The sequence below is a fragment of the Bos mutus genome, chromosome 2, assembly GCF_027580195.1.
Source record: "Bos mutus isolate GX-2022 chromosome 2, NWIPB_WYAK_1.1, whole genome shotgun sequence".
Classification (NCBI taxonomy): Eukaryota; Metazoa; Chordata; class Mammalia; order Artiodactyla; family Bovidae; genus Bos; species Bos mutus.
The window spans coordinates 118,997,131-119,069,219 of NC_091618.1; the positions used below are offsets into that span (position 1 = coordinate 118,997,131).

The following is a 72,089-nucleotide window of genomic DNA, read 5'->3' on the forward strand; positions in this document are numbered from 1 at the left end:
ATGCTGGTTTACCCAGAAGAATCCTGGTTTATGCCTTTTCCCTGGGTAACTATTAATAATACCCACTTTTATCCTCCGTATGTCCTGCTCTGGATAATAAATTATATAGTCAGTTGAATTTTAAATAAAAGTCAAACATCTATATTATATTCTAAAGAAATCTGGGACAAGAAAACTACCTAATTAAATAACAGTAAAGTTAAATAGGCATTCTTTGTGGGAGTTAAAAAAAAAAAAAAACTTCAATTTATCATGTTGTTAGAAATACAGCATCACGTCTAAAGTCTGAAAGGAAACTCATTTTCAGCCACAACTGCTGTGCTTTAGGGATCTGGATTAAAACTCATCATTATCTTTCTATTAATACCCTTCCCCAGACCAATCAGTGGTCATATGGTATTTACAGACGCTGGACACTGAGCTGTCTTGAATGGCCTTTGTATTGCAATACAATCAGATTATGCTTAATCTAAATGCTGTGTGTCCTTTATAGGACAGACAAATCCTAATCCCCCATTTACAAAAGCAAAGCCAGTCCAGTCTCTGATGGTTAGCTATTCATTTTTTCCTCTTTAAAAAAAAAAAAAACTTGAAGTGATGAAAGTTAAAATAAATTTTAAATTCACTAGTTTAAATTAGTCTAAAAATAAGTATTTGGAAGTTTTGAGAATTAGTTCAAGCGCTGTTTTGCTAGCCTAACATATGTTATTTCAAAAATACAATTCTTTTCCTTCTAAAGAATGTAGATTAAAAAAATAAACTACTCCTACTATTCTAAAACAATAAAGAAAGCTTAAAAAGCATCTTATTTCCTCTTCTAAATCACATGAGAGTTAATCTTGAAGCTCAGATTAGTTAGCCATACTTTATCAGTTAAGGGGTAATGATATTTTAAAGCAGAAGTGCCCACAAGATGACTCACCAAACCATTCTGAAATGAGCCCTTTGCCATTTTATTACACTCTAGTCAAGTTCTGCCTTCCCATGAGCCTTTTGAGATTTGCTGTCATTTTCAAGGAAGTGCAGGGGAGTGGGGGATAAAGTGCAATTGAAGGCAACATTCCGTCCCTTCCTTAACGCATGGCTTTCACCATCTGCCAGCCCAACTTTCTTTTTTTTCACTGTCATCCCCTTCCTCCCAGGATCCCAGAATTCACTGTCAAAATCCTGATGCCATCTCCTCTCACAGCTTTGTGAGACTTCAGTGAGACTAAATTTGGGGGAATGTTCCTTTCTAAATTTTACCTTGTCTCTGTGAGTCAGTCACATGACCTGGAAATGAGAGCCTAAAGTTAGTAAAGGATAGGTAGATAAAGAAGTAACTGAAGTACAAAAACCAGCTATCCAAATGGTAGCTACCACCCTCACATATGACAGAATTTGGAGTTTGGAATTGTCTCACAGGAATAGAGTTCAATGTTTAAATTAATATGGAATAATTTTTTCTAAAGGCATTAGGAAGGGAAAGAGTGTTTCCATCAAGGCTGATAGCACACTATCTCTTAATGCAACTCTGTGAAGCCACAAATATAACAACAAAACAGGCAAGGGCTTTGATGTACTCATGGGTTTTCTTCAGGGTTGGATGTGAAAGACAGGCTTGCTAACAACAACAAAAAGATGGCATTTCAACTCTAACTTGATGACTGATTTCACTCCTGCTAAAATACTCAGACATCCATTCCCCAGCCCCATCCATCTCTACGAGGCAAAGGTTCTATGGAGAGCTCTGCTGAAAAGCAAAAACACTCTTGCAAGGTGCCTTTAGAATATGCAGCACCCTTTCTTAAAACAGGGGATCAGCTGCAAAATATTTCTCCAATGCAAACAAGAGATCCGTATCTAAAATAAGCTGATGGTTAGTTTTTTGTTTTAATCCACTTTAAAAATTATTGAGAATAAAATCTCTGCCTTGATTCCTCTCACTGCCTAGCACCTACTCAAAAATTGTATACTAAAAAAAATATCAACTGCTCTTGTATCTATAAATAATGCAATAAGAAAGGTAAATTTTGAAGTTAGAAATTCATCAGATATACATCAAAGAAAATTTTAGTTGACTTCTGGTTTATGGATCAATTCAAAACGTTCAAATCCTTCAACTATTCAACACTTATTATGTTCCCCTCATGTTCTAAGCACTACAGCGGACAAGACAAATTGGAAACTCACTCTACCTTTATTGATATTAAAACCTAATAGAGAGACATCTAATTAAGGTGATAAAATGATACAGTATACTGTAAGTGGGGCTTCCCAGGTGGCTCAGTGATAAAGAACCCGCCGGCCAATGCAGGAAATGCAGTCTGACTCTAGTGTTGGGAAGATCCCCTGGGAAGGAAATGGCAACCTATTCCAGGATTCTTGCCTGGAGAACTCCAAAGATAGAGGCGTCTAGAGGACTAGAGTCCATGGGGTTGCAGAGTTGAACACAGCCAAGCAGGCATGCATACTCTGAGAGCCTGATAAATGCTTTAAGCCACCCTTAATTTATTAACAGCCTGTTAGATGTGCCTGTTTTTAAGCTTCCTAAAAGTGAAATTATGCAGTATTTATTCTTTTCTGAGTTTTGTTGATTTTGTTGTGTGTATGTATAAATCATTCATTTCTATTGATCTATGGTATTCTATGAATACCTCACAGCTTATTTATCTAGTCTACTATAAATTGACATTTGAGTACTTTTCAGTTCACTCTACTACAAATGATGCTACAATGAACACCCTATGTACTGGAGACAAAGGTACATATACTTGTGGAATTGCCAGGTCTGACTTATATACTTATTGTTTGTAACACAGATGCTTTCAAACAAAGCAGATTTAAGATAGGACTAGGTAGGAAATCACAAAAGAACAGAGTAAAAATACATCCTATAAGGAACAGCTGGACCAAATGCAAACATTATTTATTAAATTGATTATTAATTCTTTCACTGTGAGTACATCATACCATCATACCACATAGCATTTAGCAACAAAGGCCTTCTCACTAAAAACTCTTTATTAAAAGAAATAAACCTATTTCTACTTTGCAGTTTAAGTAAAATTTTAAAAAGAATAAACCCTTTATTTAATTTTATCTTTCAGATGATTTGCTTTAACATTAAGCAAACCATCATACTGTGAGTGGCTACAGTAATGCTAAAAAGAAGGTAGAAAAGAACCTAAGAGGAAACGTTTGGAGAAGAAATGGCTCTTAGTTTTCATGAAGTCTGAGAGTTTTAAAAACACATCAAGTACTTGAAAACCTGTCCTTTAAATGGGCCTACATAACCAAATCACTGGCAACTGTATTTCTGAAAATGTTTCACAAAGCTTGCATGATTTGAAATATACGGGTTTTGTGGATTGTCTGGACTCTGTGCCTGGAGTTTTTCCCAGTGATCATCTCACGTTTTTATTCCTAGGATCAATAATGTCAGATGATGTTAAGGCGTGTTAGCCGAGTGCAGTGACTTAGAAGGAAAGAAAGAGAAAAGAGGGGGAAGAGGGAGAAAGGGAAGGTGAGAGCAGGAAGGAAAGAAGAAAAGGGAGGGAGGGAGGCATTTCAACAATCCCCAAAACCAGTAACTCAAAGGATAAACAGATTAAAAAAAGAAGAAATTGCAAAAGAGTGAAAGCACTTAAACAATAACTATACAAAACATTCTATTGAATAACTAGGTTTTAGTTAAGAAATACAACCAGCTTTAAATCATATGCACCATTCCACTGTCCTTCCAAAGCATCCTAAAATATAATAAAAGACCAAATACCAAAACACTTCGCTGATAAACAATTCTATATTGTTGATAATATTGCTCCAGATAGGTTAAGAGACTGTTTGCTGAAAAGGAATAAAATATTCTTCCTGGTTTTCAGTGATTAAAGTATCTTTCTTAGGAATAATGGTAATTTACTTACTAGAGAAAAATTAAATGAACTAGCAACTGGAAATCCACATTAAAAAAATAAATCTAGATAATACCTTTCACAAAAATTAACTCAAAAGGTATCATATATGTAACTGTAAATCACAGAACAATGAGACTTCTAGAAGATAAGAGAAAATCTCAGTGATCACGGATTTGACGGTAGTTTTTAGATGCGGCCCCAGAAGCATGATCCATGAGGAAAAAACCTGATAAGTGGAACTTCACTGAGCTGAAAAAAAAGTCTTCTCTGTGAAAACACTGTTAAGGGAATAAAAAACAAGTCACGGATTGGGGGGAAATATTTGCAATACACTTATCTAATAAAGATTTGGAAGTTTTGGCCACAGCAATCAGAGCAGAAAAAGAAATAAAAGGAATCCAAATTGGAAAAGAAGAAGTAAAACTCTCACTATTTGCAGATGACATGATCCTCTACATAGAAAACCCTAAAGAGTCCACCAGAAAATTACTAGAACTAATCAATGACTATAGTAAAGTTGCAGGATATAAAATCAACACACAGAAATCCCTTGCATTCCTATACACTAATAATGAGAAAACAGAAAGAGAAATTAAGGAAACAATTCCATTCACCATTGCAACGGAAAGAATAAAATACTTAGGAATATATCTACCTAAAGAAACTAAAGACCTATATATATAGAAAACTATAAAACACTGGTGAAAGAAATCAAAGAGGACACTAATAGATGGAGAAATATACCATGTTCATGGATTGGAAGAATCAATATAGTGAAAATGAGTATACTACCCAAAGCAATTTATAGATTCAATGCAATCCCTATCAAGCTACCAACGGTATTCTTCACAGAGCTAGAACAAATAATTTCACAATTTGTATGGAAATACAAAAAACCTCGAATAGCCAAAGCAATCTTGAGAAAGAAGAATGGAACTGGAGGAATCAACCTACCTGACTTCAGGCTCTACTACAAAGCCACAGTTATCAAGACAGTATGGTACTGGCACAAAGACAGAAATATAGATCAATGGAACAAAATAGAAAGCCCAGAGATAAATCCACGCACATATGGACACCTTATCTTTGACAAAGGAGGCAAGAATATGCAATGGATTAAAGACAATCTCTTTAACAAGTGGTGCTGGGAAAGCTGGTCAACCACATGTAAAAGAATGAAACTAGAACACTTTCTAACACCATACACAAAAATAAACTCAAAATGGATTAAAGATCTAAACATAAGACCAGAAACTATAAAACTCCTAGAGGAGAACATAGGCAAAACACTCTCTGACATACATCATAGCAGGATCCTCTATGACCCACCTCCCAGAATATTGGAAATAAAAGCAAAAATAAACAAATGGGACCTAATTAACCTTAAAAGCTTCTGCACATCAAAGGAAACTATTAGCAAGGTGAAAAGACAGCCTTCAGAATGGGAGAAAATAATAGCAAATGAAGCAACTGACAAACAACTAATCTCAAAAATATACAAGCAACTCCTACAGCTCAATTCCAGAAAAATAAATGACCCAATCAAAAAATGGGCCAAAGAACTAAATAGACATCTCTCCAAAGAAGACATATAGATGGCTAACAAACACATGAAAAGATGTTCAACATCACTCATTATCAGAGAAATGCAAATCAAAACCACTATGAGGTACCATTTCACACCAGTCAGAATGGCTGCGATCCAAAAGTCTACAAATAATAAATGCTGGAGAGGGTGTGGAGAAAAGGGAACCCTCTTACACTCTTGGTGGGAATGCAAACTAGTACAGCCACTATGGAGAACAGTGTGGAGATTCCTTAAAAAACTGGAAATAGAACTGCCTTATGATCCAGCAATCCCACTGCTGGGCATACACACTGAGGAAACTAGGAGGGAAAGAGACACATGTACCCCAATGTTCATCGCAGCACTGTTTATAATAGCCAGGACATGGAAGCAACCTAGATGTCCATCAGCAGATGAATGGATAAGAAAGCTGGGGTACATATACACAATGGAGTATTACTCAGCCATTAAAAAGAATACATTTGAATCAGTTCTAATGAGGTGGATGAAACTGGAGCCTATTATACAGAGTGAAGTAAGCCAGAAGGAAAAACACCAATACAGTATATTAACACATATATATGGAATTTAGAAAGATGGTAACAATAACCCTGTGTACGAGACAGCAAAAGAGACACTGATGTATAGAACAGTCTTATGGACTCTGTGGGAGAGGGAGAGGGTGGGAAGATTTGGGAGAATGACATTGAAACACGTGAAATATCATGTAAGAAACGAGTTGCCAGTCCAGGTTCGATGCATGATACTGGATGCTTGGGGCTGGTGCACTGGGACGACCCAGAGGGATGGTATGGGGAGGGAGGAGGGTTCAGGATGGGGAACACATGTATACCTGTGATGGATTCATTTTGATATTTGGCAAAATTAATACAATTATGTAAAGTTTAAAAATAAAATTAAATTAAAAAAATAATAAAAAATAAATAAATAATATAAAAATGATATACAAAAAAAAAAAAAGAATTTGTATCTAAAATGTACTAAAAACTCTCTTAAAACTCAACAATAAGAAACAACACAATTTAAAAAAGGGCAAAAGATCTGAATAGACACTCTCAACCAAGAAGATATACGGATGGCAAATACGAATATGAAATGATGCTCCACAGCATATGTAACCAGGGAATTGCAAATTAAAACTACAAGATACCTATTAGAATGGCCAAATCTGGAACACTGACAATACCAAATGCTGGTGAGGATGCGGAACGATAGCAACTCTCATTCATTGCCAGTGGGCATATAAAATGGTAAGCTACTGAAAAACACAGACAGTTCTCACACAGTTAAACACAGTCTCACCATATGATGCAGTATTTGTGCTTCTGGGTATTGGCCCAAATAAGTTGAAAACTTATGTTCACCCCCAAAACCTGTATATAGATGATTATAGCAGCTTTATGCATAATTGCCAAAACTTGGAAGCAACTAAGATGTCTTTCAATTAGTGAATGGATAAAGAAACTGGGGCATAGCCACACAATGGAGTATTATTTGGCAACAAAAAGAAATGCGCTACTAAGCCACAAAAAGACATGCAGGAATTTTAAATGAATATTGTTAAATGAAAAAAAAAAAAACAGTCTGAAAAGGCCACATACTCTATGACTCCAACTATAAGATATTCTAGAAAAGGCAAAACTATGGAAACAGTAAAAAAAAAAATCAGTGGTTTTCAGTGGTTGGGAAGGGGAGAGAGAGATGAATTGGTAGAGCACAGAAGATTTTTAGGTCAGTGTAACTATTATATTTGATATGGCAAAGGTGGATAACAATATGCATTTGGCAAAACCCATAGAACAGTACAGTACAAACTGTCAACCCTAATGTATACTATGAACCTTAGTTAATAGTAATGTTGGCTTATCAATTGTAAGAAATATACCATACAAATGCAAGGTGTTAAGAATGGGGAAACTGAGGAGTGCAAGTATATTTAGGGAACTCTAATTTCTCCTTGATTTTTCTATAAGCCTAAAACTTTATAAAAATAGTCTGTTGATAGAAGAAAATTAAATAAACTGATTTAAGCTTTAATGCAGTTAAAATATCTGAAAATATAGTATGACATGATGAAATGGAAAACAAGAGAATAGCACTTGAGTCCTGAATTTAAGAGGCCTGGTCTGTATAGACTTTCTTTTCCAGACACTGTCAATAATAATAATAATAATGACAATGATGACGATGATGGTGGCGGTAGTGAATAACAGTTATTTTACATTTACAAAGTGCCAGGCATTATGCTATACATTTTACGCATTTTCTAATGTAATCCTCACATAACCTGATGAGATATGTACTGTTACCCTGGTTTTTCAAATAAGGAAACAGGAGCTTTTCCAGTTCACACAGCTAGTAAACGGTGAGCAGGTACACACCCCACTGCGCACTCTTAACCACAGTGCTACTTCACATTTTACTGCAAAGGGAAGATGCAATGAAATTATATGAACATGCACCCAAGTTTCCAAATTTATCAGATTAGGTCATGTGAAAAAACACAGGGTAAAATAATGGGCTTATCATCTAAATTGTATTTTTTTTAAAAAAACCTGTGACCTACATATACTTAACCATACTTGCATAAAATGAAACTATGATCTCTAATTTTCTACAAGTAGTCTTTCTTGAAAGCAGATACCAATGCTTTCATGGCCCAGAAATTTGCTCAACTGTTCAAGAGAAAAAGAGAGGTCAGTTCAGTTACAGTAAATCACAGGTGTGTGGGCAAGGGAGTAAGCCCTGGGCTGAGAGGGGAGAGACCTGAATTGTGGTCCAAGCCCTGTCATTCCTGTGCCAAACATGTCTGTCTCCTGGGAACTGGACTTAAAGAGACTAATAATTAAAATCTCTGGGTACCTTCTAGTGCTCTGATTCATGTACAAGTGACCTTGAAGATTATTAATTCTTCTGATAGAAAAACTCAGTCATAAGGCATGAAGAAATTATGGTAGACCGGGGAGCCTGGTGGGCTGCCGTCTACGGGGTCGCACAGAGTTGGACACGACTGAAGTGACTTAGCAGTTAGCATAGAGTTTCACCTCAATTTAGGCAAGCCTGCCTTAGTGTTGCAGCATCCAGAGGTGGATCTGAGGTTCAGTGGAATAGCCTCTTTCCATAGGCAAATCTCAAAGGAGCAGAATAGTCAGATTAATAACACTGTGTCAGTAGTAGGAAGATCAGTTCCTGCTGGATTCTGGATAACCAGGGCCCTGTGCAAAACTGAAAAATAGAAAAAAAAATTCTGGCCTGTGCTATGTTTACAAAGGACTCTCCCTCCTCGTAACAATGCACTCTACCCCTCCACTGCCAAATCCCTGCCCCTCTTCACTTCCACACCTCACGGGGCCTTCCTCCCAGGATGGTCCTTGAAGTTCCCTAGGTGCTACAAGATATTCACCTCTTCTTCTAGAACTGCAGTCTTGCTGCAGCTCCTCTAGGATTTAGAAGGAAAATAAACAGATTAAAATGAATCAGACTACAGTATAAATGGCTGAAAGGAGCTTAACCCTTCCAGAGTCAGTATTCGAATCTTTTAATATACATAAACCTTTCAAAAGTGAAATTTGGATAAGAGGACGTTTTGTGGGCTTTTAAAATTGATTAATTTTTAGGAGAGGAAATCATGCTATGCTGGGACCTCCTGTCTTTATCACCAATTTGACTTTAGATTAGCAAATTAGAAAAACAAAAGGAGACCCCAAGCAACCCAGCACTCCACTTCTGAAAGAATGCTAATTCAAACCCAATCCACTCCACAAGATGCCAGGAAGTACATGTTCTGTGGGCTAACACTGAAATTGCTCACCTAAATTGTCAAATATACATTTTATGATAACCATCTCACTCAACACTAATAATCAAAGCATCCAAGAATTACAGATATGCTGAGAGAAAATATTCAAGACATAATTGCAATTAATTTTTGTTTCATGAGTAAACAAACCATGCCAAGAGAAGTGATTTTGCTGCCATTACCTTCAACAAGAAACTTTTTATTCATTTGAAGTTTCTCTGGCTTGGGCCCCAAATAACGATGTTATATAAAAAGTTTTTTGAAGTTACTATATGGCTTCTCTAAAGTCTGTACAATCCATTATTTCACATTTCTCTAAGTATATCACGCTGGACAAAAAACTGAAATATACATGTATATTTACATATATGTACAAAATATTAAACAACCAGACACTTTGTGTAATTTTAACTAATTTAGACCCAATTGAACATACCCTTTTCACTTTTTCACCCTTTTGTTTCCCCAAATGTGCTCATATTTTAACTATTTCAGGAGAACACAAAGGAGAATCATATAAATAAAATGATCTTTTTCTTTCTCTTTGAAACTATTTTAGACCTCACAAATAAGACACACGAAAACCACTGCTCTATAGAAGATGACTACCAAAAAAAATCAATGAAAACACACACATCAATATTCTCTCTCTCTCTCTCATACACACACACAGACACACACACGGTATCCTGATAAAAATATATACATAAAATTCTCAGCTATAAAGGTAGAAGATTAACAAGAGGGGAAAGTACTAATGCTAGAATCAAAGCAAGAAGAATTCTTATTGCATGGTCCTTTAGAGTTCTATGAGTGTATCGACACCCATTATGTCACATTGATGAAGCTGCCCTATTTACTACTGGTAAGTACCTACCCTGCTGTCTCATTAGAGCTTAAAGTTAAAGATGACTAATGGTGTTTTTAAAGCTTGGAAGTACTGAATACGTCTTTCTATACAGTTTTGACTTTTAAACCATGTTAATGCTTTATATATTAATAATTTAAATTTAAATAAGGATGGAAGAAACTGAATTTGGTTTGAAACACAAATAAATCTAATTGTATGTCAGACAGACAAGATAACCATATGGAAGAATGGAGGTAACTTCTGAATGCAGTATATGACTTACATCCTCAATGAAATATTTTCTATGGGCAAAAAGAAGAGTGGCATGATCTTGGACTTAATGAATTTATTGCTGGTACTGGGATTGATATCACAATTTTAAAATTTGGGGGAAGGGGTTAATGTAACTACAAATTAGTAAATATTAATATATTGATATTGTTGGGAACCAGGAATTTCTCTGTGGGAGAAAGAAGATACAGAAACAGAATGGGAGAAGGAGAAAATATGCTATCATGTTGGATTGGAATTCAAGGTATTAGTAAGAACTTACGATTCTCTGCATGTATCTACTAGCTCTGTCCACTGAATGCTTCCAGAAGGAAAAACACCCTCCCTCTGAAAACAATGATACGCTGGTAGCAATAAACACGTCTAGTTCCAAGATACTGGTTTCTAAATATCATTCTCCACTAAAATAAACCAGGACATTTGGGAGAAATCACTGATTCTTAGTCTAGGGAAGAAAAAGCACAAAGTATTGCCTAAAATCTGTTTCTATACTGGAGAAAAAAGAAAGTACTCAAAAATGGATCAAAATTGTTAGCTTGAAGGGGTGATCACTAGTTAAATTTGGGACAATTATAGCATCAAGATGTCTAATGACATGACTGGATTATAATGTGATTTAAAAAATAAAAATCCTGGAATCCATACTGATTTTTTTTTTTAAAGTGGGGATAGGAGGAGGAAAAGTTTTCTTTACAGAAGCCAACTAATGACTATAGAATGAACAAGAGAAAGTCATCATTTTCACAATCACCATAGTAACAACCAGTTCAAGAAAGATGCATCTTAAGATGCTAATATCATTAAGTGAAAAGCAATTAGGAAACAAGATAGTCATGGAGTCTCAAAGTATCTTGCCACAGATTACTTATTGATTGCAAAGGGAAAAGATACCCTTACAGTGCAGAAATCTGGCAGAGACACCTTTACCAGTGATTGAGTTTAATGTCATCAACATTAGGACAAACCACCATCATGAGCCACTTGATACACACCTATGGAGCATTCTTGACAAATATATTTAACCTGAATCTAATCATGAGGAAACACCAGACAAATCCAATTGAGAGAGATTCTGAAGAACTGGCTTATACTCTTCAAAAATATCGATACTGTTCTAAAAATCAGCTACAAAGGCCATGATTGGAACAATCTGAAAATTTTCAATATAGGCTACATAGTAGGTAAAAGTATTATACTGTTAAATTTCTTGGACATCATCAGATAGATGCTGAAGTATTTAAGTTCATGGGAAAAGTTATAATGTCTGCAACAAACATTGAAATGCTTCAGCAAAACCAAACAAAACCCAAGTGTGCACACAAAGAGAAAGGGATAAAGTGAAAGTGACAAATTACTGCCAACTGGTGACCCTACATGAGTGGTTTTGCAACTTTTCTGCATATTGCAATTTTTCAAAATAAAAAATTGTTGGGAGAGGGTGGGAATCCTTAATGTATTTAATGGGACACTTTCCTACATGCTTTGACCCCAGAAGTCTATACTCTGTTATTCAAGTAGGACCACGTCTTCTTGGGGTATGCAGAAATAACAGGGGCACGACAGTGCCTGTGGGGTGCTGGTGAGCACAGAGGCTGGGAGAACCTCAGGAAAGCCTTCGGAGTGTGACACTTGCTGGAACACAGGGCCTTCCTTACTGTGCCCTGCCGGGCCCTGCACCACCTGCCCCCTTCAGTTCTCAGCTCCTACCTCTCCTGCTCGTGTACATATTCCTCATCCCTACTTCCCTTTTTCTATTCCTCATGACCACCGAGCTCCCTCCTCCTTGGACTTGTGTTCTCCGTGCCCCCTGCTCAGGAGCGCTGCCTCCAGACCCTCATGTGCTGTAAACGTCGTATCATGCAGGTCTTGGCCGGAGCATCCTTCCCGCCATCACCAGCTCTAGTGTGACCCTGCACTCCCTGCATGCACCCTGAGAGCATCTTTTTCAAGTTGCTCTGCATTCACTCACCCCATGGCACAAGTTAGAAATGACCATACTTCTGCATTTATTTATTGGTTTGCTAGCCATCCTCCCATGAAGCAGCCTCATCTCTCCTGGCCACTGCTGTAACCCAGGGCCTCGATCAGTACCTAGTGTACTCCACAAACACTTAGGGACTTAATGGACCGGTGGTGCTAACACACTGCACAACCCTGTGGATTAAACACTGTATTGCCTTCCCCACAGTATCTGCATTTAGAGCAATAAAATAAAAATGCAAAATCAGAATTTGAGTCGATAGCCTCTCTCATATTTCTCTTAAGACTAATTCAAGATACCTGAATCAATGCTCTTGTTTTCTAATGAAACATAAAAATATTTGCAAACAATCACGTATCATAGCAGAAATGAATCTTCCAGTCCTTGCAAGGATAAATGAATAAGGGGATGTAACTGCTGCTTCATCTGTCCACAGCACTCTAGTCACCAGCCAGAGGAGATCATTAAACAATTGAAGGTGGGAATCTATTCTGCCTTTTCACTTCATTAAATCATACATCATTTTTATATGTGAGCCACCAGGCTATAAATCATGTAAGACAGAATGAGAGCTAATTAAAGGGTCAGCTGAGCATATAGTTTTGCATTCCTAGGTACCCAAAAACTGAGATTGACAATAAATATAATGAAACCCTGCACCATTTGCTAAGTAATAAAGCAAGGATTTTCAAGCTGCCAACTTCCTATAACAAATTTTCATATTTAAAAAACTCCATATTGAATGTAAGTCTTATATAGTAATGAACTTTCATTTATCTGGAGTATTTCATTAAAATATACTTAGATTTATTTTATTTTTATTTTTTTGGTAAGGATTACAAGGTCAAAAAATATCAGTGAATTGCATTCTCATTTCAGATTGAAGTTCACTCGAGATAAGCAATATTATTGTTAATTGGTATTTATACAACATCTTTCCTCCAAAGTATGTTCAGGGAAAGCAGGTTAGTATAAAGAAATTCCATGTGTCAAGGGGGAAAATGAAAATGGAGTTAGACCACGATGGCCAAGGTCACTAAACAAGTCAGAAGCCATTCTGAGAGTAGAACCTGAAGAGACACGTGGCTTACAGTGGTTTTCCCTCCTCCAAATACACTGCTTCACCTAAACGGTGAGGGTGTTCAAGTTTTATGCATTTTACATTTGCATTCCTTACAACAGAGAAGTTTCACATTAGAAAAAATCTCACTATCTTACTTAACCACTGTGATAAACATCAAGATTATTTTCCTACTTTTAAAGATCTTCATGGTTATAAAATAGAGCTTGAGCTCTAACACACTGAGACAGCACAGTCAGGTATAAATAGTAGGCGACAGGTTTTAAAAGAAGAAAGGTACTAACCTTCTATCAGTACTGTAATTTAAAACCTAAAAAAATAGGGTACTTTTTGACTGTCTTGCATTATGATTAGGACTTTGCCAGCTTTTAAGTCTACTTCAGAATCACAGCTAAAAGAAACTAAAATGTTAAATAGACCAACAGTTTATTTACTAATTCTTTAAAAATATAAATCTCCAATATTTCCTATTCAAGTCCCAGAGTAGAAAAAAAGTTTCCCTCTGTGAAACAAAAGGCAAATAAGGTGGGAACTGATGAGGTATACAGTTCGAGGTTTCACAGCTGTACCTGTTTTTCAATCCTCTTTCCAAATAACATGATACACATTTCTCTCTGTGATCAAATAAGCACCAAAAAGGAAGAAAGAAAAATGTAGCTTGGACAACATATTTAAAAGATTACTTGGATCTTTTCTAATCTTATGCTCCACCATGAACCACTAATTACAACAACATTGGTATTTCAGTATGTACAAAACAAGAAAAACTTCACAGCAAACCCTGCTTGCACAATAGTGCATTTTTTTTACCTCAGTCTTCAAGTATATGGAGTACCTCACTCCTGATCCCATGGAAAGTGTGGCAAGTATTCTTTGCTACACCTCACCCCAGCATCACTGTTATAATTCAAAAGGTCCCATCCCCTCCGCAACTACAAAGGAAATGCTTATTGCTCTGCTGTTTCCAAAAGAAGATTCCTCAGGAAAAGAAAAGCACATGCCTCCATGGGATGTAAAGCTATATATAGATAGATGTATAAATATCTATATGGCTAGATCTACAAGCAAAAAATAGCAAACAAGAATACTGGGAGCTTCAAGATATCTCCAGTCTATCACATTTGAGCACTATTCACTCTTTCCTAACAAAGAATCAGTAATTTGATTTTTTTTTTCGTGGCTAAATTATGGAAAGTAAAATTAACTTATATAAACCTACCTTTAAAGTATATATATACATATATAAACACACACATATTTATGTATACATGTTTTTGTTTCAAAGAATATTAACCAAAAAGAAACAGACTGAGCTAAATATCAGTTATTATTGTAAATAGAAAAAATAGCATTTTGCTGTTCTTTGCAAATTTCACATTGAAGTCCTTTTTAGCTTCAGTGCAACATATTCTTTCCTAATTTAAAGAACACAGTGTACTATAAACCAACTGGAGGAGGAAGGCTATCTAGAAATGACATTTCTACCTGCATTCTTCATGGAGAATTCCTCTCCTAGAGAAGATTCTCCCCTGACTCTAGAAGAGAACTGCTTACCTTGCAGTCAGTTAAAAGATTGTTTTACTTGAAAATTTGGGGGGTGTGGGTGGGCTCATTAAAGACCAGCTGCAAAAGCTATAGTCACTGAGCCATCTAAAGATTCTTACCTCTGTTGCCATCATTAACCTTTCAACACACCTAACCCCATGGACCTCACCAGAGAGAACTGTGTGTAGATGGAGTTTTTCCCACCACCCAAACCAACTCAAAGCTCTTGTCCATTAACTTTCATGGAAAATCATTAGCCAATGAAATGGAATTTTTTTCCAGACAATAAGTCACAAAAGAAATGGCCTTTCTTGAGGAAGTCTGAAGATGGGAGGTTCAAAAAGGAATGAAACAATAATAGCTTCAGAAAAATCGCTGTCTTTGAGGAGAGCAGGGAATGAGGCAGGAAAAGTCTTCAACTAGATCAAGCCCTGAGCCTTTGGAGTGGGAGCACTGACTCCAAGAGCTTAGACTACCAGAGAACTAACCCCAGGGAGTATCAAATATGAGAACTCACACAAAAGAAACCACTTGAATACAAGACCCAGAAAAACAAACAAACAAACGAAAACTCAGCACAAATCTCACCCTATAGGAAGCTCACACAAACCACTGGACCAACCTGAGGAGGGCAGAAACCAAAAGGAAGAAAGATTTCAACCTTCTTCAAGGAAAGAATTCAACTTTCCTTGAAGCCTGGGAAAAGGAGACTTCAAATAATAAGCTAAAAAAAAAAAGAAAAGGCAGAGAAATACTGCACAAATGAAGGAACAAATGAGAAACACAGAAGTCCAAATAAATGAAGAGGAAATAGGCAAACTACCTGCAAAAGAGTTCACCATAATGACAGTAAAGATGATCAAAAACATTGAAAACAAAATGGAGGAAATGCAAGAATCAATTAACAAAGATCACGAAGAGTTAAAGAATAAACATATAGAAGCAAAAAACACAATTACTGAAATTAAAAATACTCTAGAAGGAATCAATAGCAGAATATCTGAAGCAGAAGAAAGAATCAGTGAGCAGGAAGATAAAATGTTAGAAATAACTTCTGAAGAGCAGAAGTACTTTTTACTTTTTGTAAAAAGAATGAAAAGAACTGAGGACAGTCTCAGGGACCTCTGGGACCATATCAAACACACCAACATTCGAATTATAGGGGTCCCAGAAGAATAAGAGAAAAAGAAAGGGTATGAGAAAATTTTTGAAGAGATTATAGGTGAAAATTTCCCCAACGTGGAAAAGGAAATAGTCAATCAAGTCCAAGAGGCACAGAGTCCCATACAGGATAAACCCAAGGAGAAACACACCAAGACATATACTAATCAAACTAACAAAGACTAAACCAGTCCATCCTAAAGGAAATCAGTTCTGAATATTCACTGGAAGGACTGATGCTGAAGCTGAAACTCCAATACTTTGGCCACCTGATGTGAAGACTGGACTCACTTGAAAAGACCCTTATGCAGGGAAAGATTGAAGGCAGGAGGAGAAGGGGACGACAGGGAACGAGATGGTTGGATGGCATCACCGACTCAATGGACATGAGTTTGAGTAAACTCTAGGAGTTGTTGATGGACAGGGAAGCCTGGCGTGCTGCAGTCTATGCGGTCACAAAGAGTCAGACACGACTGAGCAACTGAACTGAAATGAACTGAAACACTAAGAAAGATTGTTAAAAGCAGCAAGGGAGAAACAACAAGTGACATACAAGGAAAACCTCACACACTTAACAGCTGATCTTTCAGCAGAAACTCTGCAGGCCAGAAGGGAGTGGCAGGATATATTTAAAGTATGGAAAGCGAAAAATCGACAACCAAGATTACTGTACCCTGGAAGGATCTCATTCAACACAAAGCAAAAGTTAAGAGAATTCAGTACCACCAAATCAGCTTTACAACAAATGTTAAAGGGACTTATATAGTCAAGAAATACAAGAGAATAAAACAGATCTACAAAATCAATCCCAAACAATTAAGAAAATGGCAATAGGAACACATATATCAATAATTACTTTAAATGTAAATAGATTAAATGCTCCAACCAAAAGACACAGACTGGCTGAATGGCTACAAAAACAAGACCCATATATATGCTGTCTACAAGAAACCCACTTCAGACCTCAAGACACATACAAACTGAAAGTGAGAGGATGGAAAAATATATTCCATGCAAATGGGAAGCAAAAGAAAGCTGGAGTAGCAATCCTCATGTCAGACAAGAGAGACCTTAAAGAAGTTAGAAGAGATAAGAAGGACACTCCACAATGATCAAGGGATCAACCCAAGAGGAAGACATAACAATTGTAAATATCTATCCACCCAACATAGGAGCACATCAATACATAAGACAAACACTAACAGACATAAAAGGAGAAATTGACAGAAAAACAATAATAAGAGGAGACTTTAACACCCCACTCACGCCAATGGACAGATCATCAAAACAGAAAAGTAATAAGGAAACACAAGTCTTAAATGATACATGAGATGAGATGGATCTCATTGATATCTTCAGAACATTCCATCCAAATGCAGAAGAATACACCTTCTTCTCAAGTGCACATGGAACATTCTCCAGGACAGACCACATCTTGGGTCACAAATCAAACCTCAGTAAACTTAAGAAAACTGAAATCATATCAAGCATCTTCTCTGACCATAATGCTATGAAACTAGATATCAATTATAAGAAAAAAAGTGTAAGAAACACAAATACATGGAGACTGAACAACACGTTTCTAAATAACCAACAGGTCACTGAAGAAATCAAAAGGGAAATCAAAAAATTTCTAGAGACAAATGACAATGAAAAAAAATGAAAACTCAAAACCTATGGGATGCAGCAAAAGCAGTTCTAAGATGGAAGTTTATAGAAATACAATCCTACCTCAAGAAACAAGAAAAACATTGAATAGACAACCTAATTTTACACCTAAAACAACTGGAAAAAGAAGAACAGAAAAACCCCAAAATCAGTAGAAGGAAAGAAATCATAAAGATCTGAGCAGAAATAAATGAAAAAGAAATGAAAGAAACAATAGTAAAGATTAAAAAACTAAAAGCTGGTTCTTGGAGAAGATAAACAAAATTGACAAACCTTTAGCCAGACTCATCAAGAAAAAGAGAGAGAAGAATCAAATCAACAAAATTAGAAATGAAAAAGGGGAGGTTACAACAGACAATGCAGAAATACAAAGGATTATGAGACTATTATGAACAACTATATGGCAATAAAATGGATAGCCTGGAAGAAATGGACAGATTCTTAGAAAAGTTCACTCTTCAAAACTTAACCAGGAAGAAATAAAAATTATGAACAACCCAATTACAAGCACTGAAATTGAAGCTGTGATAAAAAATCTCCGAAAAAAAGAAAAGCCCTGGACCAGATGGCTTCACAGAAGAATTCTATCAAACATTTAGAGAAGAGCTAAGTCCTATCCTTCTAAAATGTTTTCAAAAGATTTCAGAGGAAGGAACACTTCAAAACTCATTCTATGAGGCCACCATCACCTTGTCGCCAAAACCAGACAGAGACAACACAAAAAAAGAAAACTACAGGCCAATATCACTGATGAACATAGATGCAAAAATCCTCAACAAAATTTTAGCAAACAGAATTCAACAACATATCAAAAAGCACATACACCATGATCAAGTGGGTTTATTCCACAGATGCAAGGATTCTTCAATATACAGAAATCAATCAATGTGATACACCATATTAACAAATCAAAAGATTTAAAACCATATAATAATCTCAATAGATGCAGAAAAAGCCTTTGACAAAATTCAGCACCCATTTATGATTAAAACTTCAAAAAATGGGCATAGAAGGAACCTACCTCAAAATAGTAAAGGCCATATATGATAAGCCTACAGCAAACATTTGGAGAAGGAAATGGCAACCCACTCTAGTATTCTTGCCTGGAGAATTCCATGGACAGAGGAGCCTAGCAGGCTATATAGTCCATGGGGTCACAAAGAGTCGAACATGACCGAGAGACTATCACACACACACACACACAGCAAACATTCTTCTCAATGGTGAAAAACTGAAAGCATTCCCTCTAAGATCAGAAATAAGATGAGGGTGTCCATTTTCACCACTATTATTCAACATAGTTCTGGAAGTCCTAGCTGCAGCAATCAGAGAAGAAAAAGAAATAAAAGGAATCTAGATTGGAAAAGAAGAAGTAAAGCTCTCACTGTTTACATATGACATGATACTGTACATAGAAAACCCTAAAGATAGTATCAGAAAATTACTAGAACTAATCAGTGAATTTCACAAAGTTGCAGGATACAAAATCAATAGGCAGAAATCACTTGCATTTCTATATACTAACAATGAAAAATTAGAAAGGGAAATTAAGGAATCAATCCCATTCAACATTGCAACAAAAAAGAATTAAATATCTAGGAATTAACTTACCTAAGGAGACAAAAGAACTGTATACTGAAAAGTATAAGACTCTAATGAAAGAAATCAAAGATGTAAACAGATGGAGAGATATTCCATGTTCCTGGGTAGGAAGAATCAATATTGTGAAAATGACTATACTACCAAATGCAATCTACGGATTCAGTGTGATCCCTATCAAATTACCCATGGCCTTTTTCACAGAACTAGAACAAAAAATTTCACAATTCATACACAAAAGACCCCAAATAGCCAAAGCAGTCTTGAAAAAGAAGAATGGAGCTGGAGGAATCAACCTTCCTGACTTCAGATTATACTACAAAGCTACAGTCATCAAGACAGTATGGTACTGGCACAAAAACAGAAATATAGACCAATGGAACAAGATAGAAAGCCCAGAAATAAACCCATGCACCTGAGTACCTTATTTTTGAGAAAGGAGGCAAGAATATACAATGGGGCAAAGACAGCCTCTTCAATAAATGGTGCTGGGAAAACTGGACAGCTACATGTAAAAGAATGAAATTAGAACAGCTCCTAACCCCATACACAAAGATAAACTCAAAATCAATTAAAGACCTAACTGGAAGACCAGAAACTATAAAACTCTTAGAGGGAAACACAGGCAGAACACTCGATGACATAAATCAAAGCAAGATCCTGTATAACCCACCTCCTAGAGTAACGGAAATAAAAACAAAAGTAAATTTCAAGTGGGACCTGATTAAACTTAAAGCTTTTGCACAGCAAAGAAAACTATAAGCAAGGTAAAAAGACAACCCTCAGGATGGGAGAAAATAATAGCAAATGAAACAACTGACAAAGCATTAATTTCCAAAATATACAAGCAGCATATACAACTCAATACCAGAAAAACAAACAACCCAATCAAAAAGTGGGAAAAAGACCTAAACAGACATTTCTCCAAAGAAGACATACAGATGGCTAACAAACACATGAAAGATGCTCAACATCATTCATTATCAGAGAAATGCAAAGCAAAACCACAATGAGATATCACCTCACACTGGTCAGAATGGTCAAAAAGTCTACAAACAATAAATGCTGGGGATGGTGTGGAGAAAAGGGAATGCTCTTGCACTGTCAGTGGGAACATAAATTGATACAGCCACTATGGAAGATAGTCTGGAGATTTCTTAAAAAACTAAGAATAAAACTACCATATGACCCAGCAATCCCACTCCTAGGCATATACCCTGAGGAAACCAAAATTGAAAATGACACATGGATCCCATTGTTCATTGCAGCTCTCTTTACAATAGCTAGAACATGGAAGCAACCTAGATGTCCATTGACAGATGAATAGATAAAGAAGATGTATACATATACACAATGGAATATTACTCAGCCACAAAAAGGAATGCATTTGAGTCAGAGGTGGATGAATCTAGAACCTATTATACAGAGTGAAGTGAGTCAGAAAGAGAAAGATAAACACTGTATTCTAATGCATATATACAGAATCTAGAAAAATGGAACTGAAGAATTTATTTACAGGGCAATAACGGAGAAACAGACATAGAAAGTAGACTCATGGACGTGGGGAGAGGGTAAGATGTATGGAAAAAGTAACACGGAAACTTACATTACCATGTGTAAAATAGATAGCCAATGGGAATTTGCTGTATGGCTCAGGAAACTCAAACAGGGGCTTTGTATCAACCTAGAGGGGTGGGATGGGGAGGGAGTTGGGAGAGAATTTCAAAGGGAGGGGATATATGTATACCTATGGCTGATTCATGTTGAGGTTTGACAGAAAACAGCAAAATTCTGTAAAGCAATTATCCTTCAATAAAAAAATAAATTAATTAAAAAAAGAAATGGCCTTTCTTGACCAGAAAATGAATATTATCCTTATTCAAAGTTACTTTTAAATTTAATATTCCATTTTATAATTATGGTACCATTTGAAATGATGAGGTAAAATACAAAAAAATGGACACTTTATGATGTGTCTTTGTGTAATTCGTTACCATGTAAATCTTTACCATTCACAGACACTCAAAAATCTAAGTGTTTCAGATGGTCAACTGCACCAGTTAGGGTCCCAGTGGGAAAGAAATGCACCTTTCAGTTTGGGAAAATATTTGAAGAAGATTCACTTTTAATGGACTACTTATAAGTATATAATCTGGGCATAGTGGAACCTTAAGGAGGATATGCAGGAAGCAGGAGTTAAAGCAGAAGGGATGTTACCCCCACCAGGGAGAGAGCAGTTACCCCAGCCTGGAGAGGAAGACCATGGGGGAGACCGCCTGGAGAGAAGCACTGGCCAGCACAGCACACAGCCAGACTGTGGGGCCCTTGAGAGAGGGATCCAGGGGATGTGCACTCTGACATCACTCTACTCCCTCTCTCCTGTCTCCTGTTGGGATTTTCCACTAACCAAGCCCAACTGTAAGACAGAGGCTGAGGGATACCATAGATTCAGTCCACTCAGGTCAGCCTCCCAGTGTAGAGAAACAAGTGAATAAGGGCAAAAGTGGATCTGGAGGGACGAAGAGAAGACCCCTACATGGGCAGAGACGGGAACACACATGCTCCCACTCTAAGATTAAATTATGATACATTTATAGGGCTTCCCTGATACCTCAGTTGGTAAAGAATCCACCTGCAATGCAGGAAACCTGGGTGCGATCTCTGGGTTGGGACGATCCCCTGGAAAAGGAAAGGCTACCCACTCCAGTATTCTGGCCTGGAGAATTCCATGGACTGTAGAGTCCATGGGGTCGCAAAGAGTCAGACACGACTGAACGACTTTCACTTTTCATGATAGATGTATAAAACATACAGAAGTGAGGCATCCACATGAGGCAGGAGCAGATGCAAGGGCCCCAGGACAGCTTGCCTTGTCCCCCAGACAGAGTCCCCAAAAGCACACGGCACATAGGTACTGGCTGTGCAAGGCAAGATCTGTTTAATCAGAGCTGCTGCTCATTTCTCACCACCCCATGGTAAATCCATATTCAAGAAGATTTTAACAAGGGCCTCTGAACACTATGAAAAGGAATCTGGGTTGTCTCTGTGCAAAACTGAGTCATAGAGGTTTTTTGATCAGAGCAATGCCATGATTACATCTGTGTTTAGAAAGGCTCCTTTGGTCACTTTGTGATGTTGAGATTAGAAGATGCACTGAAGGAAATGTAGGGGACCATTTAGAAAGCCATTACAGTAATTCAGGAGGGAGATAAGTCCAGGACTGTCATTTTGTGATTTGCACTTTTTAAAATCTCTGGTGCCTAGTACTTGGCGATATATAAAGAATGATACAAAATTTGTTCCTTCAATCTTGAAATTTCTATCATTCTCTCAATGATTTCTCCTGCTTCTTTACCTCCAAGGACCATTCATTTATCAAGCCTTGCTGAGTCTAACTTCTAACATCTCTAGGACTGTCCTCTCTTCTCCATCAATGCTTTGAGATAAAGGTCACACTTAACACACAGACTAGCATTTCTCAAAATTATGTACAAGCCGTTCTTAGGGACTTCATAAAAAAGAAAAGCTTTCTGGTCAAATGCTTTGTGGAAGTTGTGGAATAAACAAATGTAAATGGTTTGTTTATACCCACGTATGGATTCTTAGAGAGGAGGGAATACATGCATTAGTTCTTCCTTTTCATAAAACATCTAGTGACTTCTCCAGGCACAGTGGGATACCTCAGAATATAGACTGCAAAATGCTGACATGGACAAACGAAGGTTTTCCTTGCGTTTCTGTAAAATTTCGTTCAGCCTGCTGACTTTTCTGTATTTATTGCCCCCAGGACAGAGATCATACAGCATAAAGCAGAGGAAAAGGTAATCAATTCTTACAGTTTGTTTCAAATGTTAGGGGAACTCATGGGCAACAGATTTGGAAAAATATGATGAATAAAAGCAAAACTTCTTACATTCAGACTAGATAAAAGGAAGGGAGAGGGAAACAGCCAAAAGGTAAGCAGAGTGTTTCAACTTAAGTGGGTACCTGAAAAGGGGGCCACGTCCCAGCCCACTTAACAGCCCCAAACTGAGCCATGGTGGAGGGGAAAGTCACAACACACACAGAAGGTTTGGAGGACCTAAGAACCAAGGGAGTCTATGCCTTCCTGGGAAGATGGAGGGCTGGGAATAAAGCATGACTTTAAATGAAATGGCTGAAATGTAATTTCACGTCTATGCTGCAGTTTCCCAACCTTGGCACTGTGAACATTTTGTCCCCACTAATTCTTTGTTGTGGGGACTGTCCTGTGTATGGTGGGATGTTTATTGGCATCCCTGGCCTCTACCCACTAGATTCCAGGAATGTAATCCCCACCCTCAGTGTGGGCAACCAACAACATTTCCAGGCCCTGCCAAATGTCCCTGGGGGCAAAACTGCAGTTGAGACCTCTGCTCTCGGTGGATGCAGTCCTAGACAGCCTCAGAGAGTTTCTTACAAGTGTGGTACAGATTGTGAATAGCTGAATGAATCCTTCCGGAAGATCCAGAGCAACGTGCATGAATGATGTCCGAGAACCAGATGGGATGAAGGAAAAAAATGCAACGGCAAGAGTTGCCAGAGAGGACTGATCATACTCAAGGACAAAATGGCACCCTCCCCATGGATGCTTCCACATCATAACTTCACTGGTTAAGAACAAAGATACTGGCACATACTAGGAGGCAGGCTGTCTAGGTTCCCATCCTAGCTCTAATCATTAAGAGCTATTTGACTCTGGCAAAGTGCTCAATTTTACAGACCTAATACATAAGATAGAGATAATAATGGTACAGGTTATACAGGATTACTACAGTAATTAAATGCGTGAAATGATTAAAAGTCCTGCTCTCTCCATAATTAAGCATTGAGTAAGAAGTCGTTTTTATTATGTATAAAAACACTCCCCTGAAATTTGATCTAATTCAGAGTAGGAGAGTAACCATGAATTAAAACTAAATTTCAACCATCAAACCAAATAAGGTGCACAATAAAAGCTGAAATTCATAGGTAAATGAACCTATTTTTACATTTCCAATTTGTTTTTTTTTTTTTAATTTATTTGTTTGGCTGTGCCAGGTCTCAGTTGCAGCATGTGGGATGTAATTCCCTGACAAAGGATCAAACCCTGGCCCCCTGCTTCAGGAGCACAGAGTCTTAACCACTGGACCTACCGATTTGTATTCACAAATTTCTTCTCACTACCTTGGTCTCTTTGCATCCAGTCTGACATTCTCCATCTCTACCGCTCAATGCATATTCATACCACCATTATGGTCATCATTTTAAATCCCAAATGTGATCAGATACTGGGTTCCCAATTATCCATAGTCACGGTCACACAGAGACACCTCAAGAGTTCAAGGCTATGTAGGGGAGGGCATGGCATGAGAGTTCATGGTTTCTGTGCAAGATTTGTATTATTTTAAAAATTATGTATGCTCCTAAGAAAACATTTGAAAACACTGGCCTATGGAGACTCCACCAGATGGCAGTCAAGACCATCCCTGAAGGCCCTCGCCCATCCCTCCAGCTGCTCAACAACCTTGCTATCCAGATGAAGAAAGTCACCTGTGCAGAGTACATGTGTCATCAACCTCATAGTTTTACACAGGCAATTTTGACTGCCTGGAATACTTTTCTGCATCTCTTACAGACAGGAAGTCACTGAAGGAACTTTTTTCTGGAAACGTACTTATATTTGCATTTTTGAAAGAAGTCTCATGGACTCTGGTGCTGGGGGACCTGCTTCACATACTGCAGGATTCCTTATAAGGCTGGTAAGGAAAATACCTTGGGCTTCCCTGGTGGCTCAGGCAGTAAAGAATTTGCCTGCAATGCAAAAGACCTGGGTTTGATCCCCGGGTTGGGAAGATCCCTTGGAGGAGAGCATGGCAACCCACTTCAGTATTCTTGCCTGGAGAATCCCCATGGACAGAGAGGCCTGGCAGGCTACAGTCTAAGGGGTCTCAAAGAGTTGGACATGAGTGAGCAACTAAATACAGCACACAGCAAGGAAAATACTTAGCTTCCCTATGATCAAATTCCACTACAAAGTCCTGGAGTGCTCAAAAAAAAAAAAAAAAAAAAAACAGAGCATTGAATCCACTAACCTTAGAAGTCAACCTCTCTTTTTCTGTTCTTTTACATTGTCCTGCTTATCCTTTCCCAAGGTCCCTACACTCTTCCCTTAGAGGATCTAGTCCCTTCTAAGAGCTTTTAAAACACTGGAGCCAGTCTCTCCTCTAGTTTGGGCAACTTCTGCTTTCATCTCTACTGTACAACTGTGCCCTGAGGCAAAGACAGCACAGAGGTCTGGAAAGGGAAGGGAAATGTATGTTTAGAGTAAAACAAGTGATCCACCAAGGGATCAAGTGAACCACCATTCCATCTAGATGTGCGTCTCAGTGAATCGTAACTTCTTTCCTCATACTTTTCTTGAATCAGTTTCGTTTTGTGGTCAGAAAAATATACTGTTAAAAACAAGTCCAACTGGGACACACATCTATGCTGAAGACCCTTCTACAAGTTAAATCATGATCTAGAAAGCAATACCTTACCCAGTAGCTATCTTTTCCCTTTTCCAAACCTTCAAGATGGTTCCTTCAGTAGTGAAAAATATCACTCTTTCCTCAGGAGGGTCACCATTCATTGCCTTCATTTGTGCATCAATGTTCTACACTTTCAGTTTAATGCCACAACCCATCAGATCACTGCCTCCTCTGTCCCATTTGGCAGCCAGTCTCAGGACTGCTGCTGGTTTTCCATCTGTCAAACTCAATCTACCTTCAACCTAGAGGCAGGGCATGGAGAGTGGACTGAGCAAAGAACAACGAAGGCATACTGGTTTGCTCCTGGATTTGCTCTGCTTTGAATGGAGAAGCGCACGCTAAGTCGTGTCAGTCATGTCCGACTGCTCGAGACCCCATGGACGGTAACCTGCCAGGCTCCTCTGTCCATGGGATTCTCCAGGCATGAATTCTAGAGTGGGTTGCCATTTCCTCCTCCAGGAGATCTTTCCAACCCAGGGATCAAATTGGCGTCCCATTATGTCTCCTGTATTGGCAGGAAGGTTCGTTAGCACTAGCACCACCTAGGAAGCCCAGAATGGAGAAGGGGGGTTCCTAATAACATAGAATATTCCTTAGTGGGGACTTGCTTCCTGACTTTGAGGGAATCTGGCTAGAAACAGGCTTACAGCCTAGAAGACAACATAAACAGTGATACTATTTATGTATCTTCCCAGCTATAAGGACTCCTCTTAACCCGCAGCAAGAGGAGCATGAGGGAGCAGCCACATTGAACCATTCTGATCAAGGAGAATCATACTCCTTGCTACCATGCATTGGTCCAGAGAGGACGTGGTCCAAGCTATCCTATCAGATAGAGTGGAATATGCTTACATAGCCTTCTTGAAAATGGACACCAACTGAAGCTGCCTCTTTCACTTGCTAGCTGTATGACCTAGTGTGGGGCATGTAACCTCTCTTGACCTATTTCTTCATCTGTGAAAAGAATAATTTGAACTAGATGATGTTTCGATTTCCTTTCTGCTCTTGCATTATGGTTGTCATAAAGAAGGTAGATTCTAGAGTCATTGAGGCCTGGATTCAAGACCATGTTCTATCAGTCATGAGCCGTATGACCTAGAAAAGTTCCTGGAATTCTAAGCATGAGTTTCATCATCTGTAAAATGGGGATGATGCTAGTGCCTTTCTTGGTGTTAAGCAAAATAGTGCATGTAAAGTGCTTAAACGCTATCACACAAAGTAAAGCAGACTACAGCCTCTGGTTACTATAGCTATTGTTATTTCTACATGGAATCATAAAGTGAATTTCTTTTATAAAAAAAAAAGGAGGGAAAGAAGAAAAAGGAAGCAAACCAATGTGAAAATATCATAATTATTCAGTTAAAGGAATGGTTTGAATAAGAAGATCAAACTATATGGCTTAATATCAGTGCAAAGAGGAGAAGGAAACAGCAACCCACTCCAGTATTCATGCCTGGAGAATCCCATGGACAGAGGATCCTGGTAGGCTATAGTCCATGGGGGTCACAAAGAGTCGGACACGACTAAAGTGACTTAGCAGCAGCAGTGCAAAGAAGTGAGGGGAGAAAGGACAAAGAATCAATATGACTTCACAGGCATGTAAACATGTACAGCCCTGGAGGAGGGCATGGCAACCCACTCCAGTAATTTTGCCTGGAGAATCCCATGGACAGAAGAGCCTGGCAGGCTAAGGTCCATAGGGTTGCAAAGAGTCAGACACGACTGAAGCGACTTAGCATGCAAACATGTACAGGATGTTCAATTATGGTCTTAAAGAATGTAACACTATTTATGCCAAGCCTTATCACTCTCAGAATTTAAATAAAAATGTGATAACAAAGAATACTCCAAATACAAACAGCATTGGGTAAAATTATAACTCTCACGAATGACAGAGTCTGTAAACTATTCAACTTGAAGAACCGTATTGAAGACATATATTCCACAGTCTTTCTTTATAACCTTCTTTTAGTGACATGTACAATATCTATACACCTGAGATATTCCTTTTTTATGTCAAAAGTATACTAACTACTCCAACACCACACATGATTAATTATCTCCACTCTGATTATCTCAATCTAGAAACCACCCTAACACCCTTAAAGGTGGTAATATTTTGAAACTCTCAAGGAATAAACTAGGATGTCTATTATAGAATATTTTTGTCTACGTGAACGGTATGATCTGGCGGCCACTGACTGACATAGAGTCTATTTCTTTGGGGAGTCACATTATCTGACTGGGTACCATGCAATCTAAAGAACGATGAGAGAGAATATAAGACAGGTAAGAGAGAAAAACAAAAATAATAAAGGAACCAGGGCTGCATACTGTGGCATAATATAATGCCAGCCTCAAGAGATAGGAAATCTCAGCAGGGGAGGGGCTGCAGTCAGCGAAGGCTGTCAACCCAGCATACTCCAGCCAAAACAACAATGTCATTCTACCTGTAAAGCTGAGAGCAAGTGCCACAAAAAATGACAGGGACAGGAATCAAAGATAAAGCCATCACACAAAGGGCATGTCACATCTGCCTCTCACATAAAAGAACTATATGGATCACACACACTATATCTTTCACATTAGATTTGTAAAGATTTACAGCCCTGTTCCATTTCCTAGGCTTCCATGAATGATGTAACATGTGCACAAGTGACCCTTTCAGATGGTCACACTAGGGAACTGGCAAGAGTTTCCCTGTGGGGGGGGATCCTAGAGACCTCCTGAGGAACGCAAGAACTGAAGCATCCATTATCCCATATTTATGACGGTGCCCCAGAATTCAAAAAATGTTAAGGTGGTTGGTCCTGGATATCTCAGAACAAATGACTCACTCTCATCTGTCCCATTCAATTATCTTGGCACTACCAAGAGTTGTCATGTCGTGTGCCTGGCAGGACATTTTCAAAGTCAGCGGTTCTTTTGCAAGATGGTGAAAGACAAAGAGAACAGCTCAAAGATTTTCCTCTTAGATAGTATCTTCTCCATTCACCACACCTGCACTCAGTTGAAACTAAATACATTTTTTTATTTGACTGTGGAAAGTCATCTTCTTGGATGAGTTAATGCCTTGCTGACTACCAAAACAGTAATGAGAACATGTTTATTTCCCAGATTTGGTGTTAATCGGTTACTCTGATGATTGCACTTTAAAGCCATATTCTTGTAAAACATCTAGAATGGCTATTTCCAGAATTTGGAAACTAGGCAGTCTAACAGCTTTAGAATCCTATAGTCATTTTAGAGACAGAGATACAAGATTTAACTTAAATCACTCTAATCACTCAGATGTCTAAGCAGATATGCTGCTTACTTGTCCTGTTATATTTACATACTTTCACATGGGCCTCTGCAGATATAAGGTATTAGAAGGGAGTTTGCTCAGGGACCAACTTAGAAAGCCTTAAACTGAAATATAAGTATTTCATATCCTGCTTATCTATTTATATTTGTCTAAATAAGCCCTCAAAATGACGGTGAGGGCTAAATACCTCTATTTTACTTCACATATAAAATCCAGGAAGCTGTCCCATGGCACCTTGGGCATGCTTCTCCCTTTATCGATTGGCTTCTCCATGAACCCAGAGGGCCTGCGCCGGGTTCAGAAGCGTGGAGCTAAAAAAGAACTTTCGGTAGACGGGAAGATTACACTTCATGACTATCCTTCTCCGACTTTAATGTGCAAATGCAGCGAACCAGAGGTTTAAGACGGAGATTCAGGTTCAGCAGATCTGAGTAACACTGCTGGTCCACAGCCCAACCTGAAGCTGCTGGGAGCCCTGTCCTTGCTGACTGTCCTATGCTGCTCCTCCTCTACAGGGCGGGACCACTCTGGGTTTTTCTCAGGGCTTCAGCTTCCTCCCCTATGAAGCTAGACAAGGAGAGGGAGAGGGTGGGATGATTTGGGACAATGGCATTGAAACATGTATAATATCATATATGAAACTAGTCGCCAGTCCAGGTTCAATGCACCATACTGGATGCTTGGGGCTGGTGCACTGGGATGACCCAGAGGGATGGTATGGGGAGGGAGGAGGGAGGAGGGTTCAGGATGGGGAATACGTGTATACCTGTGGCGGATTCATTTTGATATATGGCAAACCCAATACAATATTGTAAAGTTAAAAAATAAAAAAAACAAAAAGAAATAGATAAACAACAGAATTTACTGTATAACACAAGGAACAGTGTTCAATATCTTATAATAACCTATAATGGAAAATAACCTGGATATATATATATATATATATGTATATATATATGTTTGTAACTGAAAAAAAGAAAGAAATAGAGGCTATTAGCAAATTCAAGAGTTGAAGAGAAGGTGAATGAATACATTCAGGTTGAAAGCATTCTGAAAAAAAAGTTTAAGGAGCTCCTTAATGAACTATCTTTAAAAATCACTGAAGGACATGAAGATAACTCTTCCCCTAAAACTAACAAACTGGATGCCATTGACGTCGCCAGTTTCCTGTCCCGCAGAGCATTCGCTTTTTGTATTCTGCATCAAACTGCTACTCTAGATCCCTGCTCCTTGTCCAGGCTGTTACAACTGTTAACCAGCCTTCTATACAACCTCACTTATGAGTGACGCTCAACTTACATCCTGCGGGGAGGCATAACACCCTTGATAACTCTTCTCCCAAAGCCCCAGGTCCGTTAACATAATCTTGTGACAGTAAGTTGTTAAATTGTAGGGAGGAAGAGAAGACAATTTTCCATGTCTGTATAATTTATAATTCATAGGATTTTCTCTCCTAAAAGGTGCCATTGCTACTGCTTGTTTTATACATGACAAAAGTGAGGGCCAATGAAAATAAATCCCTTGGTCAGTATCACAAAAATAATTAAGAGTGGAATCAGGACTGGAAATGATGTGTTTAATTCCCAGTTCAATCTGATGACTTCAACTCCACCTTGGAGGAAATTTTCCAACACATTTTTTTTTTTTCCCAAGCTCCTTAAAAGTTATCTGCAGCCATTCTTGGTTTTGCAGCAGCATTCGATGGTGGTGCCACTGAACCAATACAATGCTGAGGTGAAGGAAAGAGAGACAGCCTGGGAGTGATGGAGAGGCATTCCTCATAGATGAGGTGGAAGGGACCGGAATAAAGAAACCAGCTGTGTTAGTGGCGGCTCCTCCGTCCCCTCGGAGAAGACTCAGGAAAGCCCAACTCAAATACTCACTGAACCTATCTCTGAGGTGTCCTCAGAGATGCTGTTATCTATTTTAATCTATTTTAAACAGAATATCTTTTTGAAAGTATATTGCAGCAGGGCTTCCCTGGTGGCTCAGTGGTAAAGAATCTGGCTAACAATGCAGGAGACACAGGTTTGATCCCTGATCTGGGAAGAGCCCACACACTACGGAGCAACTAAGCCCATGTGCCTGAGCTGACCAACTACTGAGCCTGTAGGACCCAGGAGTCACAATTACTGAACCCATGTGCCACAGCTACTGAAGCCCTCGCACCCTAGAGCTCATGCTTTGCAACAAGAGAAGTCGCTCTACTGAGAAGCCCACATAAAGCAACTAGACGGTAGCCCTTGCTTGCTACAACTAGAGAAAAGTCCAACAGCGATGAAGACCCAGCACAGCCAAAAACACTAGAAGAATAAAATAAAAAAGTATACTGTAAACAAATATGCCACCTTATAGCCAGAGCATGATTAGGAACATGGAGAGCACACGGTTCTCGAAAAACACCCAGAAGTGGTACAGCATGCCGAGAGAGAGATGCAGTCTGGATCGAGAAGGAGATACTGGACTTGAGGTGGCGCTAGTGGTACAGAACCCACCTCCAGTTCAGGAGATGTAAGAGATAGTCGGAAAGATCCCCTGGAGGAGGACATGGCAACCCGCTCCAGTATTCTTGCCTGGAGAATCCCAGGGACAGAGGAGCCTGGGGAGCTACAGTTCGTGGAGTCACAAAGAATCGGACACAACTGAGCGGCAGCATGCACGCACCTTGCACTTGAGAGAAGCCAGCCTGAATACAGACTGATTAGCCGTGAAAAAGTGGTCATGGGTACCAAGCAGAGAATGAATTATGGGGCTGTGTGGAGAGAAATGGGCTCAGGGCAGATTTATTGCACTCCATTTCCACTCTGCTAGCAGGCTGCACAGAGCCTCTGAGGTACAGATTTACTCAGGATTGAAATTTTACATCCTGGGACACTATCTCAAATAATCTAATTTGGTGAGATGAGAAAATCATATCTCATAAAACTATCATCCCTTTTCAAAAGCCCATATAAAAGTTTACAGGCTGTTGAGGTATCTAGCCATGGCACAAGCTTCTATTATAGGCAACATGAAGACAACAAACTTAAAATTATTTTAATAAGAAATGCTACTGCTTGCTGTGCGTGGTTTGTTTTTTACGACCTGAACTTCATACATTTTCATAAGGTGTCTTTATTGTCAGACTTGGGGAGCTGCCGTGTCACTGTTGCTCAGTCAAAGCTTTTTAAAATAAAAGAGTCTCAACCTGAGTGTGATATTATACCTGATATTATGATAGCTGACCCCACACCTACTTCCAGCAACATTCTTGTCTTCTATGCAAATGTCAAAATAAATATATCCCCCTTCACTGTGAAATGGGTTATCTGTTTGGCCATTATACATGTAGGAGCAGGCTGCCCCAGTAGGAAGGGACCTTGACTGTCCTCTACTAATTCTAGATGGAAGAGAAATGATGCTCAGGACTACACACACACACAAAGAAAACCTATGCCCAGTAACTTCTTTAGGACTTGTGTGTGGGTATCTTTCAGGGGTTGGACAGAAGAGGAAGAAAGAGAGGTGGCTACTTCCGAATAAGAACTACTATCATCTTCTAAGAGCTCATTATGTTTGTGGTATAGAATCAGCACTTCATATTCATTATTTCACTGAGTCCTGCAATCCTAGGAAATGTAGAATAGCATGCCTATTTTACAGGACATGAATCTTCAGCTTGGAGATGATTATCATTTGCCCAAAGTCATACAGCAGGGACTCAATTTAGATGTGTCAGATCACAAACACAGCTTTATTCCAATGTCACCTCTCAATATTGTTTCTCATCAATATCATTCAGTATTCTTGATTATTCAGGAGAATACTATGAAGAGGAAAAGAACTTCAGAAAACCTTGGAAGGGAAAAGACATTTTACAGTGTATTGGAGCGGAATAGGGGCTTCCCAGGTGGCAGTAGTGGTCGAGAACCCGCCTGCAATGCAGGAGACAGGGGTTCGATTCCTGGGTCGGGAAGATCCCCTGGAGGACAGCATGGCAGCCCACTCCAGCATTCTTGCCTGGAGAATCCCACGGACAGTGGAGCCTGGCGGGCTACAGGCCACTGGGTCTCAGAGAGTCAGACCACAACTGAAGCAACTTTGTATGCACGCATGGACCAGAATGAGCCCCTGAAAACTGCCTGGGCAAACTCTTCATTTTACTGAGAAAAAATGGCAAGGTGGTCACAGGACTAGTGCTGGGTCACACAGCTGGTTAACATCAGGAGCAGGATTTTCTCCTCATCATACCTACCACCAGTGCTGCTGAAGGCAACACACATAGCTGAGTTGATAAAGGAGTTACACAAAAAGGGACTTTCCCCGTCTCTAATACTGGGCACTTTTTTCTACCTCATCCTCTTTAGCACCTTCTGCTCTTCCCCTGGAATAGAATGAATATGATAGGTACTTAGGATGTGATTAGAACCGGAAAGGCAAGGCCAGGAGAATAAAGAGTATTCCAGTATTTTTCCTCTTAGGTCCTTAACTTGAGGATAAAATTCCTCCTAGATATTTCTCTTGGGAACAGGATGAAATAAGAGGAGTAATCAAATACTCAGTCAACAGATACTGCTGCTGCTGCTGCTAAGTCGCTTCAGTCGTGTCCGACTCTGTGCGACCCCACAGACAGCAGCTCACCAGGCTCCTCTGTCCCTGGGATTCTCCAGGCAAGAACACTGGAGTGGGTTGCCATTTCCTTCTCCAATGCATGAAAGTGAAAAGTGAAAGTGAAGTTGCTCAGTCGTGTCTGACTCTTAGCGACCCCATGGACTGCAGCCTTACCAGGCTCCTCTGTCACGGGATTTTCCAGGCAGGTGTACTGGAGTGGGTCGCCATTGCCTTGTCCGCAACAGATACTAGAATTCACTATTTCTAGATAATCAGTCATTAATTGGATGACTAAGGATCTGCTTTCAAAGAGCTTATGTCTAGTGAGGAAAAAATCAACACAATCAGTACAAACTAACTGTTAAAATCTAATGTTGCAAGCACCATGAGAGACACAAAAAATACGATATGAGAACATGAAAAGATCATCAAGGAGTTTAGTTCAGATATGATGAGTACTCAGGAAAGCCTATGGGAAGTCACTGAGGATGAGCACAGGGCTTGACCTTCATGTGAGGGGCAGAAAAACAACTGCAGAATTCTGGCTAAGAGGGGACACACAGGGATCTTGGGCCTTTTGGCTCTTAAATGATATAGTGTTCTGGCACATAGTGAGAGTGAAAGTCTCTCAGTCGAGTCGGACTCTTTGTGACCCCATGGACTACACAGCCCATGGAATTCTCCAAGCCAGACTACTGAAGCACGTAGCTGTTCCCTTCTCCAGAGGATCTTCCCAACCCAGGGGTCGAATGAAGGTCTCCAGCATTGCAGGTGGATTCTTTACCAGCTGAGCCACCAGGGAAGCCCTGGCACATAGCAGATGCTCAATACAAGTAATGTGCTTAATAATCTGGGGCAAAAAGACATCGTAACTATCCTTTCACATCTCTTCTACCTTTTTTCTTATATGTCCCCCTCCACTGCCTATAGTTAAATGGTTTATCAATAGTGCCAAGAAGGGCACTGATGGCAGTGATCAACCCATTCCAGTTTCCGTGCAGTGCCAGATCTCCTTTACTGCTGTTTCTTTCTTTTTTAAAATGCTACTTGCAGCTACCCTTAGGTATGTTTTTTATTTACTTATTTGGCTGTGCTGGGTCTTAGCCGCAGCACATGAAATCTTCAATGTTCATAATGGCAACTGGGGTCCTTAGCTGCAGCACGTGGGATCTTTTTACTTGTAACATATGAACTCTTAGTTGAGACATGTGAGACCTAGTTCCTTGACTAGGAATCGAACCCATGCCCCCTGCACCGGGAGCACAGAGTCTTAGCCACTGGACCACCAAAGACGTTCCCATTTTTTTGTTGTTGTTGTTTCTGGTGGCTGGTCTTCTCACCCACTGCACACTGACAGCTGGAGCGAGCATGACACTTCAAGGCCATTACGGGACAGTTGGAATCCTTAGAAAGTTCTTCCCGTGTTGATTTCAAACCTGCCTCCTTACCATCCTGCCCACTGAATCTGGTCGTGGCTGCTGGAACTTTGGAAAAATGAATCTACTCTGTGCACGTCATCCCTTCAAGTGTTTGCAGACAGCCGCCACCTCTGTTAAAAGCCGCCTATTCTGGCGCCAGCCGGCACTAAAGGAGGTTGGGAAACAGCCGTCATGGGGGTGGGGCGAGGGGCTCACAGAGATTCTGCTCCGTGCCTTTCTTCATGCTGGGCTGCTGCGAGTGGCTTCACCAGTGCTGAAATCGTGCTCCTAGTGTCATCATAAGAACCTGACAGAAAGAACTGGGCTAGTCTGAGAGGCCTCCGGTGCGGCACCACCTTCCCAACTAAGCACGCGCCCCAGAGACAGTTAAAACTCCATCCTGCGGAGGGAGGGCCTCTCCAACAACCACCCCGATTAGCCAGACAGAACAGTTCAGAGGTTGCCTTTTAATTTTTTCCCCTAGTGTTAGAAAATAAACTGCCACAAGACCAATAATTACCTCTGGAGAAGACCTATAACACTGCCATCTCCCATATGCATAATTCCCTTTCTCATCTAATTTGGTGATATCATTTTCCAGGTAGGTATATCTTTTCGCCACTCACTCACCTTCAACAAACCTTGCTGCCTTAAGTTACCAGTGAGCTTTTCTTATCGTTGAGGAAGGAAGTGGTCATCTAGGAGGGCTGCGTCAGGCTGGATGCAGGGCTCCACCATAACACGATCTTGCAATAAGATGTTAAACCTAACCCTCAATCACTCCCTGGGGTTCTATAGATTTTGTTTTTCTAAAAAAAAAAAAAAAACAGGTTATTTGGGACTTCCCTGGTGGTCCAGCGATTAAGAATATGCCTGCCAGTGCAGAGGAGGTGGTTTGATCCAGGTAGATCCCACAGGCTGAGGAGCAACGAAGCCTGTGTGCTGCAGCTACAGAGCCCATGTGCCACAACCACTGAAGCCCCAGAGCCCAGAGCTCACGTCCCACAGTAAGAGAACTTGTTGTGGAACTACAATGAGGACCCCAAACTGCACAAGGAGTAGCCCCTGCTCGCTGCAAATAGAGAAAGTCTGAAGTAACGAAGACCCAGCACAGCCAAAAATTACATAAATAAAATTAAAATTCAAAAGCTATTTAGCAAGACAGAACACTATTGGTGGCTTTTAAAATAATCAGCAATAGAGTTGTTCATCATCTTTAATGTCACTTTCTAAAAATTTATTTATTTTTAATTAGAGGATAGTTGCTTTGCAATATGGTGCTGGTTTCTGTCATACAGCAATATGAATTAGCCATACATATGCCCCCTCCCTCTTTTCACTATTTTATACAGTTTCTTTATTATTTTATACAGCAACATTAAAACATTCTATAATTTGCATTTTTAAATGGGTCTATTAAAGTACACACACTGAAGACTCAAAACTACTACCCAAGCACAGTAAACATTTTTCTGGCTTTAATTCTTGATAATTCAGAAACATTTCAAGAAATCAGGTATTTCTAAAGACCAGATTGCCTATTCCCCTGCCAGCCAAGGGTACATTATACTGTTCCTTTGCCAATGCAGTGTAAGAAGACAGTAGATCCGAGAGCCTGTGAACTTCTCAACAAATTCAAACCTTGCTTAGGCAAGGAGGCAAGAAAGACTTCAAGGGTATGAAGGGCTTACAGGGGTCCTTCTGCCAGGACAGTGGTAGTTTGAACATGTGCCATCACGTCTGCATACTTGGCATAGTCATCTGGCCTCTACCTGGCAGTTGTGGAAGAGGGTGGTGGACAAGAAGAGACCAGAGAGAAGGAGCCTGTGTTTCCCACCAGAAAACCACAAGGACAGGGGAAGCGGCATTCCCAGGAGGCAAAGAAGGGAGAGGGCTGGAGCTGTGCAAGGGGAGAGACACTGCTGACATTCAGCAGTCGTGGTGGTCTCTGTATCGACCACACGGTCACCACACTCCAGGTGGTTACCACAGCCCCTGGGGTTGTCTGGAGCACCATAGAGACCTGGCTAGAGAACTCCGCCAAAGCACGACTGTCATCTGGGGAACAGGGGAGAAATTCTGGCTCCAACACCTTACCTCCCATCATTTCTTTTTGGACTTTGGAGGGTTACGTTTGGACCCTGGAATCTGAGTATTACAAGTGAGCTCACAGGGATACTGAGGTGGTGGCCAGTGGTCCATATCACCATGGAGAATCACAGTGGATGAAAACCTGTGGGTAAAGGCCAGTGGGTAGCCAATGAGAGAACACAGCCTGGTTCTCTAGAATTCACACATGACAGACTCCACACGGATGGCTCACAGCAGTGGTTAATGCAGCGTGGAGGGACAGAGCTGAGCATATTTCACTGGACTTCACTTAGAGCCACAGTAATTCTGATATGCATCCCAGGTTGAAACTAGTGCTCCTCTAGAAAATTAGTACTGATTTCCAAGTGTGGTCTGTGAATCAACTGTGATTCTTATAAAATGTTTGGATAAAAAGTTTAGATTCCAGAGTTTGGGATTAATATATACACACTATTGTATATAAAACAGGTAAACAATAAGGATCTACTGTATAGCATAGGGAACTATATTCAATATCTTATATAAGAATCTGAAAAAAATATATATGTGTGTGTGTATATATATATATAAACTGAATTGCTTTGATATATACTTGAAATTAATATAACATTATAAATTAACTGCACTTCAATTTAAAAAAAAATATTTGTATTCCTGGATCCTACCCTCAGACTTCTGAGTCAGAAACTTCAAGGATGAATTCCAGGAATCTGCATTTTTTGCAAGCTCTCCAGGCTTTCTCTCATGCTAAAAGTCCAAGAGTCACTGCAATAGAGAGGTCTTAGGACCAGCCTGGTGACTACATGTTGGGGACACAAGAAGAAGGCTACACAAAAGAGAAACAAGACTAAGATTTTACCTTCCACACTCTGAGTCTTGACACTTATTTCTGTGGAAGTGAGACTGAGCATGAAGAATCATACATGTAGTAATTAGATATATACAGACTTAAACTCTTTGGTAAGTTCACCAATTGTAGTTCACCAATTATGTTTTTTTCTTGCTAATTATTTTGTTGTCTAAATTCCAATACAGAAAATCCAATTCAGGTCTTAAAATAAATGTCTGTGAACCCAGGAGGATCCAGGTGACTATTCAACTACAACTTGGGTGCCTGAGAAGAGACTGTCCTTGAATGAGTCCGCCCTGGTTACACAGACACTGGTTATATAACCTGGCTCCTGTACCTGGATCTCGCTCTGATTTGGGTCACTTCCAAACATTCCAGGTTTACACATGCATACAGGGTTCACAAAGCACATTCATGCAGAAGCAACGTTTTAAGTCACTTGGTCTTTCCAAAAATCTAAAACCCAAGTTATATATTTTGTTGTTAAAAAATCTGCCTGCATTTCACACGGTTACATGTTTTCAAGAGTTCCTGTAGTGCTTACAATTCCACCTCTGTTCTCCCTTCCATTTCATTGTTCTCCTAAAGTCAACAAGGAAAAATAGACAAGTGAACAAAGGCATATTTAATTTTAAAAATAAGAAGTCAGTTTCAAACCAAAGGCTCAAAAATCAGAGTTGCAGAAATTCTCTTGGCAAAGAAATTAGTGTATCTATGAAGTAGTTGATATTAGTTATTAAACTGTATAATTTATAATAATGGCTAGCTTTGTGAGTGCTGTAGAACTTCATGTAGTTCTGTAGCAAAGAACTTTGCTAAGTGTGTTATGTGTATTATCTCATTTTTACCTGACAACAATCCCTTTAAAGTTTCCTTTATTGTCTCCTAGACTTGGGAAACTAAAGCACAGATACGTTGATTAACTTGGTCAAAAATCACACAGCTAATGACTGGAGAAGCTGGAATTTGTGTTCACAAAGTCTGACTACAGAAGCTGAACTTAACCATTAGGCTATACTACTTCCCACCTTCAATAGTGTAACAAGTGTGGGAAGTTTTGTTTAATCATCAGCATCTCCAAATATTATTAAAGACCATGCATAACAACCAACTGATTAAGGTAAAATCATCTCATATATAAATAATCAAAATATACTGCTGCTTATATACAGGTATGTTTAGGTATACACAACCAATAGCATTTTATGCTATTCCTATTCTTAGTATCATAATTTTCATGACATACAAGGTAATACCTCTCCCTAAGACTGCAAGGGAGCTTTCCCACCTCTAAAGTATCAAATAACATTCTATTCTGCCCTCCAAGAGGAGGAACAGGTAAGGATTATCCTACCTGACGCTTATTTAACTTATATTCTACCTGATGCTTATTTAACTTATATGCAGAGTACATCATGAGAAATGCTGGGCTGGATGAAGCACAGGCTGGAATCAAGATTGCTGGGAGAAATATCAATAACCTCAGATATGCAGATGATACCACCTTTATGGCAGAAAGTGAAGAACAAAAGAGCCTCTTGATGAAAGTGAAAGAGGAGAGTGAACAAGTTGGCTTAAAGCTCAACGTTCAGAAAACTAAGATCATGGCGTCTGGTCCCTTCACTTCATGCCAAATAGATAGGGAAACAATGGAAACAGTGAGAGACTTTCTTTTTTTGGGCTCCAAAATTACTGCAGCTGGTGACTGCAGCCCTGAAATTAAAAGACACTTGCTCCTTGGAAGAAAAGCTATGACCAACCTAGACAGCATATTAAAAAGCAGAGACATTACTTTGCCAACAAAGGTCTGTCTAGTCAAAGCTATGGTTTTTCCAGTAGTCGTGCATGGATGTGAGAGTTGGACTAGAAAGAAACCTGAGTGCCAAATAATTGATGCTTTTGAACTGTGGTGTTGGAGAAGACTCTTGAGAGTCCCTTGGACTGCAAGGAGATCCAACCACTCCATCCTAAAGGAAATCCTGAATATTCATTGGAAGGACTGATGCTAAAGCTGAAACTCCAATACTTTGGCCACCTGATGTGAAGAACTGACTCATTAGAAAAGACCCTGATTCTGGGAAAGATTGAAGGCAGGAAGAGAAGGGGATGACAAAGGATGAGATGGTTGGATGGCATCACTGACTCGATGGACATGAGTTTAAGTAGGCACCAGGAGTTGGTGATGGACAGAGAAGCCTGGTGTGCTGCAGTCCATGGGGTCGCTCAGGGTTGGACACGACTAAGCAACTGAACTGAAAGTATCAAATGGAAGGACATCATAGAGTCCACACAATTTCTGGGTGAAATTTAAATTCCAGTGTTAATATCAGCAGAAGTTTTCTACCTTTATTTGTAACCTTTATCTTTCCTAGGCTCAGATTTGAAATTTCCTAGATTCTATACAGGTCTCACTTCTCTAATTTATCAAGGATAAATATTGCAAAAAAAAAATTCCTTTTAACCCAAGACACACAATAATTTTCTCTGACTAAATAGTAGTCATTTCCACATCCCTAACTAATATTTCACAGAACTAGCAATGTATTGAGCCTGAGATGAATTAGAATCTGAACTCTAATGATTAGTGAACAGTTTAAGTTGACTGAGTCCAGGTCCATAGATTCTGAATACCATATGTAATAGACCAAATACTTTAACACACATCAAAAATCACAACTCTATGTAGAATTTTATACAATTTTAACATGAGTATATTGAAACAAACATTTAAAAGAATTAGCTAATCATTTCTCACAATGGTCCTTTCCCTAGAGGGACTCAAAAGTTCTTTTAAAAATTTCATAGTATCTTCTAACTTGTGTTATTTTCTAAAGTACAACGACAATATGGAGAATAAACATTAGTGAAGATTTCATTGAAAAATACTCTTACTGATCAAAAAGCAAAAAATGCAGAGATAAAACATTCTATTCCAAGAGAAAAAGATGAAAAATAGTACCCATCTGCATCTCTTTCAAACCCAAAGTCCATTAGCCTAACCACTCCTGATATTCATGACTGAGTCCCTATGCCAGGCCCACTGGAACTAGTGAATACCCCCATTTATTTTCAGATGTGTCCAGGAAAAAAGGGGGATATAGGTTCTCAATTAATATTGGTTATGTCCAATTTTGATTGGCTGATGATGTTAACAGTATATTCTGGCTATTTCAGAATCTCAGCCAAAAAGAGAAGAAAAAGTTGACTAGCTTTAGCTTGCATAAGACAGGCTCTCTCTGTGTGTGCTTTTATTTTTAAATTTCATTTTGCATTATAAACTTAGACATGTAAATGTTTAACACATTCATATTTATTTCTAAAATAAAATGCTCTCTAAGACTCATGATATTCAATCCTTTCTATTTGTTGATGATAGAACTGTCTTTATTAAAGGGCTAAGTCATTTTTCAGGAAGTATGTATGAAAGCCTGGTCATCTTTTTGTATCAGTTTGTATGTATTTTAATTCATCTCTACTATTTATGAGATCATACAGTTGATGTGGCATACCAAATGCATCAAATATAAAAAAGTGGTTGGTTTTATTAATATGTACGCCTTCTGCTATATTTTTTCCACTTCTGAAAAATATGCTCATAAATTTCCTTTCAAAGTGACTATACTGTGCTGAATATCTTAAAGTTGAGCAGAGGGTGAGAGTATTAACTGTTAAGGCAAGATGACTGACCCTTAGTGATTCAACAGATATAAAATGCAATAGAATAATTGTCATGATAAGCTACCACAATGCACACAGTACTGCACCTCTGGCTCTCACATATTCCTCACAACAACCAAGTCAACCCACTTCACAGATCAAGCAATCAAGGACCTGAGTTTAAGTAACATTCCCAAGCTCTCAAAGCTGTGAGGAACAAAGCCAGGGTTTGACTCAGCACGAGGCTATGTTCTTGCGCGCCACTCCTCACTTGCCCTCAGATCCTGTAGTTCTCCACCCAGGCTGCAGATTAGAATCACTTGGGGAGACTTAAAAAAAATACTGATAAATTAAATCATTCCCTTGAGGTAGGCTAAGAATGCCAGTATTTTTTTTTTTTCAAGGACTCCTCAGTTTAGCATGAAGCCACAGTTGAAAACAACTGGATTAGCAAAGGCCAAAGAATAGTTATTTTCTTAATATGAGTCTTTCTCTGAGTAGTGAGAGAACAACACAAGTTCACATTGTTTATCTGGAACAGAAACACTGGCTGGGAGCAGGCACCAGCACCAGCATCACCAGAATATCCTTATTTCCTCCCTCAACCTGCACTTCTGCCCCACGTGAGGATCCCACATGGCATCGGGTGCTGAAGCAGACCTAGGAAGCCGTGTAACCCACACAGTCCATCCACAGGGAGGAGTCCAGAAAGAAACCGCTTTGCCAACGTCTCGTGTGAGCAGTAAAGGCAGACGGAGAGCTGGAATCTGCCCCTCTTGTCAGTGCTCCTTTCATAGAAAAAAAAAAAAAATTGGAAGCAGTTGGAAAACAGTTGGGGCAGGGAGTCAGCCAAGGCATCCAAAGAGAATTTCAAGAACCAGGGAGAGCAAAGGAACAACAACAATAAAAAGCATAGCGGAATGAGAAAGGAGAACAGGCATAATCTGAAAACAATGGGATGAGAAGAAATATATAACAAAGCAAAGGAACTGGCCAGAAAAAATAAAATAGGGAGAACTAGCCACCGTGACATTTTATCAACACAATAAGGGGGAAATACAAGGGAATAGTGGCACCTTCCATTCAGCTATGAGAAGCATGGCGAGACCTAAAGTATTTTCAAAATCACCTAATATCAAAGCAAACAGTAGCTGTAGCAAAATCACTTGGCAGGGAGGGAGGGCCAGAAACCCCCAAACTCAGGAAGCATGAACTACTACCTTGCTACTCAAAGTGTGGTTTGAGGATCAGCTCTTTCAATATCATCTCAGAAATGTGTCGATATGCAGCCTCTCAGCCCTGCCAGATCTGCTGAACCAAAAGCTGCATTTTAATTAGATCCCCTCATGATTTAGACGCATATTCAAGTTTGCAAAGCACTGGCTCTAGTGTAAAAAACAAACAAGTGTTACAGGCAGAAGGTGGACTAAAGAACTAAGTAGCCAAGTAGACATCAATCTGACTAAATTATTTGTTGCAGCCCCATGAGAAGCCAGGCCCTGAGCTGGGTTTTTCTGGAAATGAAGGATTGAGGCCAGGTATGGTTAGCCTGATGCCCTTAGGGCAGAAAACAAAAAGGCTTGCGCCTAAGGAAGACTAGGACTTGTGCTCCAAGGGGAGACCAAGCAAAGTGTAACCAGGTTTGGAAGAGCAGAAGCTGAAGTTTAGAGGGAGATCAGGAACCATGTAAGCAATTGCACGGACTCTCTGACAGATGGAAATGGTAATGGGGAAGCGGAAAGGTTTGTTCCAGGCAGAAAAACAGCACAAGCAAAGATGCAGAACTCACAAGACTGCTGTGTACTGAGGGAACACTGCCTTCATCTAGACAGGGATTCTCCAATTACTTCACAGAGACTCACGAGTCTGTGATGATGCCTCAGAGACTAAGGGAAGGGAGGCCAGTGGGATTACCGGGGTCCCTTATCAACCACGTAAGATATTCTTACAGTGGACCCCACCAGTGAAAAATAAAATCTGAAGCATATCACTGAGCAATATACAAGGTATACTGTATTGCTTCTAAAATTATTACCTATAGCTCTGCCTGGCATGTAGTCAGTACTCAAATATCTACTGAATAAATTAAATAATGAATGAATCTATGAGATCAAAGTAAAAAATGTGGAGCTACTCTGGGGCTAGACTGCAAATGACCTGAAATGTCAGACAAGAGAGAGGTTTATATATCACTTGGTAGAGCACCGAGAAGAAGTTTATTAGCCAGTGACTGAGCTTGGCTCTGCTTTAAGGAGCTTATTCTGTAAAACGAGTGTAAAATGGATTGAAAATGAGAGAGGCTGGAGACGGGAAACTAGTCAGGAAGACATCCTGGTAGTCTCTAGAAGGAGATAAGTGGAGTCTGAACAAAGACAGTCACAATGGCAATAAAAAGGTAGAGAAGTTGGCATTGCGAGGCATCGTGGAGACAGCATTTGTCTGTGAATTATGTGTGGGAAGAAAATAAATTGGAAAGGTTCTAGGTGACTGAGAAGTATAGAAATTGACAGAGTCACCCTTGTTCATGTAAGGAGAACCATGTTCATTAGAGCTACACCTGTTAGATGTGAAGCACCTGAGAATAATATAAAGGCCCCTCCTGGGTGGTTCAAATGTCAATATGAAATTTAGGAGAGAAAGTGGAAATAACCTAGCACTAATAAGAGGACACCACTGAATAAAAAGTCACATGCAAAAGAGTAAAAAGAGGTCATCTATATGGAAAAGAAGATCCAGAAAAATCTGCAGAAGAAAAAAACAGAAAAAGGAGGATAAAAAGTCTGTATGAGACGCTCAGGAACAGAGATGGAGTCGGGAAGGTGGTAAGACATAGTGAAATGGTGGGGTGGTGGGGTCCCAATAAAAACTCAGAAGCAAATAAAAATCAGTGGGACAAACTCTCCTCGCTCTTTAGCTCTTCGAAGACATGGGATTTTATAGGCACAGCAGAAAGCCAATTTTGCTCTTTGTTTCTGTGAACAAAGATTTTCACAAATAAAGCAGTCACTCCAGTGAGAAGTAAACTCATTGCTCGTTTTTTTTAAACATAAATTGTTCCTATTTAAAACTGAGCAATGATATCTTCAAACTCAGCTGGAAGAAAAAAAAAATCTAAAGCTGGGGAGGTAGTCCATGGATTTTATATTCTTCCATGGTGGGAGGTCCACAAAGCGTTATCTATGTAGACATTTCACCTTTTGGAATTGTGTTTGTTTTGGAGGATTTTTTTTTGGTTTTCTTGTCTCTGAGCCAGGTCACCAGAATGAGAAAAAAAAAGTGCTGAGAACACCTGATATACTTTAATGAATCCTCACATAATAGTTGCACTTTATAAAGTTACCCTCCAACTGCTGACAGGTCTCACTAATTGGCCATGTTTGGGTGACAAGTACTAACGACAGTTCCTTCTCTGGTTTGACTGTAGAGGAGACACCTCCCTTGATTGCCTCAATTCAAGAGGACACATAAAATTCACTGTTTTTTTTTTTTTTTTTTTGCTATGTGAATCTATATATTGGTAAAATACTGCAAAATATCAACATTATTTAAATATAGATGCTACTTAATGGTTATTAAATTTCTTTAAAGAGATCACTTACATAATGTAAAACAATACAATGCAAATGGAATACATAAGGAATTATACTGCAAAACATTTATATTATGAGGATGACTCCAGAGAGAACAGTAATTTTTCCTTTATTAGGAGAATTCACCTTCTCAAACGTGTTTTTACTACAAATGTACCCAAGGGAGGTCAAGCAGATCTATAAGAACAGCTTTTTGACTTGTGGTTTTCATTCCAAGCTTCCTCAAATCACTTCTGGAAACGAGTAGGAGTGTAAATTATAAATCTACAAATACGTGATTTATAAGAATATAAAATTTGAACTACAGCCAACACTTTAGTCAAATATTTTTTATACCTTAAGAACCTAAGGTAACAACGTAACTTTCAATGCCTATTTGCATGCTAAGGGCATTTATCTGTTACAGGGAAGAGAAGAGGTCGCACATACACTCACTGCACATATGGCATCAAAATAAGATGAAAGGACTCTGAAAACCCGAGAAATTGGGCCCTGAAATACTCAAGGGAGTTCTTTCCAGCCAAATCCTTTATCTAACACATAGTTTACTTTGTGAAAAACCCTTCTTTTTAATTTGACAAATGCATTTTTTTTTTTTTTTTTTTTTTTTTTTACAGCTTCTTGCACTATTCTGTAGCTGCCAGTTTCTAAGCTTTAAGCTGGGCCCTGCAACACAAATGTTTTATTTCTTCTGTTTGAGCATCTTTTGCCACATCTTAACTAAGTTTGCATTCACCTTGGTGAGATGCTCTTGAGCAAAGCCAAACCAAAGAGAACTGCAAACCACATTTCTGCATGAAAATGAAGAAAATGAAGACGCGTTCCCTAATCCAGGAACTTTTGAGGGCATTCCAAAACTGTTTATTTTGCACTTATGCGCGTAGGGGCTTGAAGGCAATTTATTTTCCTTGAAGGACCACAGCATCCCCGCCCCCACCCCCCCGCCACCCACCAGGTTCATCATAAAAACTGTGTGTCCTCCAGAGCTTGTGGAAGAAGTCAGGGAATCAGCGTCCTGCCAGCTCTCCTTCTCCCCACGGGCCCCCGCAAACAACCGTGGCAAAGCAGATGGTCCTCCCCCTCCCCTTCTCCTTGTCCCTTCCGCAGTCCCATCCCGTGCTGACACCTTCACCTACAGCTTGGTAACCGAACCTCCCCACCCCCACCCTTCCTAGGGCTCCCAGCAAGTACAAACTTTGGAGACCTTCTGCTTCGCCGCCCCCATTTCACCTTCATTCATCTGGAGAACTCTTTCTGGATCCCAAGCTTCAATTGCTATCTTCCTCCCACACCTCTGTCCCCAAACTACCCATTTCCCTGTACTAAAGGGAGAGGCGTCCAGCCCAGGTGGCGGAGGCACTGCGGCTAACCACAGAGGGGTGCTCTCCTCTGCCCTGCTCCATCCTCCTTCCGTCTGGGTGCACTGGAGCCCAAGATCCCACACTGGGGACGCCTCCACTCCTCTGGCTTCCACGACCCAGTCCTAACTCCAGAAGCTCACTGGAGCCTCAGCCTACAGCCCGGGCAGGCGGCGGCTGGGCATCCTCCTCTACAAGTGGGACCGCGGGACAAAGTGCAAACTCCATCGGGAGGGGGGCTCCCGGCGGCCCTTCCCTCGGGCGGCGCGCCCAGGTGCCGGCTCGCCCAGTGGAGGCGGGCGGGGGCCCGTGGGAAGGCGGCGCGCGTTCGGGGGGCGCCCGGCCCGGCTGGGCTGGGCGCCCGGAGCTTACCTTCGCGCGCGGGCCGCTGGTGCGTGGGGGCAGTGGCTCTTCCAGCCCAGAAGCTGTTGCTCGCTCTCGGGCGGCGGCGGCGGTCCCGCCGGGGCTGCGCTGGGGCTTCGCGCAGACGCTCTCCCGCGGTCTGCGGCAGCCCAGGCGGCGGCGGCGACAGCTCGGCCGGGTGCGGCCCCGGAACTGTCCAACTCGGGCGGGCGCGGGGCTGAGGCTCCCGCCGCGGCCCCCGCGCTGAGCGCCTGCGCGCCCTGCCTCGCCCAGGTGAGGGGCGTGTGCCCGGAGCCCGCGGGACGCGCCGGGCCGGGGCTGGGCTCGGGCCTGGCTCGGCAGACGCCCGGCGTCCGGCCTGGCCGCGGACCCCCGGGGTCGGACCCGCCAACGCCTCTCCCGCGCACCGGAGCTCGCGACGGCTCACCAGGCGGGGACTTGCGAGGCACACACCCTGGGGCGAATAAGGCGGGACCATTCGGGGGTTCGTTGACACTGCAGAGTCTCCCGCAGCATCGCCGCCTTTAAATCCCGCCTTTCCAGGCGTGCGCGCACCGCGAGGGAGAGGAGTCTTGGTCCCGATGAGGGGGGTCCTCGCGGTCTTCGACCTCGGGGCCCTGGTCCCTGAAAAAAATTTCTTGACAACTGCAGAGGTCCCAAAACCGGGGCATCCAGCGGCGCGGGGGGAGTGGGGGGGCGGGATCTTTCAAATACTACCAGAGTGAAACTCTTCTTGGAGATCATCAGAACAACTATTTGTTTTTCCTCTTTGACCTGCTCTCGGCTGTAAGACACACCGAGCAGCCTCCGCGTTTTTGGCGGAGCCGAGAAGGCCCGCAGCGCTAAAGGCATCGCAGGCTCGCCGCGGATCTAAAGGGCTCTTTTCTTAAAAGGGGGGCTCTTGCTCCTCTGTATTTCTCTTCCGTGCTAGAGTTATCAAAACTATACCGTATCATCGGTTCCCCTGATGTAGGGCATCTTGCGAAAATAATGCGAACATAGCAAGTGCTGGGTTTTGAAAGGGAGAGCGCTCGGACAGAAAACGTTTAAGGGGATAGGAAAAATAATTTTAGAAGAGCGGTTTTCTGAGATTAATCCTTTGGCTGGAGAAGTTCAAGAGGAATAAATGACAAGAGAGTTGTGTTTTACAACAGATTTTTTTTTTCTTTTTTGGACCAGATGATTTTAAAATATTATTCTTTAATTCTCTTCTCAGATGATTGACACTAACTCCATCAATAATTAAGCCAGCAGCTGTTAATGCCCTGGCGTAACAGCACAGGGTAAATATGTGAACGTCCAGTCAAACCAGTGCTATTCTCCAGGGTGGGTTTGGGATTTGACAAGCACACATGCGCATCATCTTCGAGCTTTAAAGGAGCGGTTTATTCCTGCCTTGGAATTAAGGGTTATTGCAGGCACCTGAGGTACCAGTGCGAGAAGGAGCATGATCTGACAGAAGTTTTTCTATTTTTAGAATTCTAAATATCTTCACGTCCAGGTAGGCATTCTCACTTCCTCATTACTAAGAGCAGGCACTTATTTGGTATGTTTATTCTGAAAATTTTACCCTATTTGAAATTGCAACCGGAAGCCAGCACCAAAATTAAACCATTGTAACCCAGAAGTCGGTGAGCTATGCTAATTCCTTAAACTGATTCTTACAAAATCATGGTTGTAAGGTCTCTCCTTGTGTGAAGGATATATAGAAAACGAGTCTTTCATGAGTCCCTGAAGGTCGGTAAGGTGGGGTTCTGGCAAACTGGGACTGGCAGGAAATTCCAGAGGCAAAAGCCTTCCATGAGGAAAACACCCAGTTTCCAACGCCCTGCACTTGAGAGCCGGGAACAGTGTGGTTTCTACTGAGCCTAGATAAGTATTGGTTTCTCCAGGGACCTCAAGCATAGGGCAAGGGGGAGGGGGCCTTTGAAACCTTAAGCCAACACCTGAGATTGCACTTGGAGGCAAATGAGTAACCTCTGCAGAGTGGAACACCTGTGAGAAGTGTTCCCTGCGGTTTGTGCAATTTAGCAGCATGTGCCTTTTTTATGTCCTGCAAACTGCAAGGATATCCTTCTCTTCTCCCTGTCTATTTTTAATCACCTAGAGCAAAGACTTATGGTGGAGAACAGTTTGAGGACTGCATTTCCTAACAACAGCTGAAAGAAGCATAAAATATGTGCAGATAACTCTCCATTTTTCACCTGTGACATAACTAAAAGCTGTGCCTTAATGTCCTTAGCCAGAGCAGGATTTAGGCCTCTGGCCTAAATAATTGCAATGCCTCCTTTCGAAATGTACTTCAACTGGAAACAACAGTAAACTAAAAAAACACAAGATTTAAATACATAAAAACAGCAGCTCTCTAGAGATTTTCTGACTGCTTGTTTGTGCCTACTGCATATCTTGGCATTGCCTATGCCTTTCCAGTGAGATCTGATGTAGGGCGTCCTGCTATCCTCAAACTCTCTCACCATCATTTTCCTAGAACCGTTATTGCTCATTCCTGGCAGCAGTGAAGTAAACCAACTCAGAGAGTGTTAGCCCTAGGATAGCTGCAACACAGAGGGATTGTGCAGCAAGAAGTGGTCCCTAAACCTTGAGAAGAAACATAGCAGAAAGGGATTAATTTGAACCTGTTTCTACTGTTTGTGTCAATGAGGTGTGTGATGCATTGCTTCCTATACATTGATGAACTTATGCAGACAAACTCCTTTTAACTGTTTATAAACCTATACTTTCCAGTGGATACAGAACTTGGTATTAGCAAGAAAAGTATCAACACATTTGAAGACTTCATCAATCACATAGTTTTACTTTCTAAGAAATGAATAGAGCCTATACATAAGAAATGGATAAATAAGATGTTATAAAACAAGGACCTATAGACATTTTATTTAGATTGCTTTGCAGCCATCAGCAATTTTCTGGTCTCAGAACTGGGGACCATATTTTGAAAACCACATGATGGACACACAAGAAAACTGAAGGAAGAGTGTGTGTGTCTGCTAGTCGCTCAGTCATGTCCGACTCTTTGCGACCCCATGGACTATAGCCCCCCAGGCTCCTCTGTCCATGGAATTCTCCAGGCAAGAATACTGGAGTGGGTTGCCATTCCCTTTTCCAAGAGATCTTCCCAACCCAGGGATTGAAGCCGGGTCTCCCATATCATGGGCAGATTTTTTACCATCTGAGCCACCAGGGAAGCCCAGAAGTTTCAAATTCCAAATTCAGCTCTCACTTTCAAACCTAGAAACCTTAGTTTCTTCATCCATAAGACAGGGCTTCCCAGGTGGTGCTAGTGGTAAAAAAGCTACCTGCCAATGCAGGAGATGTGGGTCTAATCCCTGGGTCAGGAAGACACCCTGGAGTAGGAGATGGCAATCTGCTCCAATATTCTTTTTTTCTTCTTTAATAATGTTAGCTCTTTATTTTGGCTGTGCTGGGTCTTCCCTGCTGCTCGGACCTTTCTCTGGTGCAGGGAGTAGGGGCTCCTCTTTCTTGCAGCGCCTTTCCTGTTGCAGAGCATAGGCTACAGCTGTGTGGGCTTCAGGAGCTGGAGCACATGGGCTCGGTAGTTGTGGCTTTCAGGCTTTAGAGCATAGGCTCAGTAGATGTGGCACCTGGGCTTAGTTGTTCTGTGGCATGTAGGACCTTCCTGGATCAGGATCGAACCCGTAGGTCCTGCATCAACAGGCAGATTCTTTACCACTGACCACCAGGGAAGCCTCTGCTCCAGGATTCTTGCCTGGAAAATTCCATGAATAGAGGAGCCTGGTGAGCTACCATCCATGGGGCTGCAAAGAGTCAGACATGATTGAGCACACAGGACAGGGCTAGTTATAACAGCCTTGTCTCAATGGGTTGCTGCAAAGATGTAATGTATACGAAACACTCTGAAAACTACACGGGTACCATTGGTTGAGAACTGTCTTCTTCATAGTTTGCTTTTCCTCTACTGCTTTTGAGGTGTTCTGCAAACTTTCCTTCAAAGTGCCTAATAACTCCTGTTGAGCTCTTCACTAATCTCCACTATGAATCTTTCCTGATAACTCTACTTGAAGGTGGCTCCAGGGTCATATAACGGAGATAGCGCAAGTTCTAGTGCTAAATGAGTATGACTTAAGCTCTGGCTTAGTACTGACCCACTAGCTGCCTGATGTTCTTCATTCCTTCTAACCTTCCATTTCCTCATCTGTAACGTGGGAAAATAAATATATCTTCATCATAGGAGTTATCCTGAGGATCAAAGCAAACAGGAAGGTATTTTTCAAACTATAAAAACACCTGACAAATGTTCATTGTGATTTATTTTAACCGCTATTTGGGAAGTAAATAGATTTATCTCCATATTAGGCAATAAGATCTAAAATGTCTTAGAAATACCAGAAAAATTGTATATTTTTTTGTGTATATATATATATATATATGGGATTTTCAGAGCAACTTACAACTAGATTGAAGATTATGCAATGTTTTTAAAAAAATAGGCTGCTAAATAATATTTATATACAAAGATACATGAATATTGCAAAAACCATAAAATCTTTCCACTTCCACATATTATCAGAAATTAATGGAATGAATGTGACATTTGTTCTTAAAAGCTCCAACTCAAGTTCAACAAAAAATTCTGTTTTTGTTCAAAACCACTGATGTTACTTATCTTAAGATGTCTGCCTACTCAAGATAGATAACAGTGAGTTGAAACACAAAATGTTGAGTTTTTTTTTTATCAGATAATTTTCATTCTCATTTTCTCAAACGTTTGATGAAACATATGAGATGGGACAGATAGCTCTTTAAGGCTAATGAATTGGTTTCATGCAGAAATTCCAAATTTGACCCAGACATTTATATCTTAAAAAATGAGTATAAAAAAGTGGAGGAAGTTGTTTTAAATGAAAATCTTAAGGCTATTTCTGAATTGTCAATTTGTGTTTTACATTTATCCCATTTCTAAACCTAACTGTATTATCTTTTAAATCTAATTGAAGTATCTGCCTTTAGAGGAAGGGATATAAAACTCATTGCTAAATCTCAGACATCCTTGAGGAGATATGCTAGCCTTTTTTTCTCCCTTTTCTAGGGAATTGTTTTATGTTCTATTTCTAGTGTTCTATTCTGTGAGAAAGAATTGTCTTTTTAGCCTACAATTATTTTTTAATTAAAGATTGAGTTCCCTTTCATCTTTCTTTTCTACCTGAATATTCTTAGCAGTGAATAGCCATGTATTGAAATTCCTTTCTCACTAATATGCATCCTCCCTTTTCACATTGAGCACATTATGATTTATCTTGATATTTTAAAATTAATTATTTTTCCTATGTGTGACCAAGATCTGTTTTTACCTTTTCCTCATAAAAGCTTATTTTCTTGAAATCTAGTGGGATTGGTGCTTTGCTGTGGCACTGTGCCCCCTTCTCTGAGGAAATACCATTTTTATGTCCAGAAGTGATCGATACTGTAAAAGTGTTCCTCCTGCACCCTAACCCCAGATTTGAGGAAGTAACTGTGACTCTTCTTATGCATCTGTCCCTCTGAAACTTAATCCAGCACTGCCCTGGGACCCGAGATAAAGGTTGCATGACTTCACGTTACTCCCAAATCCTTCCCTGATGACGTTGCAAGATTATTACCTCAGTTAGCACGTATTCCCCTTTGACTCTTTTCTCAGAAATGGATATAAAATAATTCATCTTCTTTGGACTGCATTTGCAATTATAATTTCCCTCCACTTTTTGTAAATTTGAAGATGTGATACTCCTTTCAAAAACGTTGATCTATTTCTTAGTTTTAGCTTTTCATCCGTGCCCTTGTGCGTTTAACTCATAACCACCTGATAACTGGGGAAGCTCCCTGATGATTACAACTTTTTGATTTAAAGTTGAATGGTTTCACAAGTTTCTCACTTTAACCTATGTCATAATTTTAGATAAATTATGAGTGTTGAACTTACTGTGTAGAATAATTTTCAAAAGCCTTCAGTGTCTAAATAGCCAACACAGAGCTTACTGAGGAATACTGTGTCCCATGTACTATAAATGCATTGTCCCATTTATTGTAGTAAGAATTCCATAAGGGGGAAATATTGATGTCATTTTACAGATGGGAAAAGCAATAAACCATACATTTGCAATATACACAAGGTCACACATTGGCAGAGCTAAAGTTCTAGTTCAAGTTCTTCTTATCTTTAAAAAGCTCTTTATATGCTGCTTCTTGAGGTTAATCAAAAGTATTGATTAGACTGTAAGCTCCACTGGGAGTAGAAATCATATCCTCCTTGCTCTATAGTCCTGTATAAGACCTAACATATAGTTCCTTACAAAGAGAAGCTCAAAATCTGTGTGCAGAGTAAACGGTTTCTCATTTCTGCTTTTCACTGACTACAACTGCCATCTCTCCATCTTCTGAAGCAATTTTCAGCTTAGGAAACTTAAGGCAGAAAAATTTTCAGGAAAGGAATTGAGAGAGCTGAGGAGAAATACCCTATTTCTTCCCAAATTCCAAACACATTGTAGTCTTTGAGCTCTCAATATCCTTCTGGTTTGGACAACCATCTGAACCTCTCTAAACAAACTCCTTGCAAATGGTTGCTGTCTCTTATCTTTTCAATACTATTGTCTGATTCTTAGAGCCCAAAACTGTTTCTGATATTTTGCATTCACCCCTCCCCCACCCCAACCTGCAGTGCCTAGGACTGAATCAAACCAGTTGTAGGCACTCTGTGCAAGCTTGAATGCAGCCAGTGATTTTCCATTCTTATTCTCACATTCACAGTGCAAAGAGCAAGACCTGACTCTCTGCTGCACAGAGGAAGTGATGCTCAAGAAGCCAGATTAACACTTTCACTCAATCATTTCAGTAAGTGAAGGTGAAAGTCACTCAGTCGTGTCGGACTCTTTGTGACCCCATGGACTGTACAGCCCATGGAATTCTCCTGGCCAGAATACTGGAGTGGGTAGCCTTTCCCTTCTCCAGGGGATCTTCCCAACACAGGAGTCAAACCCAGGTCTCCCACATTGCAGGCAGATTCAGGGGGCGGGGGGTGGGGCGTGGACATTATGAGTAGGAGTGGAAAGATTCGAATTCTTTCAAGTACCTCAACTATGCTTTAGCTTGAAAAAAAAAAAAGACTTGAACTCTATTAAAGTCCCAGTTACTTGGAAAGCAAGCTTGGGCAGTTGAATCAAATTCCCTGAGCTGCTTCTGTTTCCCTATCTGTTCTGCTTTAGCACTACCTTGAAATCTTCTAAATTGACCTCCATGAGCCTATTAACACTTTGCTCTCTAGCCTGAACTCATTGCACTTACTTCATATTTTTGAGTGAAGGTTTCTCACTTTAGATACAAACATCTGAACTTCCAAAACAGATCAACTAAATAGGCAGTTTACTACATTATTGAACATTTATTTGCTAAAAATAAGATTCTTCAGAAGGTTTGATTTTTTCCCAGTTGTATGATTCACAGTGTCTGGAGACATTTTTCGTTGTTATGAGTTAGAGGGTTGCGGGCATCTAGTATGTAGAGGACAGGAATGTTGCTAGTGTGTGCTTAGTCGCTCAGTCGTGTCTGACTCTTTGCAGCCCAACAGACTGTAGCCTGCCAGGCTCCTCTGTCCATAGAATTTCCCAGATAAGAATACTGAAACAGATTGTCATTTCCTATTTCAGGGAATGTTCCCAACCCAGGGATCGGACACATGTCTCTTGCATCTCCTGCATTGACAGAAAGTGGGTTCTTTATCACTAATGCCACCTGGGAGTCCTGGAATGCTGCTGAATAATCTGTAATTCACAGGTCATAGCTCACAGCAAAGGTTTATCCAACAATAACCAAGTTTGGTAAATTAAGGGACAATTTTTGTGTGGACAAAGGGCAGGGATATGCAACGTTCATGCTCACTAAAAATTAAAAACATTTATTTAAAACAGCATCCCATAACATCAGATTACTTGTTTTTCAGAGGTTATACAAAGGTAAAGCAATATGGCAAAGGTATGTTGAAATGGATGTCTTATTCATTGGTGCAACTTTTTCTACAAGCAGTGTTTTGTCATATTTATCAAACTCTTAAAATGATTATTCCTGTTGGTTTGGTAATTTTAATCTAGAACTATAGTTTAATGAAATAATGCTAAATGTGGAGAAAATGAGCCACAAAAAAAAAAAAAAATGTTTATCAGGGCCTTACTAATGATAAGAAGAACTGAAGACAACCTAAAGGGAGTAGTTAAACATATCCCATTAAAGGAATATTATGCAGTTATTTTTAATGATATTTGTTAGGACTTTGTGTTAGTAACGTGAGAAATTATTGATTGTGATATAAAGAGGAAAGGAGAAAATAAATGTAACATAGCATGATCACAACTAAGCAAGATAAGTCAATGCATGGCAAGATTGAAGGAAAAGCAAAACCCATCCGTATCAATTGATTTACAAAAGTTATGGTTGATGCAACAGGTCAAGCACATTATATGTCACACAATATATACTTGGATATATCATCATCATTGTATTTTGCGGTTTGTACCATCTGATTTTCCTTTCAATGTGTTAAGTTTTCCTTGTTTAGAAGCCTGAGACGAAGAGTTTGCTTTTGATTCTCTACATCATACTAAAGATGTGGTTACATGTTATATGAGACTATCAAACAGCCATGCTTGCTCTCATGCACTATTGATGGTACTGTAAGTTGATATAACCTCTCAGGAAGTTACCTGATTCATGTGCTCATCCTTCAACACAGAGGTCCCTCATTATCCTAGAGGCATATCCAAGCAAAGCAGCATGTACAAAGATGTTTGTTACATTGTACTTTGAATAAGAAAAAATTGGAAATGGCAACCCACTCCAGTATTCTTGCCTGGGAAATCCCATGGATGGAGGAGCCTGGCAGGCTGCAGTGCATGGAGTCACAAAGAATCAGACATGACTGAGTAATCAAAACTAATAACAGAGGAATCTAAAATAAATTGCCTTATTATACATTAGCTAAACATTTTATAAACATAAAGTATTCACATATTAACTCTTACTATAAAAGTAATAAATGCTTTTCAAAAATTAGTTGGCTGGGCATGAAGTAGCATACATTCATTTTTAGCAGTGATAATGCTCAAGAATGCCATCCAAGCTTATCCCAAGAATCATGAAGTTAAATTTCATTTGTTTTAATCCAATCACTGCATCCTTTGACCTAGATGAGCTTCTGTACTGCTGGGAACTCGTTCTCAAAACAACCCTGCCACCTCTAGAGGTCCAATTATGAAATATTTCTTCTTCAGCACAATTCTAAATTTATGTATACATTTTCCTCATTTCTATTTCAAAAGCTTACTTCTAAGCAAGTTTTAAGTTGCATACAGGTTTCCTGCTTATCTTCTTCCATTGAAAGAAAAAAAATAATGTTCGGGTTGGTCATCCAAGGTGAAAATTGGGCAAGGCACCAGCATACCGCTCTTGCCCTGCATATACACCAATAATAACAACTAAATATCCAGTCACTAAGCCCTCCCGGTCCATTTTTGCTAACCTGTAATTCACACTCAGTCTTCCTTTTCATCACTCCTGATATACTGATACCCTTACACCAGGTCCTTTTCAACTATCCATTACTTATCTCATACTAAATTCTTACGGAACATTCAACCATTTCAAAACCCACTCTCTTATCCAGAAGGAGAAGCTTAACTCTTGCATTCCTGGATGGGAGAAACCCTCCGACTTGAGCGTGTCAACTTTCTTCCTCACCACAAGGAACACTTCAGAATTTCTCTAAATTTATCTCTCTGGGGTAAGGCCTCCTCTATGCACACTTGATGCCAATTTCTCTTCCTTTCTTCAGTGCGATCCCCTCTAGAGTCTTCATCTCATTTCCTTTCGCCTGTCTCCATCACTGGAGATAATATTTGATCTTTCCTACTTTATTCACACTGCCCTCTTAAAATTAATGTATTCATGGGGTTCCTGTTTTCAAAATAAAAAGAACTAAAAAACAGAAAGGTTACTTTTCTTGACTTTGTTTCACCTAAAGCTATTGTCTTCTTTCATTTTTACTTTTTCATCAGCATATATTTAATAATTTAAGTGACTATGTGTACAAGATCCCCTGCTACTTAGCTCTGTTTAGAGTTGCTATTGCTAAGTCACTTCAGTCGTGTCCGACTCTGTGTGACCCCATCCCTGGGATTCTCCAGGCAAGAACACTGGAGTGGGTTGCCATTTCCTTCTCCAATGCATGAAAGTGAAAAGTGAAAGTGAAGTCACTCAGTCATGTCTGACTCTTAGCGACCCCATGGATTGCAGCCCACCTGGCTCCTCCGCCCATGGGATTTTCCAGGCAAGAGTACTGGAGTGGGGTGCCATTGCCTTCTCCACTGTTTAGAGTTAGGGATATAGAAGTAAATAAGATACAAATCTCTGATTTCAAAGTCTAATCTATTTCAGGAGGCAAATACCCAAAAACCTCCTTGGAAAACATAGAGTCCAGTTGCTGTTTAAACTTTCTTACCTTCTCCTCAGTCAGATCCATTATCTCCTCAAAGTTCCACTTCCAATAAAATCAGTGGTTTATCGATTCCCAGATCTCAAGGATTTCCAGTTCTCATGCACTTCAATTTTTCTCATTTAAGATGATGCTAATGATTGCAAACATATTTTCACAGGCATGTTCAAAGTTAATTCTCACAATAACCCTATAAGAGAGATATTCCATCACAACCCCAAACTCCCACCCTCATTCATCAGATGAGGCTCAGGAAGAGAAAGCCACCAGTCCAGGATCACCCAGCAAGTACATGACAGAGCCTGGACTTGACCCCATATTGTTAGATTCTAAAGCTGGCATGCTTCTTTAACCCCGTACCTTCTGTGGATGACTAAATGGTTGACTGGAAGCATCTATATTAATCAACTGTGTGCCGTAGAGAATGCAGAATGTTTGAAAACCTTTTTCTTTCTCTAACTGTCTTAACTTGACAGCTTGTCATGCAGCTCTAGGCATAGAATTACTGCCCAGTAATTGTTGCTGTCTAGGTTTCAACACAAAATACATGCTGACCTTAGGTACCTGGATGGGAAAGACGTTGCCTAGTTTTACTGAAGTGCTGTCCTCAGGATTCCTGTCACGGAAGTGCCTTATACGTGAACCAGTTTGGCAATAAGATCTTTTGGTGCCTAACTCAACAGCCCTAGGCTTAAGAGCAGATGAACTCCCCTTTTATTATATTTCACTACTAAAAGATAATGCTTTAGTAAAGTTTCAATTTACAAATAATCACCTTCATTCAAATATTTTCAAGTAATCAAAGAAATTGGAACATCTTAAACTAATTTCATTGTTGATTTCTCAACCTATAAAGTGTTAGTTAGTCATGTCACTCTTCTCAACCTCATGGACTGTAAACTTCCAAGCTCCTCTGTCCATGGAATTCTTCCCCAGGCAAGAATACTAGAGTGGGTTGCCATTTCCTTCTCCAGGGGATCTTCCTGACCCAGGGATCGAACCCCATTCTCTTGCGTTGCAGGCAGATACTTTACCGCCTGCCACCAGGGAAGCCCCCTTCTCAACCTATATGATCTTTAATTAATGGATTCATTCCCACATTGTTATATTCTAATCATTCTGAAACTGTTATGATCCTGGTACCGCCTAAAAATATCTAAATGAATGATTCGTCACTTTCTTCTTTTCTTATAAAAAATTATGAACACAGCCTATCTAGAATTGCTGTCTCATCTAATTTGTTTGCAGGTAACTTTTTTTAAACTGCCTACATCTGTTGTCCCAGGGGAAAAAAGTGTTGTCTGATAAAGGTAGCTCTCCACCTGCTTTTTCTAAAGTAAGAGATATAAACACATCTGGGTTTTTATCTTCTGAACAATCACTTGCTTATAGTCCTAATTAGCCTAGTCATTTACTTTTATCTGTTGCTATCCTATTTGAATGTTTATTTGCTATTCGAAGTGTTTTCTGAAACTTGCTGCTTATTTTCTTTCTCTACTCCAATATGTAATTTTTCCTTAATTTGGCTTGCTTACATTGTTTTATTCCTCCTTCACAATTTTTTCGTAAATGGGTATTTTAAGATCTCTTCCATATGTCTCTATAACTGGTTTAAGATCCCTGTTAGGCTTTTATTTGTGTGAACTGCTGTCTTTTCTTTTTATTTCCTTGGATAAAACCACCTTTTGTTCTTTTTTTGGAAGGACTTATGATGAAATTGAGTAAAATCTTTATGTTTTCAATCAGCCAGCCACTTGCTGGGTACCCATCACGTGCACAGCACTGTGCTAAGCTGTGGGATGGAAAAGCCAGGCAGAAGGAAGGCCATGAAGGGTGGAAGACAAGAGTTCTTAAATTCAGGGAAAGTATAAAGGTATAAACTTTAACAGGATGAAAGGACCTCAAAAAATCAGGATCCAAAAAGATACATTTAAGTATGGCAACCAAGTATCAATGGACTCTATGAATTCTGAAGGAATAAGCGATGGTGAGCTGGAATCATCAAGGAAGGTTCTTGGGAATGATGGACTTTGCTCAGGGAAGTGTATTGGCTGTCAGTGGTCCAGCTGGTGGCGGCCACATTCCAGCTGAAGGAAATGGCACTGTGGTAGAAATGAATAACTCATTCAGACCACATCTAGTTGTTGCTGGCTGGATGAGGGAATCAGAGTCAGGGGAAAATGAGATATCAGTGGAAAGCTGGAAAGACTAGAAGGAAAGGGGCATGTTTATCAATTTTAATTAGAAGGACTGCTTCACATGATTTTGATTTTGATCTTTGTCAGTTATGTGAGCTGCAAATATCTCCACCCCGTTCCCTAGCTTGTCTTCTGTCTTTTTTAAAGATGATCTGATGAGCACATGTTCTTAATTTTAGAGTAGTCAAATTTATCAGTCTCCTCCTTTATGGTTATTACATCTATATCTTGTTTAAATATACTTTTGTACCTGAGGTTAGAAAAATACCCACCTATGTTTTCTTCAAAAAGTTTTAAGTTGGCTTTTAATATTTAAGTTCTTAATCCATGTGCAGTTAATACTGGTGATGCATATTTTTTCCTAGCTCAATTGATTCAACTGTCTTTCCTTTCCCCAGTGATCCACCATATCCTTTCTGACATACACAAAAAGTTGTGCTAGTCTATTTCAGTTTTTCTGCTCTATTCCTCTGATCAGTTAACAAGTAATTTCCCTTACCATAGACATTTTAAAATGCTGCCTCAATTACAATAACTTTGCAATTGATGTTTTATATTTGGTACAAATATTCAGTCTATAGTTCAACTGGGATATGGTAAGTAGATAGATGGATGAATCTTCAATGGGCCAATGATGACAGTTTTCATGAACCCAGAATTATGATTAACTCTATGCACTTGAGGTCCAAAGGTTGCCTTTGGTGGGGAGTAAATGAGATGCCACTAATTGCATTTTTGGTTTTGTTTTTTTTTTAAGTTAAGGAGGAACTAAAAAGCCTCTTGATGAAAGTGAAAGTAGAGAGTGAAAAAGTTGGCTTAAAGGTCAACATTCAGAAAAAGAAGATCATGGCATCCGGTCCCATCACTTCATGGAAAATAGATGGGGAAACAGTGGAAACAGTGTCAGACTTTATTTTTCTGGGCTCCAAAATCACTACAAATGGTGACTGCAGCCATGAAATTAAAAGATGCTTACTCCTTGGAAGGAAAGTTATGACCAACCTAGACAGCATATTCAAAAGCAGAGACATTACTTTGCCAACAAAGGTTTGTCTAGTCAAGGCTATGGTTTTTCCAGTGGTCATGTATGGATGTGAGAGTTGGACTGTGAAGAAGGCTGAGTGCTGAAGAATTGATGCTTTTGAACTGTGGTGTTGGAGAAGACTCTTGAGAGTCCGTCGGACTGCAAGGAGATCCAACCAGTCCATTCTGAAGGAGATCAGCCCTGGGATTTCTTTGGAAGGAATGATGCTAAAGCTGAAACTCCAGTACTTTGGCCACCTCATGCGAAGAGTTGACTCATTGGAGGGGACTCTGATGCTGGGAGGGATTGGGGGCAGGAGGAGAAGGGGATGACAGAGGATGAGATGGCAGGATGGCATCACTGACTCGATGGACGTGAGTCTGAGTGAACTCTGGGAGTTGGTGATGGACAGGGAGGCCTGGCATGCTGCGATTCATGGGGTCGCAAAGAGTTGGACACAACTGAGCGACTGATCTGATCTGATCTGATAGATTGTATGATGAATGACACTGAAGAAAACAAAGTATACCTAAGAACTCTGGATCAGTCAAATCAAAATTACACAATTTGACTATTGGTTTAGAGAAATCCATTATCTTTCTTATGTGTGTGAGCGTGCATGCGCGTGTGTGTGCTCACTCAGTCATGTCAGACTCTTGGCGATCCCATGGACTGTAGTCTGCCAGACTCCTCTGTCCGTGGGATTCTCCAGGCAAGAATACTGGAGGGGGTTGTTAGTCCCAATCCAGGAAATCTTCCTGACCCAGGAATCAAACCCGCATTTCCTGTGTCTTCTGCATTGGCCAAGTGGATTCTTTACCACTCAGCTAGCTGGGAAGCCCTATCTTTCTTATAGCCCACATTTTTTGAGGGCATGGACTATGTACATCCAGAACCTAAAATAATGTCTTACAAATAGTAGCCAGTTGATAAATGTTTGAGGCATGGATGGATAAACAAATGAATAGTGGAGAGTGTCATAAAGTTTATACATTTTTCATTCCAAATTTTATTGAGATATAATTGAAATACTGTGTAAGTTTAAGGTATACAGCATTATTTGACTGACATCCAAGAAATGAATTGCACACACAAAGTGAATACCACAATTACCACAATAAATTTAGTGAACATCCATCATATAGATACAAATTCAGAGAAAAAAAAAACATATTTTTCCTTGTGATGAAAACTAGCATTTATCCTCTTAATCTTCCTATATAACATACAACAATGTTAATTATATTTTTAATTTGAATCTTTAGTTCAACCAGTTTTATAGAGTATAACTCTTCAGTTAGGAACAAAAGCCTACATTTACAATTCCATGCAGCTAATCAAATTCTACCCCTCCTCCATTGTCCTGCCATTGTATTAACAGTCAGCAACATTCCAGCCAGTGAAATGGACACACCAGACTAGATATTGGCACGAGCTGTGGAAGGAGATGCATGAGTCAAGCTGTTACGGCCCCTGTTGTATGAGTTTTTATTCAAGCTGAGAATACAAAATGAACCAAAGAGAAAAAGTCAGAATGCTTAGAGTAATATGTGTAAATTAACTCTGTGCAAACTGTGTGCATTGGTGTTGAGAGAATGCAGGCAAAGCAGCGAGTGCCCCTCTGGAAGGTGAGAGACACTGGAGCTCACATGAGCTCTTTCTCCTATTACAGAAGGATTAAATGTCACTGTGGCCACAGACTCCCAGTGAGTTATGATTCACATTTATTTAAACAGAAAACAGACATATCTGTATTTATCTCTACATAGATAGATAATACATACCTTTGATTTATTTATAGTTTATAGATAGATTTCTTTATTACCTCTGGACAAATAGAAGAGAATAATTTCATAAAGCTATACTTTCAAAAAGAATAATTTCAAGTAGAGTACGTCCATGGCATATGCTGAAAATAGAAAATAAGTGTCAGCTTATTAAACTTCTATTTCAATGACCCTTATGGTTTTATATGTGTAGGTGAGTGTGTGTTTGTGTATGTGTGTGCAAGTGCTCAGTTGCTTCAGTTGTGTCCTATCCTTTGGGACCGTATAGACTGTAGCCTGCCAGGATCCTCAGTCCATGGGATTTTTCAGGCAAGAATACTGGAGTGGGCTGCCATTCCCTTCTCTAGAGGATCTTCCCAACCCAGGGATCAAACCCACATCTCCCATATCTGCTGCACTGAAGGTAGATTCTTTTACTGCTGAGCCACCAGGGAAGCCCATGTAGGTGAGTGCTGGGTCATAATTTTTTACCCAGAAAATGGATCAGCAAAAGTGTCTGTGCAGCCAGCTGAAAAGCCAGTTTAAGAAAAACCACTGGCTTTTGTCCTGTCCACACACAGTAATGACTCTTCAAGGCCAGGCACTAGTCACTCATTCTATGATAGGCATAAATTTTGTTACGTTGTCTTCTCAGATTTGCAGCCAGGCAGCAATCTTTGTTTAAAAGAACTTACCCCATTTCTTACAGTTACTTGCAAGGCTGGGAATCCTGGTAGTGCTTCCCTGATATTTATAGCTTTGCCATCAGTTTAGAGAGTCTTCCCAGTGGCTCAGAGGTAAAGAATTGCCTGCCAATGCAAGAGGCATAGGAGACATGTGTTTGATCCCTGGATTGGGAAAATCGCCTGGAGGAGGAACTGGCAATCTACTCCAGTATTCTTGCCTGGAGGATCCCATGGACAGAGGAGCCTGTGGGCTACAGTCCATGCGGTTGCAAACAGCTGGACACAACTTAGTAACTGAGCACACGTGCATTGGTTTAGAAGTTGTCACATCTTCCAAATCTTTATCTACCTAGGCAACAGAGCAATGCTCTTCAGCAGTAATGTGGGGATCCTATTGCTCCAGCCAGTTCATTTATCCCCAGTCTAGCAGAGCAGTGTCACAATGAGCCTACAGACAAGTGAATCTCACACTGTAAGTTCCAAACAGCATATGGTTTGCCTTAACTATATTATATAGAAGGAGTTAATATTCATTTAATGTAATGCACGGGCAATTTGCTATCCTTTTTCTAAGAGTAAATCTGTAATCATGTAATTATTCTGTAACAACTGCCTTGCATCATTTATTTTCCAGATAAGCTCTATAAGTTTTTGAAACTGAGAAAATAACATTTGAACTAATAAAGTTGAAATCGTCAGCACTTTTCCTCTAGCACTCATTTGTCAGAAGTTCTTGAAACAATGAAAACTACATCTTGAAAGCAACAGGATAAATGGATTCTATCTATGGAGACCAATTGTGTGAGCTTTTTGTTTTGTTTTTTTAGTGTCATTTTTTTTTCGAGACAATCCAGGAATGAAGAAAAGGTCAGTTTTACAGCTCAATTCTGAATACATCAAATGAGCACATAACAGGAACCTACCGAGTGAAGAATAGCCTAGAAAAGAATCAGAGTTAGAAAACAGCCAACAAAAAGTAGGAGGCCAATAGGTTAGAGACTGAGTACCCAATTTTTGCTATTGTTGAATGTCTTCTAACTTCACTGTGAATTTTAAGTACCAACAGATTTCATGTGCTCCCATACGAGAGAAAAACTGTGCCTGTAGGTGATAAGCACAACTTGAAGCTGCAGCATGTCACTTATCTGCTATAGTAACAATGCCAGAAGTAAACAGAACAAAAGATAATGGCTCTTAACTAAGGCTAATATTCCTGAGTAGCAAAAATGTGCTTTTCAATTTGACTTGTTTTTCATAGAAAGAAACGGAAAAAACCAGGAGGCTCTGAAAATATTATATTTATTTTAGCCAAGCCAAATGAATTCACTGCATCGAAAGGTAACATTTTGAAGTTCAAAACAGAGACTGCTTCTTTCTAAACATACATTTCATCCATGGAGGTTGGGTCCTGTCCTTTCCTTCGGTGGGTGAAGCTTATGAACATTCACGACAGAAGGTATTTCATAATTCTTTTTTATTGTTTTCCATGCTCATCAGACATTTCATCATACTGTGATTTTCAAAGAGAGGTGCCCCTGGAAGTCCTCCAAATTGCCTTGGGATGGTCTCAAAATACCAATATTTGTAACTACATTTACACTTTCATTTCTGGAGAAATTTAACTTGTCAGCAATCTCTCAAAGGACATACCCCCTGAGCCTTTTATTATGTTAAGACACACTGTGGCCCATCTGAATTTGAGAAGTGTGGGATGCCTAGCAAAAACGCAAATTCAGTTCTCCACAAAATGAAGTAGGTTTGGTAAATTTGTTATTGGCACTAAATGTATAATGGCTTAAAGAAAGGACAACCTTCCCTATATGTGCTTTGTTGGTTTTGCAGAGTATCTTCTCTTATTATGTAGAGATTATTGTATAGTTAAGAATTAAAATTATGTGATGTTATAAAATATGCCTTATCTCCTTCAGTCTACCTTATACCCTTTTCTCTGAAGCTTTTGAATTCCATGATGATGTTTCAGAGGAAACACAAGCTGTCCTAATTTGGGATTTACCATATTAAGTACATAAAGATGTAAAGAAATGTTAATACCTGGCATGAAAAAATTGGTCTGGTGTTGCTATTAGTGCTGGAGAGTGTCATGACCTCTGCGCTCAGAATCCAAAGGCGAAAGGAGCAGTGCCTACCAGGGCAGTTTTAGAAATAAACTGGCAACTAACAGGCAGGTTAGCTTCTCGTTAATTAAGAGCCACTCAAGAACGGGTCCTTCACTTTCTGTAGAGTGTTGTAAATCTTCCTTATTTAGAGTGCAGGGTTGTTATTTTTAAAGAAAACACACATCTGTGTTTATACCAGATGGCACGTAGACATTTCCTATTATTATTCACTCTTCTGTCCATTGCTACAGATGTTACAAGTATCTTTTACATGTCTCCCTTAAGGCTAAAAATGGAAACTAGCATTAAACATAACAGTAAATAAAGAGGCAAAGAAAAGCTGAAACGAAAACCAGGTGCATAATTAGATTTATTTTGTTCTCGGTCACCTCAACTTCCATAAATTAGACTTTATATGATAATGTATGCATACAGAATTGCCCTTGGGTTAAAAATACTAGTTGTAGACATCAAACCTCTTTGTCTAGTTCTAACTTAATTCTTTTTACAGCTTAACACCTGTACTAACCTTGTAATGAACAAACATTTGACATATTTCTGAAGCCACAACATACAATCTTTACTTAAATTACATTATTTGGAGTCAAGTCAAAGGGTGCATATGCTGTTACCAGAGAATACACTGATGATATGCTATACAGAAATAAGCTTTAACAAACTACCCTGTGTTAATCTAGCCACACAATGGTTCTAATCAGGACATATTGTGGCCTTACCTGAGTATCCCCTGCCCCTTAACCATCCTCTTCTTTCTGGGGATAGGATGAGGACAGAGAGCGTGTCCCATCCTCAACTCCACTGATTCACCAAACAGTATTTATGGAAGGTCTACCATATACATAGTTTCTCCTAAGAACTTTAATATCTTGAGGACTTTATTGTAAGCATCCCTTTCTTTAGATAGCCTTAAGATTCTGAAGAACTTAAAAAAAATTTTTTTCATCACCAAAAAATTCGAGTAACCTAGATATGAGAATATGTCTTAATCCATTCTCAAGAAAATCCTTTACAATAAAAAGGGACTTCTGTTTCTCTCTAGTCAGTAGGCCAAACCTAGAGATTCCTGAGGAACATAGGAGCCAAGTTGACTTTTGTTGAGCTGAGCTTTCATCTGCTTGGCCAGTGGAAAAGTAAAGATTAATTTTAAAATGATTTTATGTAACTAACATTTTCCGAGTTTTACTCTAAGAGGAGGAAAGGCAAATGACAGCACGTCAGATCACAGAATAAAGGACTTGTGTCATTGAGGGACTGTTCTTGGGAAATTAATAGGTTCCAAAAATCAAGCAAGATGATTAATACTGGCTTTCATTTGATCTATAAACCCACAATGACAAGCACAGCATGACCCTGACTTAGCCTGGCATTGTGATTTAATGAAAAGAGAAAGCTTAGAAGAAGACTATGAAGGAAAAAATAAAGCCTTCTGCACTGGGTCAGAAACTTCTTGATTGATATACCCATCTTCTGATTTCTAAATTTTGATCATAGGGTTTCTGTATATGTTAGATACTTTCTTTATCAAGAGAGCCAGGTAAAAAGTACTAGCTTCTTAAACACAAATAACAATTTTATAGAAAGAAAGTGATACAGCCTCATACTTTCATAAAGGAAATGCCATTTGCAAAGCTATAGTGCAGAGGAAAGTCAGGGCAAGTAAATGTGCTAATTGTGGCTGTGCTTTTATAATAAAATCGTCATGAAATTTTGGTTAGATAAAATCAGTTTTGGAGGACTGCAAAACTGAATTAGAAGATGGTCGAGGCCACAGAGTAAACTGGTTGGAGAGAATGTGCCAACCAGGCTCTATCGGGTCACAGTGATTTCAACTGGGGTTGAAGAACACCTGTGTAGCTGAGAAAGACGGCATATCCAAAGCCCCATGCAAAAGCCGGAAGCCACTGTGAACCTGGGGCTGTCAGAACACCAACCTGGAGCCACTCTCACTGTTTTTCCTAAGACTCTGACCCTAGATGTTGCTTCCCATAACTCAGCACTCTGCTTCAAGATGGTCTGTGTTCGCCACATCCCTGAACTTTCATCCCCTGTCACTCTGGCTCCTGTAATGACCCTGCCCCGCTCTGTTACCTGGGCACGTCTGTCTGCACTTGATCCGAAGCAGCTTACATTCTTCATGTAATTAAGCAGCTTCATGACTGCTTAATTTTGCTTCCAGAGATATCTTTAGAGACTTCTTTCCTACCCTGCTCATCACTCTCCGGAGGATTTCTTAAATAAAATTTCTTGAATAATAACAAATACATCTTCACAGAGAAATTCTTTATTCTGTGATTGGCTATTCACATCTGCCTTACTAAGCTGGTCTTAGTGTTTTTGTATTTCCTTTCATTCACTCGTTGTTCTCCACATTTATTGAGCATCTGCTATATGCCCCAGGCCTCATCTCTGAGTTAAAGACATAATCCTCATTCCCCCTGCAGAGTTTAACCTGGTGAAGAGAACAGTCAATTTATAAATAGATTATGGTACACAGATGACAAGTGCTTTGATAGATGTAAACACAAGGGCTACTGGGCCACTTAAACCAGCTTGCCTGACTGGTTTGGCTGCTTGATCTTTGGGAAGTGTCTGGGGTGTCTAAAAACAGTAAGGAAGCCCTTGTGGCTTGAGATTAGAGAATGGATTAGTGAGGAATGCCTCTCCCTTTAAAGAAGAGAAGATGAACCCGCTCCCCAGCCCAGTTTCAGGACTTCATGAAAAGACGCAGCACTTGGAGGAGTAAACTGATTCTCAAGGACATCCGTGTGGGACATCAGAGTCCTGTTTCCCAGGCCTGGAGTCACCCTTGTGATCTTCAGTCCTCATCACGCCTTGCTCTCACTAGAGCATTTGATGTCACATTTCTTCCAGGGAAGATAAATGCGGGCAGTAATCTTAATGGACAAGAATGAACTCAATCACCTCAGGTATATTTAAGGAAAGGTGCAAAAGTCATGGTGCAGCCCGAGTATTTAGTTTTCTTCCTCCCCATGTGGATCTGCCCCCACTCCACACGGCCACCTCCCGCCAAGGACCTTTCTCAACCTGACATCATCTGACACAGACAGTCACTGTTAAATTCTAATGGAAAAACTTTCTATAAGACCTAAATAAATTACAGTTAAGAGTTGGATCTCCAGAGATCTTTCAACCCCAAATTGGCTCACCATCTAGGAAAACATCATAGAAACTATCTGGCCTCAGAAAATTCAATATCAAAACACCCACACACCCAGCAAAAGACAAGTCAAAATTCTAGACAAAACAAAGAAATAATACCTTCATGACCGCCTCTGAAACAGTGCTTCTTAACCTTTCATCAATTATGGATTTTGTAGAATTGGATGAAAGATATAGTCTGTCTCAGGAAAATGGATACACATTCAATGGTAAGGGGGGAAAGCCTATCCATGGATGACTCTATAAAGTTGGGATTCAGAATATCTGCTTTGAAAGGAAAAATTCTTTCTTTCTCGAAAAACATTTCGCATCTTTAGATTCATTAACATTCCTTAAAACTTGAGAGTTCCGGCTCCACCATCTCCATTTACTATGAACGCACTGTAGTTTGCATGTCAGTAATCAGAATCTAATCTCCCTCTTGACAAGAGAGCAGACATAAGACTGGAGCTGGGAAACACAGCTAGCAACAGAATTCAGTATTAGGGAGAGGGTTCATTCCGTTCAACCATCTGCCTTTGGAGATGCCACAAGCAGCTGCAGGGGGCATCCTCTGGGCACGGGCTCCATGACCCCACGGCAGCCTCTCTGTGACCCAGCAATGCGCTCTAGCTCCCGGAGAAGCACTGAGTTATACAAACAGATTTAGCAATGTTGGAAAGAAGGGTTTTTTCCGCCCCACCTTTGTATCAGTGGGTGTTCCTCTGTTCTACCATTTATTCACTGCACTCACCTGGAATGGCCTCTCAAATCTCTTTGTAAGCACGAAGGTCTGTTCCAGCATATAAAGAAGGATATTAAGGAGAGAGGAGGAGAAATATTCTGCTTGCTGATATTTTTCTCATCTGTATACCTGCGAACCTACCAACAGCCCTATGAATTTGAGCATAATCACTGAGGTTAAAGAAAAACAAAACTATGAAATGATGCATCTTTGCTGCTAGGAAATGGTCCAGAAGAAGGAAGAGTTTAAGCAGGCATATATGCATTGCTTTTTGTTTTTGTATGAAAAAAAGAGGTGCTGAGATCTTTATTTTAATAAAGTGTAAAATGCTTCTCCCACTCTTTTCCTGTTCCCACACACTCCTCTCTAACTCGATTGGTTTGTGAACTTGTTGTTCTCACCCAAGGAGTTAGCTCAGAAAGAACTGGATAATTTGTGGAGGATGACTGAAATCAACACCGCTTTAAGAAAGCCACATCCCTAACCCTAACTCATTCAGCATGAGACACGTTTGTAACCCATGGCACCGGGGGCGTGGGGACACTGTGCCTTCTTGGAGGGAAGTGTCATCAGCAGCAGCCCCTGCAAATCAGAGGCAGCCCCTGCGAATCAGAGGCTAGGCTCTTAGGCAAAAAGAAGTCTACCTCTCCTTTAATTGGGAGCCAGGGCTCAGCCTTGGAGAAAAGTGCTCGCCAGTGGCGAGAGAGCAGGGGATCCTCTGAGAAGGGCAACCAGGGCTCCAGTCTTCCCTACTCCCCAGCTCTGTGGAGAATCTTCTTGTATTTAATAAGGGCATCTTCATTCAGAGAAATTCTAAGCACACTACAAGAAAATGCAGCAGCCAAGCGACCAGGATAGGAACTTGTTAAGTTCTGTACTGTGCATACGGAGAGGGCCTGGCCTTGCTGCAGACCTCTGTAAGGTGCAGCCCAGGTACTGTGCCTGAGGATGGGATAAGAGCAGACACTATAGATTGTACAGTCAGCCCCTGCCCTCAGAATGATCACACTAGAGCAGTGGGTCTGGAGTGGGGGCCATGTGTGGAGCCAGTTTGCATTAGTATGACTCCGATAGGGGGTGCATCTAGAGGTAGAGGCCAGGAATGCCACTAAACATCCTCTAACGCTCAGGACAGCCCCACCCCCCACCTCACCCCCAACAGAGACTGACTTGGCCCGAGGCGTCGGTCCACAGTGCCGAGGCTGAGAAACACTGCTAGTGAGAATGAGGGTGGGCTGCTTTGGGAGACAGGAGAGGTGAACGCAGCAGAGGGCCCTATAGGTAGCAGAAACTTGGACTTCTCAAGCGAACCTCAAAGGCTTTCAAAACTTCAAAATAGGATGGAATGTTTTTGGCTGGATATTTCACTTCGGAGTCAGACAAGAGTATCAAATAGGAGTATTCTTCTGCTTGAAGTTAACAACCTCACCCTCCTGGTGAAGCCTTCCTTTTCTGTGTGTATGCATGTGTGTAAGGAGCAGGACAATACAGACGCAGACACGCACACCTAGAAGGAGGCAGGAGGCGTGAATGCCACCTAGGTCCTTTGTGCTTCTCTTCTTTGCATCTGATACATTATTGACAACCGTGGGCTTCAGATAAATGAGCTGTCTCCTGTCCCTCAAGACTGAAAACACTGGACCTGAAAAAATGCCTCAAGGATTTCTCAGGAGTGACTTTTCAAAGATGGGTGCAGGTCCATGTAAAGCTCTCTCACCTCTATGAACACACACTTACGTTGTGGTCATACTGTGGCTGTTGTAAATAATGCTGCAATGAGCATGACAATGCAGATATCTCTCCAAGTGATTTTATTTCTTTTGTATGTATACCCAAAGGTTGGATTGCTGGATCATATGGTAGTTATATTTTTAACTTTTTGAGGAACCTCCATACTATTTTCCACAATGACTGTACCAATTTACATCTCTACTAACAGTCTATAAGGTTTTCCTTTTCTCTACATCCTTACCAAAAATAATATTCTCTGGTACATATATACAGAGAAGATTATTGATGCTTTTGAACTATGGTGATGGAGAAGACTTTTGAGAGTCCCTTGGATTGCAAGCAGATTAAACCAATCAATCCTAAAGGAAATCAATCCTGAATGTTCATTGGAAGGATGGATGCTGAAGCTGAAGCTCCAATACTTTGGCCACCTGATACGAAGAGCTGGCTCATTAGAAAAGATCCAGTGGGTCTGATCCTGGAAAAAATTGAAGATAGGAGAAGGGGATGACAGAGGAGGAGATGGCTGGATGGCTAGGAGATGGTGAAGGGCAGGGAAACCTGGTGTGCTGTAGTCCATAGGGTTGCAAAGAGTCAGACATGACTGAGCTACAGAACAATAACAACAACATATATACAAGAAAAAATTATCTACCCTTAAGAAAGAAGGAAATCATGTCATTTGGTGACAACATGGATGAACCTGGAGGACATTATACTAACTGAAATATGCTTAACAAAAATAGACAAATATTTTGTGATCTCACTTATATGTGAAATATAGACAAATCAAACTTAGAGAGTAGAGGAGTGGTTAATTGGGGGGGGGTGAAGAAATGAAAAATTGCCCCCAGTCAAAGGATATAGACTTTCAGTTATAGGATGAATAAGGTCTACAGACCTAATGGACAGG

At 40.1% G+C, this 72,089-nt stretch overlaps 1 long non-coding RNA gene and 1 other non-coding gene across 2 annotated transcripts; both read right to left on the reverse strand.

Annotated features, from left to right (window-relative positions):
- Nucleotides 1–37,401: 37,401 nt before the first annotated feature.
- LOC138990406 (uncharacterized) lies at nt 37,402–38,829 on the reverse strand. Its single transcript, XR_011466497.1, has 2 exons — nt 38,790–38,829; nt 37,402–37,537 (listed from the first exon to the last, which is right to left on the reverse strand). It is a non-coding gene; the product is annotated as an uncharacterized lncRNA (long non-coding RNA).
- A 641-nt stretch (nt 38,830–39,470) lies between these two features.
- LOC138984989 (U8 small nucleolar RNA) lies at nt 39,471–39,606 on the reverse strand. The gene has a single exon (XR_011462225.1). It is a non-coding gene; the product is annotated as a U8 small nucleolar RNA (small nucleolar RNA).
- Between the last annotated feature and the right edge of the window lie 32,483 nt (nt 39,607–72,089).